General features: G+C 31.6%; 8 protein-coding genes across 9 annotated transcripts; 2 read left to right on the top strand and 6 right to left on the bottom strand.

Annotated features, from left to right (window-relative positions):
- Positions 1-2,362: 2,362 nt before the first annotated feature.
- LOC107963662 (uncharacterized) lies at positions 2,363-6,351 on the bottom strand. Its single transcript, XM_016900093.2, has one exon. It carries the CDS (start codon positions 6,097-6,099, stop codon positions 3,751-3,753), a length of 2,349 nt encoding a protein of 782 aa, XP_016755582.2. The 5' UTR covers positions 6,100-6,351; the 3' UTR covers positions 2,363-3,750.
- A 14,582-nt stretch (positions 6,352-20,933) lies between these two features.
- LOC107963660 (protein cornichon homolog 4) lies at positions 20,934-24,374 on the top strand. 2 transcript variants are annotated; one of them, XR_001701995.2, is made up of 5 exons: positions 20,934-21,527; positions 22,703-22,884; positions 23,230-23,352; positions 23,441-23,555; positions 23,802-24,374. XR_001701995.2 is itself a non-coding variant. In XM_016900091.2 (4 exons), exons 1-4 carry the CDS (start codon positions 21,456-21,458, stop codon positions 23,475-23,477), a joined length of 414 nt encoding a protein of 137 aa, XP_016755580.1. In that variant the 5' UTR covers positions 20,934-21,455; the 3' UTR covers positions 23,478-23,715. The 2 variants fall into 2 exon arrangements, 1 of the variants encoding a protein (XP_016755580.1); XM_016900091.2 differs by lacking the exon at positions 23,802-24,374 and having other exon boundaries at positions 23,441-23,715.
- On the bottom strand, positions 23,722-24,204 carry LOC107887485 (uncharacterized). The gene has a single exon (XM_016811744.1). It carries the CDS (start codon positions 24,202-24,204, stop codon positions 23,722-23,724), a length of 483 nt encoding a protein of 160 aa, XP_016667233.1.
- A 1,597-nt stretch (positions 24,375-25,971) lies between the features above and the next one.
- LOC107963659 (AT-hook motif nuclear-localized protein 1) lies at positions 25,972-28,902 on the bottom strand. Its single transcript, XM_016900090.2, has 5 exons — positions 28,061-28,902; positions 27,161-27,228; positions 26,879-27,010; positions 26,603-26,764; positions 25,972-26,512 (listed from the first exon to the last, which is right to left on the bottom strand). The coding sequence occupies exons 1-5, from the start codon at positions 28,449-28,451 to the stop codon at positions 26,276-26,278; spliced, it is 990 nt and encodes a 329-aa protein (XP_016755579.1). The 5' UTR covers positions 28,452-28,902; the 3' UTR covers positions 25,972-26,275.
- Positions 28,903-41,231: 12,329 nt separating this feature from the next.
- Positions 41,232-43,851, bottom strand: LOC107963658 (ACT domain-containing protein ACR8). The gene is made up of 7 exons (XM_016900089.2): positions 43,492-43,851; positions 43,357-43,402; positions 43,102-43,216; positions 42,933-43,000; positions 42,271-42,837; positions 42,072-42,176; positions 41,232-41,984 (listed from the first exon to the last, which is right to left on the bottom strand). Exons 1-7 carry the CDS (start codon positions 43,551-43,553, stop codon positions 41,619-41,621), a joined length of 1,329 nt encoding a protein of 442 aa, XP_016755578.1. The 5' UTR covers positions 43,554-43,851; the 3' UTR covers positions 41,232-41,618.
- Positions 43,852-57,157: 13,306 nt separating this feature from the next.
- Positions 57,158-59,765, top strand: LOC107963657 (ATP-dependent Clp protease ATP-binding subunit CLPT2, chloroplastic). Its single transcript, XM_016900088.2, has 5 exons — positions 57,158-57,419; positions 57,521-57,559; positions 57,651-57,760; positions 58,965-59,144; positions 59,376-59,765. Exons 1-5 carry the CDS (start codon positions 57,196-57,198, stop codon positions 59,531-59,533), a joined length of 711 nt encoding a protein of 236 aa, XP_016755577.1. The 5' UTR covers positions 57,158-57,195; the 3' UTR covers positions 59,534-59,765.
- A 46-nt stretch (positions 59,766-59,811) lies between these two features.
- LOC107963656 (protein DETOXIFICATION 56) lies at positions 59,812-62,291 on the bottom strand. Its single transcript, XM_016900087.2, has one exon. The coding sequence runs from the start codon at positions 61,475-61,477 to the stop codon at positions 59,978-59,980; it is 1,500 nt and encodes a 499-aa protein (XP_016755576.1). The 5' UTR covers positions 61,478-62,291; the 3' UTR covers positions 59,812-59,977.
- A 3,633-nt stretch (positions 62,292-65,924) lies between these two features.
- LOC107963655 (protein DETOXIFICATION 56) lies at positions 65,925-68,790 on the bottom strand. The gene has a single exon (XM_016900086.2). It carries the CDS (start codon positions 67,996-67,998, stop codon positions 66,499-66,501), a length of 1,500 nt encoding a protein of 499 aa, XP_016755575.1. The 5' UTR covers positions 67,999-68,790; the 3' UTR covers positions 65,925-66,498.
- Between the last annotated feature and the right edge of the window lie 2,789 nt (positions 68,791-71,579).

Here is a 71,579-nt window from a genome sequence, read left to right as displayed (position 1 = left end):
ATTTTTATGAATTAATGATAGGAATTCCAAAATTTATAAAAATAAAAATATTAAAAATATATAGAAAGTAATCATGATTTTTTATATACATGAATTATGGGATCAATAGGCATAGGACCACATTGCAAAAAAAGTACATAGATTTTTTTTAAAAATTTCATATCTTAGACAGATGAAGACATAAATAATTAACTCAACTGAGGGTGCAGGTAAAAGAAACATAAAGAGGTAAGTCTTTTTGGCAGTATGTAAAAATCTAATATAAAACAATCTAATTTTACTCAAAACAAAGGCTGATTATTATATGTCTAATATCCCCATGTGAGGGAACAGTCACTGAAAATAACTTAAGTTTTTTATACATAAAAAGAAGTATATCATATATAAGTATATTATTAGGCACATTGATAAACACCTCAATCCCCTCTAAACATCATCTCAAATTTGTATAACAAAAGTAAGATTTTTTTTTAGGTTTAACGTTTAAAGTTTGAATGCCATTTATATAATAAAAGTAAAGTTTAGGGTTTAAAAGTTCGAGTTTATTTTAGTGTCCTGAGTTTGTATAGTATAGAATTTAAGATTTATAATTTAGAGTTTTGGGTTTATTTTAGTATTCGTAAACATGACCTTAAATTTGTATGATTTTGTACGAAAGTATGAAGTTTTAGGACTTATTTGATGCCTCTTGAACATGATCTAAATTTTGTATAGTAAAATGAATGTGTTTTTATGTATATAGCATTTAGGATTTATTTGGATGTCCCGTATACATGATCTTGAATTTGTATAGTAAAAGTAATATCTTTTTATGCATAGAGTTTAAGGTTTAGGGTTTATTTGGATACCCTTGAACATGATAATGTATTTTATGTGTAGGGTTCAAGAATTAAGGTTTAAAGTTTATTGTTTAGGATTTATTTTAGTATCTTAAACATTTGTTAAGTCGAGTGATAAAGAACTTAATATCATTTAAACATAATCTTAAATTTGAGTTTACGATAGAAAAACAAATTGAAAAGATTCTCTACTTAAATATTCGATTTGACTTCACTTAAAATTTAATCCAACCGATTTATATTAGAGCACCAAAATAAAAGAAGATGCAGCAGACAAAAAACTGACCAAGCTGAGACAATTTTAATGGAGGTAGCTAATGGGCAGCTGAGAAAATTTCAAAAGAAAATAATGAGCACTTCAATGAGTAAAACCAAGAATAAAGTGCAAATATATATATATAAAGAGAGGGTGTTGTATGATGATTATTAAGCATTGGTAGATGCAAAGATTCTGTGTATAAAGAAAAGTGTCTGTCGTCCTATACTAATCATTATATTTTCTTTTCTTTTCTTTTTAACCAAACAGAAAGAAAAAAAAAACGAGTGGAGTAAAGCATACCATACGATGAGAAAAAGAAAAGATTAGTAGATGAGTTTGGTGAGCAGTCAGCATTAAACAATTCTTGCCGACAACAATATCTGTATATATTTTATGGTAAAATAGAACATTAATTAACATAAATTTACTTCACTTTTTTTTTTTACCATCTTTGCTTTTTTAACTGTGGATGGGTGGGGGGTGAATCCAATTCTATGGAAGCATTATGCACCAAAAGGGAGAGTTTTCAAAAAATTTCTGTTAATTTAATCTTTAGTTTTTAGTTAAATTTAGTAATTAGCCTGGCATGTCACTATTTATCTTTTATATTAAATCAACAAATATTTAAAAAATAAAAATTATAAAAAATAGTATGAAGTACACAAATTGTCATACAAACTTATTAAGTTTTAAAATTTAACGTGTTAATCAATATTTTCGTTAAAAATATATTTAAAATGTTAGTAGTGAGGTTAACTCTTTTATAAAAAAAAAGAAGAAAATTTAGCTTTAAAAATAAAGACTAAATTGATAATATATAAATATATTAAATGCTAAATTTTATATTAAAAAAAAAAGCCGGATAGTTTCTTGAACAATACATATTTTGTTTCCATGAAGGGTTCCAACATTGAACAGTGTTAGCTTACTATAATTAGAAGAAAGTGCAATTTGGTTGATAACCTGCCATTTTCAATTCACTCCTTATCTGCCTCCTTTAATATCTACAATATATATATATATCTGCTCTGCAACTCAATGCCCTTTACTCTTTTGAGCTTGCTTTTCTTTTTCCTTTTTTTTGACACAAAAACTACCTGTTGTAATCTCTTCCACAGCTTTCTCACTGACCCAACTTTTTTACAGTGAAGATATGTTAAAAATGGCTTAAGTAATGGAGGAACCAATGTAGGATCTCTTCTCCATGGTGGTGTTTAGGAGGGTCCTCTTTTAAGACCTTTCTTGCAATCATGGGGGGATGGCATTAACCAATAACATTGCATGTCCATTATGAGGTTTGGAATGTTTAAAAGACAAGTTACCCCTCAAAGATGATTTGATGTGTAAAAAAAAGGGGAAGGGGGGGGGGGGAACAAACCAAAGCTTAGAAAAAGGCTTCCACTTCTTTCATGGTGGGACAATCTAATCTCCCCCAAAGACAAAAAAACAGGAGATTTGTAAGATAAGATGGAAACAGTTAGAAGTGGTTCTCCAGCTAGAATGGTCTGGTCTTCGGTGTCCTTCTGAGGTTGCCTGTCCCACATCGCCTTTGCAGTGTCCACCCAACCGGTTCGTGGGCAAACATATACTTCTTTCTGCCCAAAAGCAACCGTCTTTCACATTGGTCTCTCCGGCCTGACAAAATCTCAAGTCACATGCTTCTGCCAAACCAAAAGAGACATTCAGCAGTAAAAATATCATAGAAACCCTTATACTAAGTGTGTTCAAAGAAGAAATGAAAACCTACCAAAAAATGCTTCCTTGCATCACAAGTCATAGAAACTAAACACATTTTGACATACAAAAGGCAGAAACCTTATGGAATTCGGGTATCTGTTGGACTGATACGAGCATGGTCCAGGCAAATGACCTGTCTTGGGTGCAAGAACGAACCTAAGCTTGGAACCTGTCTAAATATCACATATAATGGACCATTAAGCAGCAAAATTTCTAGTACCAAAGACCAGAATTAGTCTTCCTCCCAATCATTTTACCATACACTCAAAAGGGCAAATGATAACGAAATCGGACATGTGTGAAATTTGTATAAACAAAGAGTGTGGATCAAGCTAAAGGAAATGAGATGATCAATCATACAAAGCACCCACAAATTTCAAATAAATATTTAAAAGAAAGAACAAGGGACCAGTTATGTTTCCATTATATCAATTATAAAAAGTTTCAGTTCATCTAAATAAAGAAAAACCTTTTTCAGACAGAAAGGTAATTTGTCTTCAAAAGATTGATTACTACATCAAAGAACACACTAAAATGGCGAATCCGCCTAGACAAGGAACCACTTTTTCGTGTTCATACCAAAATAAATCTTTCCCCTTTATAGATATTATTTTGTTTAATCAAAAATGCTAAGAGGAAAAGAATTTACAAATGTTCTTCCTGTTCTTGAACTTGTATATTCAAGCAGCATTTGTGTTTCTTAATAAACAAGAAGACTTTTTTTTTGCAAATCCAAAAGCCCCAAAATCAAGCTCAACAGTGGTGGGAAATATACAATGTTTAGTTCACAATCAGTCCCTTTTTTCCTTCCCACTTGACTCTCTTAAAATCTTCTAAAATAAGTAAAACTAGTAAAAAGAATTTCAAAAAATCCTAATTTTTTTTTTCAAATTTCTAAAATGGTGAAAAAAAAGGTCACACTGAGGATGTTTCAACAAGAACCTCATTTAGCACATCATCCTCATTGTTTGCTAATGCGAAAAGCTGTGCATCCTTCTCTTCGTTGCTGGAAAAATCGCGCCGCTCGAGCTTGTTATGTGCTGCGATAAATATCAACTTTTGAGCTTTTTCAATGCTTACCCTTGAATGTCCATGAGCTGCTATCCATCTTAACATGGACCAGTTGCATTTGAATCCACATGAAGTTGCGTGTAGGAATATAAGCCTAGCTGCAACTTTTCCGAGGAACTTGAACTCGGTTAGATACGTTTCCCATACGAGCCTACTGCTTTGAGGGTTAACAATTTTCATTTTCCCAGTGATGGGATCCCGCTCCTTCATTTGTACTGCTCGTGCATATACCGGATCAAGCCCTTCGGTTCTCCATTTCATAAGTTCCATAAGTGCAATATGAGCTTCTTCCCTTGATACAAGCCTGGTTATGAGCTTGTCAACATCTTTTTCTTGCTCTGGTGTCAAGCATTTGAATGGAGGAAGGTACTTTCCACTCATGTCTTTAATCAAATAAAGAGGATCGAGAATGTACGCGGCGGACCAAGCTGGGTGGTAGTTCTTCTTGAACCGTCTTTCGATCACTTTCTCTACTGGACCTTCTGGAATTTGAAACTTTGAACACCATTCCTTCACTTTGGTTCTAAGTTCATCCCAAAGTGGTAAACATTGTCCAACAAGTGGTCTTTCGGTCTCGATCTCATGAGCCATTTCTTTGATCAATTTAACCAGCGAATGCACCGCTTCTAAATCGTTCCAAAACCCCATATCTCGAATCATCTCCGCAACTTCCCTAGCAACCGGATCTTCCATGGATACCAACTTAAACGTTTCGTCGAGTAGAACCAACTGAAGTGCTGGAGAAGAGTTCAGTATATCTTCAACCATTGTGTACACCGGTCCGAATTCGTGATCACGCAAAGGCACTCTCAGTAACCTAGCAATCCCACACTCCTGCAACTGATACTTTTGAAAACTACTTTGGATTTGACTGGTGTTGTTTATGAAATTTGCAACCTTCAAGGCATTCTCTGTCACTGTCTTGAACAAAGGAAGTTCCTTGGTGAAGTCCTTTATTAAACTGTTGAAACCTTGAAATTGACAAGAAAGGTTAACCATCCAATGATGCTGACTCTCTAAATTCCTTAAAGCTTTAGTCTTGAATTTATCAGCAACAATCCCTGCACATTGTTGAACAGCATTCCCACAAATACCTGTTAATGTCTCCAACAAGACCTCTTCTGCATATTTAGAAGGGACTGAACCAGTAAAGAAAATTGCTTTTCTATACAAACTAGTCCCATTAGGCAAATTCACAGTCAAATTCACCAAGCTTTCTTCTCCACTAGAAAAGTTCTTAACTTTCCATCCATCAGCTGCAATTTGAAAGAACATGGCATCTCTAATCCTTGCTTCTGATTCAGCTTTCACTTCCTCGTACTTAACATCCAATCTAGACCCAACAAGCTCCCTTGTCGAAACTGGTGGTAACCCAACTTGGTTAAGAAAAGCTCTGAACTTTGGGTGTTCAAGACTTGAAAATGAAACCGACCCACAACATTCATACATCCAATCAGCTAAAAACCCAACAGCACACTCAATTTGGGATTTGCTTAAAGTTGGTCCAGGTGATGCTTTAGGACTTTTTAGCTTCTTCACTCTATCTTCCAACATAGCCAAAGCACCTAAATCTTCTCTTCCACCAGACAAAACCAAATGTTGTTGTTGTGGTAACAAGTTTCCAGTTCCACCACTTGCTGTCACAACCGCACCTGGTGAGGGTGAATAAGCTAACTCCCCACAAAACCTTGATGGGTCAACAATAGCCAAAGGAGTAGCTTGATAAGAACAACCTGAACCTGAAACAGAACCAGAACCCGATGCAACAAGGACACCACCAGTGGCTGTCACAGTAACCGAAGATGAACTTCGTTTTCTATTACTTTGTGTTGCTGTTGCAGTTGTCATCGCTGTCGGAGATGGTGAAACAGATGAAATGGGTTTAGCAAGGGAGTTAAAGTTAGGACAAGTTCCTCGCTTTAAATGTTCTGAAGCTGTTCTTGAAGGATTGGAAGCTGAGAAAACGGCGTTGCATAAAGAACACCGGAGTTTCACAGCTTTGGGAAGTCCGGTATCGGTGTTGTGAACAAGCATAGGCTCAAGATGAGCCCAATACCAAGCTCCTTTACCTTTTATTGCCTTCGTTCGAACCATGACTAACCCTTCGTATCTCTTGTGTACGGCCTTGGCTGCTAATTCATCGGCCGACACTGAGTCCGGCGGAGTAGTTGTCGTATTAGTCGTGGCAGCCATTGCAAATAAACTCGAAATGAGAAAAACAAAAACAAAGTAATTTTGGCAACGCTTCTGATTATATAAACGACAACATCTTAAGGGTTATTGCATTTAACCGGGAAAATCCACCGGCACCGGCCGGATCTTGATTTCCCGGCGACTTTCCATGCAGTTTTTTTGTTATTGGGTCTCTCTCTCTCTCTTTTTGAAATTTCAAAGTAAAAAAAGAGAGAAAGTGAGAGAGGTGAAATGGGTAGGGACGTAGGGTAAGGTAAGAGAAGAAAAAAAAAAACTAAAGGGAAAGAATACGAGGGAAACAGAGAGAAAAAATTATATAACCACGCGCTTTAACGCGCCGTCGAGATGAGCGTGGGGAACAAGTGAAAGAAGGGATAGATGTTGATGTCTTGATGTAAACTGGTGTAATGAAAGTAACACCAAAGTCCAAAAGTACGAAAACATTTACTACCTGACACTGGTTGTCACCAACAGGTGATTGGAGAGTATACTTCACGCTCTTTAAAAGGGTTCTAGTTTTGGTATCACTTTCATGTTTTTCATCCCTTTTTTTTATTTTTAATTTTCTTTTTCTTTTTTGTGTTGTTGGGGTCTTGTTTGTCCTTGTCTTCTTTTTTTTTTTATTTTAATTTTCATATTATTTGGAAAAATAAATAAATAAATAATTATTTCTTTCTTTCTTTTTGGGCAAACAGAGTATAGCAGTGTTGAGTTAAAATGAAATGGGTTTCCTTTTATTACCTGTTGGTGTTGATGTATGTGTTTTTTTTATTACAGAATATGGACATAAAAAGGGTAACCTAGGAATTTAATGAATTTTTTTTTCCCTAATTTCAACCATTTTTCCTTCTTGGTTTTGGACAGTGTTGACCAAAGTTAACCAAAACTTGGCCTTGAAAAAGTTCCACCAAACACCCTACCCCTATATAATCAAGCTTTGGTATTTTTTTTCTCACTTTTTCATTTTTCTTTATTTTAAATAATTTATTATAAAAATTAACAATTTAAATTTTTTAAATTATTTTTCATCGTATTATTACATGTTATGATAATATTGCATCGTGATTATTGATGAGTGTTTTGTGTAGTAGTAAGATATATTTCATTATCAAAGAGAATTAAAGTTCAAATCTTTGAGATGATAATATTGATTGAAACACTCGTGAACCTTGAAATGTTTAGTCATGGTTTGGGAATCAAATTCAGAACAATTGGGATATCGATTCAAAACAAGAGGTTGTATCATTTGATTGAACATTTTGGGTTTAGTTAAAATGATTCTACATTAACACCAAATATTAGTTAGATAAAGAATCAGTTTAAATATCAATTCGAAGAGAGGTAAAAATTAATTGACCTATGAATCAGTACAAATCAATTGAATTAGGTTGAAAAAACAATTGAAGCAATCAAATTGATCAATTCAACCATCATATTGTTTGAAATTGAAAATTAATAATACTGTAGCAAGTAATGATTTGAAAAAGGCTTTATTTATATTTAATTTCAAAACACATGGGTTACTAATTAATTCCTCGTCACACATTTATTACTGAAATTTAATGGGTAAATTAAATTTGATTTGATTTTGATTATGTTTTGGGGGAGGCTCCCTTCATTTATCAACAAAAAAGGAAACTACTTAAAAGGTAAATTGATTGAAATAGAACAAAAGAATTAAGAATTTTCAAATTAGCTATTTAATCACATCAATAACCTTTTTTACTTTCTTTTTCAACTTCAAATTTTGTAATAAAGCTAAATCATGGCACAAATACATTAAGTGATGTCATCATAGACACAATCATTCATTTTAGATTGTAATCTAGAAATAAATCAATATTTGTATCTCCATATTCTTTTTCCATTGTACAAAATACCCCCAATTGGATTGTTTATATTCAAGGAACGAAATTTTTGGAAGATTTGTCATCTAGGGACCGGTTTGAGAAATCTTAATTTTTATATTGTAAAAATTAATAATAAAGGAGTCATGTTGTATATTTTATAATCTTTAAAAAAAAATCAGTTGTTAAAAAAGTTTAAATATATCAAAAGTGTTTGTACTTTTGAGAAATTTAAAATTTAATCATTATATTAATTTTAAGACATTGATTTTTTGTACTTTTTTGAAATTTAACATTGTTGGTCCAATTGTTAATACGGCCTATTTTGTAACTAATGAGGTTGAATCGAGATAAAAATGATAAGTTAAAAAGGAAAAAGCTGACGAATTTTTTTAATTTCTAAAAATAATATTGTTTTGAGCTTATTTACTAGAATGTGTAGGTATAGGTATAAGGCAAAATTTAACTCTTTAACGTTTATTCATTTTGTCACTTAAGTCCTAATTCTCCGTTCTTCTTTTGATCACTTTAGCTATCAACCTTCAAATTTTAGTCCTTTATATACTTTAATGAAAAAGTTTATGAATTTGTTAAAATTTTAACATCGGTACGTAGCATGCATAATAGTTTTACATGAGTTTTTTTTTAAATTGTTTGAAATACATGCGAATTACCATACTCGTTCCCATGTCCGTGCTATTATAATTTTAACGTTCCAATCAATTTTTTCATCTAAGAAAGACAATTTAACCAAATTTTAAAACTTGAAAGACAAAGTAATAAAGAAAACAAGTTAAGGCCAAAATGTCTTAAGAGCTAAATTTGTTATCATAATATGCTTTATTAGAGCTTAAGTGACCAAGATTTCCAAACCCCTCGAGATTTTTCTAATATCACCCAATCATGCCAATCTCATTAACCAAAAAAAAATTGTTAAATTCGAAAAAATTTAAAATAAATAACTCAACACCTTGCATTTAAAATGTAAAAAATAAATTTTAAATTTGGCAAGAGTATATATATATGTCTTTATAGCATATTTAAACCTAAAAAGATACTAAACTTTCATTGAGATTTCTAGATCAAGTAAATTTCAAGTTTGAGGTAAAAAAAAAAAAAAGAGAAAAATCTGAGTTAAAATTTCTTTCCAAACATGAAAATTTTTTCCCTAATGTATTGTGATTAGTGTGGGGGAGGAGATTAAGTAAGAGAACATATCTTTTTAAAACAAAGGTTGTTACTAATTAAACCCTAAATTAATGGGAAAGGGCTAAGATTAAATTGTTAAAATGAAGTTTAGTTGGTCCTTAAATGGAGCAAGCTGTTTTTATATAAAAAGACATTAATTAGGAGAAGAAAAAGGTCAATTTTTATTTCCATTGAAACAATAAAACCATATGTCACCCAACTGTCATCCACCTTTTTTCAATTTTGAATTCTTTACAATTTTTAGATATCATAATTTAATTGGTAGCTTTGTTTTGGGTAAAATGTACTCTAAAAACAGGGTTTGTCTTATTTTGGTTATTTTAAATTTTTTTTCAATTTAGTCACTCTAAATAATATAATTGTGTGAATTAGTCACTGCAATTAAACTTTGCGTTTTTATTTTAACGGATTGCTAATTTGGCACATTAGCACATTGAGTGATTGACATGTAACATTTTCTATTGACTTTTGATTAAAGTTTAGGGACTTTCCTATAGTTAGTGCAAATCTTTTTCTCCCTAAATTTTAGTCAAAAGTCAACAATTGAGCAATGTGTCACGTTAACAATCGTTAAGAGAAAATAGAAATTTTAATGACAATAACTAATTCGCACAATTATCTTATTTAGAGTGACTAAATTAAAAAAAAATTGAAGTGACTAAAATAGGATAGACAGGTATAGTTTACCCTTTTGTTTTTTATATAATAAAAATAACAACATAATTAATTTTCTAAATGATCAAATTTATTCATGAGGAAACTAGGGGAAAAAAGTCTTGGATTTTTTTAGTTAATAAAAATAGGATTAGTATTTAATACATTACTGTAAAATATAAAAATTTCACATGCAATATTAAGATGACGTATATATTAAAATTACTTATTTTAAATTTTTTGGCCCATTAAAAAAAATTTATGTTTAATCCTTTCGGAATGGTGAGATTATAAGTTCATAAACAATAAAATTATACTTTAACTTTTCAAAAACCTATAATTTAATTCTTACCCTTACTCGTGGAGCCTAAAAATTAGTCTTAAATAATTTCCTAGGAAAAAAAATCTTTGGAAATTTTGATGAAATTCAAACAAAAGAAAAATAAATTTGTTCAAAAGTGGTCGTTTTCAAAACTTTTATTCTTTGTTTGGAGGTATTTGTCCTTTGTTAACAATCTTTCCAACAAAAAGGGAAATATTATCAATTTTTCCATCTATAAATAAATTAAGTTGTCTGTGTGGGGTGTTTTCAATATTGACTTGTTATTAATGGAGAAAACCTCCTCAGTAGTTAGCAGATTTGGTGACACATTCACATGTTTTCTATCTACTTTTGGTTGTAATTTGTTAATGTATTAACCAATGGAATAATAAATACAATTTCCTTTCTAAATCTTTGGAAATCCATTTATGTAAAAATATCCCCTTTTTTTTCTTTTTAGAATTTTAACCATTTGATAAAAACAAAATTTTCATTACAATAAACTATGTATTTTTATTATTGTTATATCCCTGCTTCAGCATGATATGTGACAAGTTGTTTGACAGTCCGTAAATGATCTTCTTTTAGGAATTGTCTACATACAATCCTCAATAAGGAGCCATCCGTATCAATCATTTGTATGGGGCAACCTAGTGACAACTTGCTGTGCACTTCTTGTACAACATTAAGGACGAGAATGTCAAAGCATAACCACATATTACACTCCATGAAGACAACTGACATTAATTACTCTATCATCAGACTAACACGCACAACTATGCAGGACACTATACTATCTCCTACATGACGCTATAAGATAGAGGGTAATCCCCTATATATAAGCTTGAGTTCACGAGAGATCAAGGGTTGACTCATTCTCCTCTAAAAAATCCTACACAACAACCCTAACAATTTTTCTTCTTCTCCTTACTCCGGCTCTTTGCCTGTTACAGATGAATTTGTACTTCTCTCCACCGACATCTCCTCCTTATCGGTGACTTGCATTAACAATTATCTTCTTTTTATTTTTTATATAATGGTCATGTTTTGAGTGTTATATTTATACAAATTTTGATATTAAATATTTTTAATATATAAATTTTAAAATAATATTGTATTCTTGACATTTATATCATATTTTTAATCCTATTTCGTTTTTTTCTCATGTTTATAAGTATGAGATTTAAAGCATGCTTTAAAAACCAGGGAGAATAATAGTGCTGAAAAAAAAAACGAGGACAAAGCTTAGGGGTAAGACCCTTTATTCCCTTAATTAAATGGTGTAATTGCACTTTTAATACATATTAAAAACTAATAGTTCAATTTAATCTTTCTAATTTTGGGTAAAGGAAAAAGGAAAAAAATTATACTTTTTTGACTCCTCCAAAAATTGAATAATTTAATTAAAATTATTTTAACTTTAACCCTTTCAAAGTTTCTTATTTTTATTTTAACCCCAACATAAAAACAATTAGCAACTCATCTATTTATTGGACAAAAAGTCAAAAGAAAAAACAACACATTGTTGATCGAATCCATCTACATAAAAAGGAAAATTAATTAATGATGGCAATATTTACCCATCAACTCAAACTTAGCAGTGTTCTTACACATTCATACTTGATGTTCTTAGCTACTACCAAACCCCACTACTACATTAATGTTCAACAAATGCAGAATACAGTGTTTGAAGCACAGATTATCATTAGGTTTGGCCTGAATAATTTTAAAAATAATCATGATTATTGTGTCTATTTTCTTTTTCCTTTTGGCATCAATTTCAACTTTGAACTACATACATATAGGTCTTGATGTAGCCTTTGTCATTTCATTTAGCTTTTTATATGGAGCCATTTTTTGGGTTTTAAATGTGCAAATTTTTGCTTTACAAGTATATATATGAATAATTAATGTAATAAGGGGTGGTATTGTCTTTTTAGACACTTAAAGTTTACAACGTTATGTTTAGTAAAATTTTTATTTTGACCCCTCAGAAATTTATAATTCAATTTTGATCCCTCACTATAAAATTTTCGACTACCCATATTTAGGATGTGATTTTTTTTTTAAATTTCACTAATTGTTTATAAAATAATTATCCTATATATATATATTGTTGATATTGGATATTAGCAAGGGTAAGACAGAACAAAGATGGTAATAGAGATAAGAAAATCAAATCACTTGTGGCAAGCGAAAAGCTAGAGTAAACAAGGATAAAATTGTGAGCTAGATATGCTACTAGGGTTGCTAAAAGGGAGTCAGATCTCTCATTCATTGCACTTTGAGGTATTTATAGGTAGGGAGTCTCCTATCCAATTACATCACAACACCAACAATCTTGATGTATAGCAAATGTGTGGTTGGCCAAGTGGCGAGGTCTTTATATGCTAGTTGTTGGCAAGTGTAGGACGACTCTGACATTCCTTTTGCTTAATTGGTCTTGTTTTAACGAGCTTGTACTCGTTAACAGTAGGTGGTTTGATAGGGGGTCCGCTATTAACAAGTAGTTAAGGACGAGTGATCTTCTGGTGAAGCATGCGAGTGGTTGCCACTAGAATGAGATGAAGGGCCATTCATGAGTATTTCTTAAACAGATTCTTGTGGTGTCATGTGTTTGAGTTGGGTATGGGTATGGGTATAATATATATGTTTTTTTTTATGGGAAAATGGGTATAATTGCTATCTTATTTTGAAAATGTCAAAACTTTCCTCGCCAAATGCTTTTAAATGTGTTTTAGTGTAAAATAGCAAAATTCAAATAAGTCCAAAGTTTTATGTTTTTCCCCCTCCAAATTTTGCAAAATGTCAAAGCTTTCCTCATCAATTGCTTTCAAATGGGTTTTAGTATAATTTGGTCGGATTCAAATAAGTCCAAAGTTTTATGTTTCACCCCCTCCAAATTTTGCATTGTAGGGATGTCACTCATAAAAAAGATTTTTTTTTCTTTTTACTTCCATTTAATGTTTGACTCGTTATTGAATTATGAAAAATTAGCATCATGTTCCATATTATAAATTTAATTTCAAAACCTTATATTTTATCAAAAAGGAATTAAATACAATTTTTTTTTCTTTTTAGCCCTTGTTGAAAATGAAGAAGTAAACATCTTAGTCTATAATAAATATTTTATGAAATCATTACTTCATGTCAACATACAGTGCTTTCATCTAAATGATGCCTAGTAATCAATTTTGAAGAAAAAAAAATTATAAAACATTACATTTAATAATTAAAATAATAAATATTTACTTTAGCATGTTTTATTGTGGGTAAAAGTACCAAAATTCTCTAGATTGTATTTTAGCTTTTTTATTGAAAAAATAGATAAATGAGTTCATGTACGCTGGATAAGTGAGCAAACAGCATTTCCGTTAAATTGTATCGTTAAATGTTTGTTTTTTTATTTATATATAAGGAATTTAGCCCTCTATCTTTACACATTTATTCAATTTGACACCTACTCTTTTATTGGAAGTAAATTAGAAAATTTTGAAACTAATAAGGCTAAAGGGTAAAAAAGGCATTAGATATAAATTAAAAAAAATCAATTAAGCTCTTTTAAAAATAAAAAAAATAATTATAATTTTTTTAATTAAAAAATAACAATACCGACCCATTAAAAGAGTAGATGTCAGTTTTTTTCAAAAAAGAAATTATAACCATTAGATTTTAATAGGTAAGTATTGTTATTTTTTAATAAAATATTTATAATTTTAAAATGTTTATAACTTTTTTTAATAACTTTTGTTTATAGTTTTTATGATTTTTTAATAATTTTTTAAACTTTAAAAGGGCTTAATTGATTTTTTATTTTAATTTGCTACTAAGGCTTTTTCCATCCTTTAGCCTTATTAGTTTTAAAATTTTCTAATTTACTTCCAATAATATAGTAGGGGTCAAATTGAATAAATGTGTAAATATTGGTGGCTAAATTTATTATTATACCTTATATATAAACACCAAATTTTAATAGAATGGTTGTTTTGCTCACTCTTCTAACATACATGAGCCAATTTATCTTTTTTTTTAATAAAAGAGCTAAAATTTAATTTAGGGTGTAATACAAGAGGTTTTGTGGTACTTCTACTGTTAATTTTTTTTCTTTATTCTTTTGACATCAATTAGGATTTGAATTCAAAGATTTTCATAATCCCACATCTTTAAAGAATCATCTTTAAGGTGATGTTTATATAAGATTGTTTTATATTAGATTTTAAATTGAATCTTGAAGGATATGCTATCGCACAATAGTTTAACACATCTCAAGATAATTAATACGTTTGTGTAAATAAATAATTATTTTATACTCTAGTAGTGGTCTTGTCCTTCATTATTTAGGGTGGATTTAGATGGATGGTACGTTATTATTTGCTGTTAGTGTTACTTGCTATTAGTGTAAAGTAAGCTAAACGCACCGTACTACATTCCATCGCCCATCCAAACCCACCCTTAGTGATATTGTCTGTTAGATCATTAAGTTTACATTGTTATGCTTAGTGTAGTAGGCCAAATTTGCCCGACCCATATAAAAAAAAAACAAAAACAAACCAAAAATAAAAATAAATAAAATTATAATAGTCCATTAAATGCTTAAAGTCCAATTACATAGGCCCGATATTAAACCCAAGACCCAAGTTACAGACCCATTACCTAAACCTATACTTGACCCAAAATAGGCCTAATAAGCCCAATGTCTAAACCGATAAACCCTAGTAGCTTTCTACTTGCGCCGCAGCAGCCCCTGCAACCTCTAGGCGCTGTACAACACCTCCAGCAACCACGCCAAGTCCCCGTACGTCAGCATGGCTCCCGTACACACGCCAGCACAGCCCCGTACCCGAGCGCCACGCACCCTGTACCTGCAGAAAAGAGACAAACGCACAGCAAAACAAACAAAACAACGAAGAACATTGTATTTTTTTATTTTTATTTTTATTTTTACCCCATTCGGCTATAAAGCCAGGGGATTTCATCAGTTGTAGGGTTACACACATACAGAAGCAATAAAAAGCAAAAAAAAACAGAGTAAGGTGATTTTCTGCTTTGAATCTCGAGTTTATTACGTTTTTTTCTCTCTCGATCTACTCCTTTTTTATTTTCTTTTTCGTTCTTTACATCTAAATAAAAGAAAAAGGAAAAAGAGAGGACTTACCTCGCTTCTAGGCCGTCGATCCCCTATCACTTCGTTGCAATCGGAGATAGGAGGGGGTCTGTGGCTAAAATGGGCCATACTTCAAAGCTTGGGCGTCGGTCTCCGCACCTTGCGGCGGGCTGGTGCTTTTTGAGGGAGAAAATAGAGGTGTGGCTGATGAAAAGGGGCTAAGGTTTGGGAGCTTTGGAAATCTGGCATGAAAGGGGGTTTTTATACCTGTGGGGGACGACGTCGTTTGAGGCTTACTACCGTGGCCCCAAAACGGCGTCGCACAAGCCTATGCGCCCGACCCGATCCGGTTTGCTGCCCAGATGACCCGCGTGTTTTTGCGGTGAGGGATTATTTTCCATATCAGTCCCTCCCCATTCGCACCCTATTCAAATTAGCCTGCATGTGTACTTCCCTTTTTTCTAATTTTTTCCCCATAGTTTGCACACGAATTCGCATTGGTCCATGTCTCTGCGCTGCGTTTTAGAGCTGGGGCTATTCTCAGTTCTAGTCCCTATATGCTAGCACGCTTCGCACATTGGTCCTCCTGGACTATTTTATTTGTAAATCAGTCTTTTTCTTGTTTTAATTTCATCTTAATTAATCTATTCATACATTCATACATTGGTTATTTTAATATGTTTTGTATATTTCATGTAAATATTTTTATATACATTATTATATACTTATATATGTATATACATATGTAGTTTGTATTAAAGTTGGTTTCATCTCATATATATATATATATATATATATGCTATTATCAGCCTTTTTTTTACATATGATTCCTTAAATTTATTCTTGTATCTTATTATATAATCCTACGAAATACTTTTTAAATTATTATATGCATGCATATATATACCCATATGTAACTATATATATCTATTTATTTATTTTCTTTTTAAATTTGTCTGTTTAAAGTGCTCTTCTATATGTGTATAGTTTAAAGTGCTCTTCTATATGTGTATATATGTACTCTATAACAAGGTTCATTTTATTAATCCTATATTATTTTACATATACAATTTCTTAAATTTATTCCCACCCTTTTATTGCATAATCTTACATAACATATTTTTTAAATCGTCATTATATATTTTTATTGATACCCATGTTTGATATATATACATATACGTTATTAAATTTATGTACTCTATACACATAGCTTTCTTTATATATATACATAGGTAGGTTTTTAAAACTATTATATAATTCGTCGTAAAATTGATTTAATCATGCATGTATTTCTATGTTTTTATGAATAATTGTTTTTAAAAGTTATATATATATACATGTAATTTGTAGATCCATTATGTTTTTTTTAAAAAGATTATATGCATTATTATTATTATTATTTTTAATATATTTTACACATGTTTTAGATTTTTATTATATAAATCCTCATTTTTAAAATCAATATTATTCAACGTTTTGGTATGACTTTCGAGTTAAACATTCATTTTATAATATGTATTTTAAATGATTAAATGTATATCCCTAATTTCTTTTTTTACAAATAAATTTTAAAATGCACCAATTCATTAATTCGTATGTAGCATAAATTGTGGATTCATTAAATCGTCTTTGATTTGATATCGTTTTATACTATTTCGACTCTTAAATTCCATTTTGTTTTGCATATGCTTCGTTGGTTGTTTTATTTTATAGCATATATATATACCTTGCATGATATTCATCTTATTAATGTGTTAATTACTCTTCATACATGATTGAAATTAGGATGTAATTTCTAGGTTAATTATATTTAATCACTTATTCCGCTAGTTGATTAATATTCTCATTCATCAAGTATGGTATCCCATATGTGCCTATTACCTCATACCATCGTTTTCCACCTTGTTTTTGAAATGTGGTTTTTATAAAATTCAAATCTTTATGATTAACTTCGTCTCATTTCAAAAAATACATTAATACGTTTTAAGCTAGTTTCACAATTTTTTAAAATTCTTTAAAACGAAGACGAGATTCGATATTTGGCAATTCGCGGAATCGTGCCCTAATGTGTTGGGTTGCAATTTCGCGTTTGCTCAAAATAATCGAATATCCCTTCAAAATTTCACTCGTGTCTTCTAAAAATCCTTTAAAACGAAGGCAATACTTTGTGTTTGACAATTCGGGAATCATGCCCTATCGTGTTGGGTTGTGACTTCTCGTTTGGTCAAAACATTCGAATATTCCTTTAGGTTTTTACTCATGTTTTTAAGAAAACACTTTAAAACGAAGGTGATGTTCAATGTTTGGCGATTTGAGAATCGTGCCCTATCGTGCTCGGTCGCGCTTTTTTCATTGGTTCAAAACAATTGAAGATCCCTTCAGAATTTCACTCACATTTTCTAAAAACTCTTAAAAACGAAAGAAATGTTCGATGTTTGGCAATTCGGGGAATAGTGCCTTATCGTGCTGGGTTGCAATCTCCAGTTTGTTCAAAATAATCGAATATCTCTTCGGAATTTCACTCGTATTTTCTAAGGTGAGGCAATGGTTAATGTTTGGAAATTCAAGGAATCGTGCCCTACTGTGCTGAGTTTTGGTTTTCCGTTGGACCAAATAGTTGGGCATCCTTTTGTAATTTTCAAATTATAAACTTTCGGACGCCGAAACAAGAAGATTTTTGGCAACCAACTCGGGTTTTTCAAACGTTATTAATAAGAACCACATTTCAAAAACATTTTTAATTTTAGACATAAGGACAATATTTAATCAATTTGGTACCAATTTTGGGCGTAATGAGGGTGCTAATCCTTCCTCATATGTAACCGACTCCCGAGCCCGTTTTTTCATATTTTCATAGACCAGAATCGTTGTTTTAATAAACCAAAAATGTTTTATTAAAATAACCAAATTCTTAGGTGATCCGATCACACCCGAACAAAAAGATCGGTGGCGACTCCATGTTTTATTTTTCAAAAGTCGATCCCCCATATTTTCACTAAACCTAATTTTTTTAAATAAAAAAGATGGTTTCGACAATTAGTTAAATAGTAAAATTTCTTTTTTTGTTTCTCAAAATTTCCCAATTCAAATTTTCTTATTATAAAATTTTTGACTTCACCCCTATTTAGGGTGTTGTCGTGTTTCCTTATAAAATTAAAATAAAAAGACAAAAAAAACACACACACAATAACATCCTAAATTTGTTTGTGATTTTTTAAAAAAAATTCATTGACAGTGTATAAAATAATTACCTATATAAATTTTTGTGCAAATTAAAGTACTAAAATAATCATGGAAAATAATATGTATAATTGCTATCTTATTTTGAAAATGTCAATTGCTTTCAATTTTCAAATTGATTTTAGTATAAATTAGAAAAATTCAATTAAGTCCAATGTTTATGTTTTTTCCCTTCAAAGTTTTGCATTCTAGGGATGTCAATTATAAAAAAAAAATTCTTTTTCCATTTTTTTTTCTTCCTTCTGATGTTTGAGTCATTATTGAATTATGAAAATTCCAAACCTTAAATTTCATTTAAAAGGAATTAAATAAAGAAGATATTATTTGCTTTTGTTTTCATTTTAGCCCTTGTTGAAAATGAAGAAGTAAACATTGTAGCCTATAATAAATATTTTATGAAATCATTACTTCATGAAAGCATATATTTTTTCATCTAATTTATGTGTAGTAATCAATTTTGAAAAAAAAAACACAATTGAGCTATTTATGAAACATTACATTTAATAATTAAATAATAAATATGTTGAAATTAATTCCTCTATTATTAAATGAATTAATTTAGTCCCTGTACTATTAAAAAACATTAAATAAGTCCAAATTTTAATGGAGTTAATATTTATTGTTTAAAAAAATGTCATTTATTATTAACAAATTTACTATTTTAAAAGCTTTTTATGGTTCTTCAAATGATAAAAAAGTAATTTTTATGTCATTTTAATAGTATAAGAATTAAATTAATACATTTAATAATATAGGGACTAATTCGATCCAGTCCCTATAATAGAATGACTTAGCAGTTACTTTCACCAAAAAGAACCCACTTCCAAAATTAATTAAATTAAAACACATTCCTCAAAGTCTCATTCATTTGGGGGTTCACCAAATTACAATGAAAGCTTTTCATCCATATCACAAAATCAACAAAGTGGACCAAATTGAAACAAAACTTGGTTGTTCTTTTTTTAATTTTTTATCAGTGACCCCATTGTTCACCTAAGGGTCCATGATTAACCTTGTGATTTATGCCACGTGGAAATTATGGATGAACAAATTTTTTTCACCCCACACAATGATCTATGAAAAAGAAGGGCATAAAGTTTGGGAAATGATGAGAAAAGTCATTAGCAATTTCCCCCCTCTTCCCCTCTCTTTATAAAAGGTGGGGGATTAGATAGGGACCCAAAAACCCCCATTGAAAGCTGAAACTTGTTTTTGCAAAATTATGAACCAGCTGGCTTTGATCAACCACATGATTTTATTTGGACCCACCCCTTTTTATTTTTTTATTTTTTGGTGAAATCCTTGTGGTTTTATTACTTACATCTGGACCTCACTTAAAGTTAACAAGATTGGACAATTATACCAAATTTTATATACTAAAGTTTTCATTTTCTTTTTCTTGTCTCATTGTTCAGTCCAATAAACCCAATTTTAGGGCTATGAAAAAAATTAGACCCAAAAAGCTTGATTTTTTAGCCCAACATATAGATTTTGAATCAAGGTACCTATCTACTTTGTATAGGTTTGGTCTATTGATCTAACCTAATCTGATTTGAGTGAAAGGTTAATTTGTCATTCACCTTCAACATCAACTTGAAAGGTACTTGATTGAAATTCACTCTTAACTCATTCGAATTAAAAATAATTTTAATTTTAATATTAATTAATTATATTTAAACTTAAATTGAATAGAATTGGAGTCCATAGATTATGTTAGATTTCGATTAATCAAAAGTTAAACTCTTCAAAATTTAAAATCCAAGTTAAGAAGAAATTATTTTATGGACCCTTCTCATCATATTATTCATGGTCCTTTTCTAATTATTTAATAACACATCAACAATGTTTCATGTTATTTACACGTACTTTCGGTAATTTTTTTTACTGTAAATATTAAATCATAAACCTTAAATCTAGAACCTCGAATATAAAATCATGAAATCTAAACCCGAACCAAGGTTTGGAGTTCAAGATTCAAGTTTAATATTTAGGGTTCAGTGTTCAGGATAAAAAAAATTAACAAAATTATATGTCAAGAACATAAAAAATTATCGAAATATCAAAAAATAATTAAAAAATATCCATAAAATAATTTTCCTAAATTAACTTATCCAAAAATCAACCCACTCACCCAATTTATTATCTAAATTTACAGATTAATCCCAATTCACACTTCATAGTCTAATTTGTAACCATTAGGGTTAAAAAAAAAAACCAAAGAATCTATTTAAAATTGTAGTGCTTGGATGGTTTTTTATTTGCAAATTAAAATTTTGTAGTTACTCGTATCCAACTGAATTTTATTTTTATTTTATTTTAAATTTTTATAATGTAAAAATACATATTTTACATTTTAATTTGTTAATTATTTCTATTTAGCTGAAAAAATATTTATGTCAAACGCTTAAAAATCTTATCAAATAATATCCATAATAAAATCCAAAAATCCAAAAAATTCTCAAACTTAACTCAATCACGAGAAAAGCAGTGAAAAAAAAATTCAATGAAACAGCCCAAGCAAAGATGATGAATTTCAACCAAAGCTTTGATGATCAGAGAAAGAAACAAATATGAATACCATTATCATTCATTGCATTATAAAATAATTTTATATTATTTTAATGTCGAATCTTGCATGTTTCCAGGTTATAATAACCATTTTTTTTTTCAAGGAATGGCATTGTTGGTGGGCAACAACTATATCCATGGCGGCACAAACACCAGAAAGTTTCACTGTTCTACTGTCAACCTTTTAAGTCTTTAAAACAGACACTTAACTTTCCTTTGACTACTATTGGTTTCGAATCTTTCAATCGTTTCTGAGACAAGCAAAGCCACCAAGACACCTTTCCTCTCTGTTTCTTCCTAATAATGTCAATGGCAAGTTAAGCAAACAAACCCTTGCCTGTTGATCACCCACCATACTCAAATCCTGTTTAAGCTTCATCTTCAAGGACAGAAATAAGGGAAAAAGAGAGCCATGTTAGATATCTTCATATGGCTTATTTCTTTCTTCATCATCATTGCCATTATTGTTCTCCTCATTTATCAGGTCAATTTCCTTTATAAACCCTACAATCTTTGTCCTTTTTTTCTTTCTTTCTTTCCTGGGTTTGCTTCTTTTTTGTTTGAATTTTACATTATGCTTTGGTATTAGCTTCGTGGGTAATTGTTATTTAGTTGATTTCTTTGTTTATTTGCATCAAAATCACTTAAATAAACGCAAAGTTTAGTGCTTTCTGTTCAGAAATAAAGAGAAAAGATCAAAAGATGGTATTTTTGGGATGTATTTGTCTGGGTGTACTGAACTTTGTTGTAAAAAAGCTTATATTTTTGTGAATTTATTTGAGAAGAATCTAGGGTTTGAAGTTAAATCTGTAGAACCAATTTGGGGCTTTCTTTTGTGGCTTAATAGCATAGAGGCCCCTAAACTAGGAGTTAAATTGGATTTTGGCCCTTTCAACTCAAAAAATAAGTACAATCGATCAAATAGCAAATTAGTCATCTATTTTTACTATTAAAAATTAATCTTTATACCTCAACATGAGGTATATGTGGCATGCCACGTGTTAGTGTCGGGTTGTTCCATCCTCAGTTTTTAATAGTATAAATGGATAAAATTTTGGTAAAAAGACCTTTCTAATCCCTCTCAAAGAAATCAAAGCAATTTAATTCCTATCAATTTTGACAGTAAGCAACTAAAGACAATTAATCATGATGTTAATATTTTTCATCAATTGTACATGATTTTGATTAGTATAACAATTTAGCCCTCAAAGTTTACACATTCTATCAATTTGGTGCCAATTTAACAAATTTATCCGGCAATATTGTTTAAATGTTGAGGTGGATTTTTAGAATTAAGGCTAAAATGACAAAATATATAACATTGAAGGTTAAATTTGTTATTATATCAATCAAAATTTTGTACAATTGATGGAACACATTAATGCCATAATTAATTATCTTTAGTTGGTCACTTTTGAAATTGACAGGGATTAAATTGTTTCAATTTTTTTTAGAGGGATTGGAGAGGTCTTTTTAGCTAAAAATTTTAACAGAAATGACCAACTTGCTTTTTGATCTAACACAGATGAACTAATTTATCTATTTTTTTAGTCATGCAGCAAAATGTCCGGTTTAAACTATGTTCATTGGTTGATTGTTCTGTGTATATATATAACAACTTAGTATGAAACTTAAAAGCTTTGATGAATTTTGCTGCAGCTCACATGCTTGGCTGATTTAGAGTTCGATTACATCAATCCGTATGACTCTTCATCTCGGATAAACAAAGTCGTCTTGCCAGAATTCTTCGTGCAAGGATTTTTATGCTTATTCTATCTAGTAACAGGACATTGGTTCATGTCACTGTTATGCACTCCATATTTATACTACAATGTCAAAGTGTAAGTTCTTTTTTCTCTCTTCTTCTAATTCGAATAATAGTTTTCGTTAGCTTCAGTTGACGGTTAAGCCCCTGTCTGGTTGATCGATTTAGTTCGAAGAACTTGTTTGATACCGTGAATAATCAAAAGATTTGTGCACAGAGACATGCATCAATTGATATAGGTAGCAATGGAACTTTTGTTATATTCCTTCACTTTGCTGGTATTTCGATCCTCCCTCTTCGTGCATTAGGTTAAATTAACTTACTGCATGCGCTATTGTGCTGGTAAGGTTTATGATTTTCTGAGGGCTGTTCTAATTGTACGTGCTCACGGTTGTTTTCCCGAACTTTCTGTTGTAATCAGTTACATGTCGAAACAACACCTGGTCGATGTCACAGAGATATTTAACTCGCTTAATAGGGAGAAGAACCGACGCTACTATAAACTCGCCTACCTGGTCATTCTCCTATTTATCTCCTTATTCTGGTAAGTTTTTTGTTATTACAAGTACACAAAATTGTTCCCTCTAAACATGTGCTTGCTAACATAGGAACTTGTATATGTATTTGTTTAGGATTATCTTCTCTGCATTAGAATATGAAGATGATTAACCTGACCCCGGCATCTTTCTTGATTGGAACGTGCATCGGCTGTTTACATTTGCTGTCTTTGTTTCAGCTTCTTCTGTTGTAAGTTGCAACTGATATAACCATAAATTTCGAAGTTGTAAGATTGTGAGAATTTTCAGTTGATTTTAGATGAATATGTATTTTCAGCATCCAGTTTTTGTCAGTACATCAAATATAAGTCGTTTATACTAATTCAAACAAATAGTAGTTTTGAATTTCATTCGAATTAACTCGACTCAGACCATTCAGTTATTGAATCATCTTTTTCATTTAACAATTCTTCCCTCCATCCATTATTGACCTTAGCTATGAAGTCTTCGATTCTTCGCTGCAAATCATCACTGTATTCTCCTTCAGCAAACCAACCGTCATCGTGGTCATCATTGTCATCACTGTCACTATCATCATCTTCATAATAGCCATCGGAACAACCGGTATCATCTCTGCATACATCAACCATATCTCCACATTGTTGAGTATCATCAAAGGAAGCCCCCACTTCACATGACGAGCCCAAATACGTGAATTCTCCATCAACTTCATTAGTAGATTGTTTATGACTCGCAAAAGTTACAGATATAAGCATGGCGTTAAACAACACGAACAAAGAAACCGGATTATGCAAGAACTCGAGATTGCGGGTAGACAAAGATCTCAACAACAAAAGGGAAACTACGAAGAGAATCAAACAGGAACAAAAGAGCTTCATTCAAAGTGTCTAGTAACAGAACATATATTTGTCTGTGTCTGTATTCATTGTTGGTTATCCCTTTTGTTACGAGGGATACAATTTATAGAAATTTAAAAGAAAAAAAAAAGGTGATTTCCCAGAACAAGTAATGGGGGTTTGTTTATTAATTTATTTTCTCAAGTTATGAAGACTTTGAAGCGTAAGATATGATATTAAGGAAGTTACTCGGCAAGTTTTGTTTATGTTGTCTGTTAAGACAGGTAAAAAAAAAGTACAACATGAAACATGGTTAACTGTAACTTTTAATCTTAAACTAATCTGACAGACCATCTAGATTCGGTTTCTTGTGAGTTTAGTTCTTTTTTTTGAAGAATGTGATGCGGATATAGAAGAATCTAAGACCAAGATTTGCAATTGATTGCTGTCCAAGTTTCCAAGTACTATGTCTTTGTACAAAACTAAATTATAAGTCAAACCCTAGCTTTACGCGTACTAGCTGTATATAAATATATTACATCAAAAGTGATCAACAAGTCAACATTCAACGACAGCATTAAGATTATAAGTAGGCTATGTTGGAAGATTTATCCAAGGATTTGGACATATGAAGGTCAAAAAATGGGTTGGTGAAAAAAAATTAAGTGTATTTAAAATATGTGTTAAGTTTAGAATTGAATATATAAAGTTTGAATTTTGTTTTAATTTGGTCTATTTTTAAGTTTTTAGTATGATATTTTTTTGAAATAATATTAATTTTTGGCTCCTAACGTTGCAACTAGGCCACTTTGGTACCTTTACTTTTTTTTTGGTCCTTGAACTTGAACAATATCAAAGTTTGATAACGTGGCATGTTGATATTATAATGATATGGCACAATCTTAAAGTGTCATATATAATGTTCTAGTAATTGGACCATTGATTGAACTAGTCAAACTATTGGTTCCAAATTCAATCGGTTTGATCGATTCAACTACTAGGCCAACAATAAATAAATAAATAATTAAAATCATAAAAAAATATTAAACCTAATCAACCTATTCGACAACTTTTTTTTTTAATTTCCAATTTTCCCTAGTTTCAAGCAATTTTCAATTCAATTGGTTCATGTTTCAACCCCTTTATTTGGACCAATATATCGGTCGAGTTTCAATCCAATTAGTCAGGTTCACCAATCCATTCATGTTCCAAGAACATTAGTCACATCATCTAATTTCAACAGAATTCAGAATCAAGGATCAAAATGGATCGAGTTGCCAAGTACCAAAATGAGTCTAGTTAAGAAATTCATGAGACAAATTAAATAGACTTGAATTATCTATTTACAAATATGAATAAGATTAGATAAAATTCAAAACTCAAGCAGATTTTGGTCAATATTAATTAATTTCATTCTCCTGAGATATAAAATAATTTGGTTTGAATTTGACAAGTAAAATATTTGATATATTAAGCCTAACCTACCAAAAAAACCATTAAGTCATTTTCCATGGCAACTAATCATTCCTTGTTGATTGTTTTATATTTTATAGCTTTCAGTTGACATCGAAAACTATTGGATCTTGATTGCTCGATTAGGGTTTTTAGCATCTGATTTCTTTTTTATTTTTTTTATTTTATTTCTTAGTCTAATGCTTAAATTTGAGATTGAAATTTTTTTATCTAAATTATTGATACTATTAAATGCTATTGATGATGATTTTTTTAATGTGAATTTATTCATTGATTAAATATGAGCCTCAATTTATGATTTGTTTCCTGTTCTTAACTGCAAAAATTGCTCACCAATTCCAAGAAAAAGCCAATTCTTTTGAAAAAACATTACATTTAAAAATATTCTACATGACACAACAATGGAGGAAACCCCTATCTCTAATCAGCTCACTAACTAAAAACTATTGTTTGAAAATAAATAGGGTAAAAAAAAAACCCAAAATGAAAATGAACATGCTGGTGGTACCTGTGAGAATTATCGATGAGCTTACACATAAATAAAACAACATCAGATGTGTGGGGACTGGGAATGATATTTCATCAATTGTGTACTTTGGATTACCGGTGCTGTCAGTATCGAACGTAAGGGAATTTTAGATTAGATTCCGGGCAACGATACGTTAATGTCAGCAGGCTTATTCGTTGTATCTGATGGCATGGAAGGCCAAGTATCGTTGTTGCCGCGGAAGGATGTGGAGATGTTTGATTTTGGGTCAGCAGTAGCACTAGAAATGGGAATAGCGGCCATCACTGTAGCAGCAGATACGGGTTCAAATTTCTGTTTCTTGGGGTTCTGTTCGTGTTGGTTCCCTGCGAGGAAACTGCCTACTACGACCTGGTTTGAAACAGACAAATGTGAGGGACTTAGATGTTCGGTTTAAGTTGAGAAAAGCCAAAAAACTGGAGAAAAATGGTGAAATCGAACCTGCACTGGGCCAGCAGCTACTAGGAGACCGGCAACTCCACCGCCTACAACACGCCCATCTGGACTTGCTAATGAAACACTCATTCCACCGGATCGGCTTCTTGTTCCACCAGTGTCATTTGGCATGAAAGAACCCGATAAGGACAGTATCTCGAAACGACCCTGCAAGAAATTTACATAGATAAGGGATGTGCATGACATAACTCCAACAAATTGCTTATGCTTCATGTTCATGCAATAGTTTTCAACATAACTAATCCTAGACATAAAGCATACCTCATATGTCAATGTACCCCCGGAAGAATCAGGTTGACGAAGAGTGACACTCGAGATCACCCCGTTGGCAGAAAGAATGCATATAGCTCGAGGCCCTTGTTGAGAAAACGAAATAATCTTCATTGTGACATCCTAAAACAATCAAAAAGAAAACCATCAACATACGCAAATCATATTTTTATCCAGCAATCAAATTATGAAGTTTTAGCATCCATGCCAAATAAAAGTATCACGCAACCTCGACACATAACTTCAAAGATAACAGTTGTGTTTACAACATACCTCACCGGCATTAACCGTGATGATATGCGGCGTAAAATTAGCCCCAACAGAGCATGCAACCCATTCCCCTGCAAATAGACAAAGTCTTACAAAATCAGCCACCGGATAAAACGATGTAGGACATAATGAGTGCAAAATGGCAAGTTTCCCCAGAGATAATACGTCATTAAAATGCATAAATAGCAAGTTTCCCCAGAGATAAGCACATTGTAACCAAGATTCCAAACAAACTAACAAGAAGCATGGAGGCCTATAAGGTCATTGCCTAGCTCAAATCCAACAAAGATTGCGGTATTTAGGTGAAGTACTCTCATCAATGATGACTCCAAGGTTCGAACTTGGAACATACTGGGAAATTTAAGTAACTAGGATTTGAATCATTTGCTAGTTCTAAAAGCTCATACAATTGACATATAGTCACAAAATACCACCAAACATCTAAGAACATTAATACAAGCTGAGTGACCCAGAGAGCATAAAAGCAGGTAGTAAAGACCAGGCAACAATTAGCAGAACCAAGTCTGTTCACCATCACTTGGTAAAAAGGATGCCAAGTGGCAAAGGACACTCATAACAATGAAGATTCCACCATTCTCACATATTATACATACCAAACCAAACCCATAAAAGCATCTCACTATCCTTCAAAAAACACTATCCATATACACACATATACACAATTATCAAGAGATCTTTCAAGTAGGGGCAACTAGTAAAACAACTCTAAGGTCCCACTTCACAATACATAAAAAACCCAACACTAGAAACAACAATATCCACCATAAAAACATCAAAGAAACCCAACTTTTTTAAGTACCAAATCACTCGGAACAAAAAAGGGTATCTATAAAAATGGCTAAAGTGTTATCTATAAAAATGGCTAAAGTGTTTTTTTCTTACCTATATTTTCCACCTCGAACTTAGCTTTTGAAACCGGCGTCGGAGACTTCACTTTTCCTCTTTTCGCGGCTGAGAAGTCTATAACCGGAGGTGGAGCTGCCGTTGATATGGGTTTTGGAGAGAGTGCCATAGTGACTGAACCGTCCGGTCCATATTTTCTTGGCCTTCCTCTTTTTTTCTTCAACGGCATCCCCACCACCGAAACCGGTGGTGGGACGGGTTGAGCTGCTGGCTGTGGTTGAGGCTGGGACGGTGGAGCGGATCCGGGAGTTGGATTTTGGGTCGGGTTTTCGGACCTTGGAGCTATATGATAATCCGATGGAGCATCGGATCCTACCACCTTAACTCCACCAGTTGCAGTATTTGTAGTTACAATTTCCCTCGACTCCATAGCTAACAACTTACACCTCTGCAACAAAAAAAAAATTACAAAATACAAAAATGGTTTTTTATCAAAAACACATTTGGATTTTTAGCTCAAACAACTAAAACCAAGATCAAATTTTTACCCAAAAAAAAGTACAAATTTCCAAGTTCAAAACCAGGAAAATAATTGAGTTTTTTTTGTACTAATATAGGGTTTTGAACTTAAAAAATTCTTTTTTTTTACAGAAAAATTATAGACGGGTTTCTAAATTTTTTTTTGAAAATTTTATTTTTGGAGTTGGGATTTGAGAAGGAAAAACAAAAATGAAAAAAAGATTATGATTTTGAGCTCTCTGTAAATTTTTTTTCTTAAAAATAAAAAAAGGGAAAATGGTATGAGATTTATAATAAAGAAATTTTTTTATATTATTAAAGATATATATTGTTGAGCTAGCTAATTTGCTTCCTAACCTTTTTAATAAAATAATGAGGGGAAAGGTAATTATTCAATAAATGGGGCTTTAATGAAAAATATTATTATTTTTTTGTAATGATTAATTATTTTACTATATTAAATATTGGTATTTGTGTTTGGTTGGAATCTGATAAATAAAAAATTATATATTAAAATGAAAAATTAGAAAGTGGCCAGTTGATTTTTCCTTTTCTTTTTTCTATTTTTTTTAAAGTACAATAAAAGTGGGGTATATATTTATAAATATATATATAAATATTATTATTCTACTCATAGTTAATTATTTTTTTATTATTTTGAGTGAATAACAAGTAAAATTAGGTTGCCAAAACTTGAAGAAATTGTCTAATAAGGGAAAAAAAAAATTAGAGGAATGAGTGAAGGCAAGCAAATACTAGCAATGTAAGCCCTTTTTTTTATGGTCTAATAATGTATTTTCTTATTTAAAAAATACAGAATATTATATAAAAAATTAAAAATTAAGAATTTCCCAAGAAAAGAAGCTCTTCATAAAATTAGTATGAAATATAATCTCTCACCAAACATACATCACTCCCACCCAAACCCCATGTGAAAAGTGCTTTTTTACAGACATGATATAACAAATATCTTATTATTTAAATGGTGTAAATAAATAAATAAATTTACTTTATTAAATAAAATATATATTTTATTTGGTATAATTTTCAATTTTCCCTTTTTTCTAGAATAGATCTGGGCTTCACGAGAAATAATTACTTTGAGGGGAAATATATATATATATATAAAATATAAAGCACAATGATCATTTTCAATATCCTTTTTTCTTTTTAGTTTTATTTTAAAATAAAAATAAAATAATTATTTTTTAATAATTAAAAAAAAAAGTAAAATTATTGAAAACCCTTTAATGTGATCAAATCCAACCAAATCCAATTTTTTAAAGCAAAATGACAGAAGAAAATATTAGTAAAAACTTTTTTTTTGTCATATTAAAAAATAAAAAAAGTTTAATGGAAAATGGAAGTAATCATATAATTGAATAAAAATAATAATTAATTAATGTGTTAATGGGATGGACCACAAGCATTGACCCAACAAAAATGCAAGAAAATATTAACAAATTTTGGAAAAGCAAGTTACCAAAAACAAAAGAAATAATATTAAAAGAATTTGGGTAAGATAAGAACACAAATTATTTAATTATTATTTATTAATATTGGTGATGAAATCGATGAATATTAATTTGTTTTTTTTAATTGTATTAATAATGACAATTATTATATAAATATTTAATTGTAGAAATCACGAGCATCATTTAAATTTTTTTTTAATTTATTATTTGATAGTAATCAGACCTAACTATTTTTTATTTTTTCTTTTGGTTTCTAGCTCATTCAAAAGGAGAAAATTGGAATAAATTGTTTTTAAATTTTAAATTATTTTTTCCATAAAAAAATAACAGTTGAGGTTAAATTTAAGCTAAGTGGTGCTCATATTGCATGTCTATGTCAGCTGGTTGAAACTGGAAACTTTGGAAAATAATATTACCATATTTTAACTATTTATATTATTTTTTATTCTTTATTTTTTAAATATTTCATAATAATAAAAAATATACATGAATTGCCACACGAATTGTCACGTCAATATTATTAAAATTTTTAAATAAAAATTATTTGATTATTTTTAAAATTTAATAATTAAATTTAAATTGCTGGCATTCCAATGAAGTTTTAGTTTCTACTTAATTTCATATAATTTCTTTTTATCATTATAATGAATGCATTGCTACTTTCATGTAGCTGTGTATAAGGGTGATTTGCTTGGTTGGGTCCGGTTTGGGTTAGATTTGGGTTAGTTTAATTCGATTTAAATTTTAATAAAAATAAATTTAGAAATATGTTAATTTAAATTTAATTATAAAAATAAAGAAAGGGATTCATTTATATTAGTCTAAAATTGAAGTAGTTTTCAATCTTTCTATAGCTTTTTATAGGATCAATATTTTACCAATTCAGCCGTCATATTTCATGTTTCATTCATTTAGATCATGGATGTCAAGTTTGGCATAAATTAAAATTTTCTAATTATTTGTTTCATGTAAAAAAATTTCAACTGATAAATACGTAGTAACAGAGACAATAGTTTAGATTGGTATGATAAAGATATCAGATACATTAAAATATTTAAATGCACGGCAAGTACAAATATATTAATAAATTTAATTACTAGATTGTTAAAATATCTCCCCTAAACATAATATGAGTTTTGGGTGGTTTGAGTCAAATTAAGTTCAAGCCCAAATTTGAAAAAATTGAGCCTTAACTCGACTTAGCTAATGAGCACCTCTATTTTCATGGAATATTTATGATTCATATAAGTTCACTTATATATATTATAAAAGGTATGTTTGTTTTTATTTACTAATTATATATATATTTTTCTTTTGTTAAGTTTTAAAACATAAATAACATAAATGTTTTTTTAATGATATTCTAGTATGATATATTCAAATTTTTTTTATATGACATGAGATATAAAAATAAAAGAAAAATAAGAATATAAAAAAGAAAAACAAGAAATGGTTTAAAAATGTGGAAGCCCAAATGGAACAAGTGTGGATTCAAAGAGCAATGGAAAGGAGTGTACCTTATTTTATTATGATGTGAATGTGAAGGAGAGAAGAGACAAAGAAAGAATCTAGGAGTTGCCCTTTTTATGGTAAAAGGTCAATTTCATTTGAAATTTTTGAGACATTGCTTCTTCAACCTTCCATTTTTTAGTTTGGACTTCTTCTACTATCAGTCTTTCACTTTAAGTTTGGTTTTTCTTTTTCAACTTAACTATACATATCCAATCTAGACATTGAAAGGTCAAATGGTCACTACTACTTTTTTATTTTTTATTTTTTTTTGTTTTTGGGTCCCCAGTGTGGTGGAGGAGGAGGGGATTAATCTCAAAGAGGGCAATAACCATAGGAGAATCTATGTTGTACATCTTGTTTTCTTAAGCACCCTTACCATAAAAAATAACTTCAACATATTTGGTCTGGCCAAACAAAACAACTACAGATAGAAATATAAAGCATTTTCATGAAAATTTTGAAGAATACAAAAATTAATCCTGCAAAAAATTTTGGGTAAATTAAATCACATACCGATAATCTAACTGATTCAACTATCAGAAATTATTGAACCAAATGATATGGATGTAATAATACTCTAATGTAATAGCAATTATAAATGAATTCAAATATTCTAAAAATTGCTATTGCAACCCTAAGTACATTTTATAATCTCATAATCAGCCCAAATGGGAATTCAACTTTCTAAAGAAAATATTATCCTTAATTCATGTCGATGGTTATCGTATAAGGCCTGCCCTTAAGGTTTTTGGGCCTTTAAACTTGTTTGACCAAATGCCACCCAAGCACTACAAAGGTGTTATTTTAACCAAAAAGGAAAACCCCAATATCTAATTGTTCTAGTTATTGATACTAATGTTCTTGTTTTTTTTTTTTTAATTTAAATTTAGTGAGTTTCGTCCATGGTAGTGGTATTGTTGTTAGTACAGTACAGGAGGATGTGAGTTTGAGTGTACAGAAATTTATTATCCTCTTATTTAAGGGTTGAGGAGGGACTATGAATAGTTTTAGGCGTTATATAAAAAAGAAATCAAATCATATATTCAAAGAATTTAGGATTTAAAGAGTAAATGTAGACTACTAGGTTTATAATAAAAATTAGATTATTTTACCGCCATAACGTGGGTAAAAGATTTATTCATCAGTTGAAGCATAGGTAGAGTAATAAATTATTTATATATTGTTATAGTTGTGTGATTCAAATCCTGTTTGGTCCGACCTGAAAAGTTCGAGGTGCAATTCGCTTGTTAAGGAAATAAAATAGAGAGGCAAAATAGGGGATCTGAGAGGACGAAAGACCAAGAGTTATTTAACCCTTAAAATGTCCAAAACCTCTTGTATCATTTTTTTCAACATTAGTAAATTTCTCCTCCTCTACCCGTGACTTTTCCTGATAAAATTTTTCCACATAAAATTTATGTATTCTTATTTTTCTTCTTATTACTTTGCGATCATTCCCACTGCTATTATCGACGTATAGTATAACATATATAAAATTTCATTAAACTTGGATTCAATCCTTTAACATATAATTTATTTTAGATAGTGATTTTTACTTGTTATATGTAAAGATTTTAGTTAAAAATATTAAAATTATAAAGTATTATTATAATAATGTTTATTATGTCGAATATTCAACTATACCGTGACACCAACTTAATCTAGAAAGAGTAAGAATGATTGCATCCAAATAGCATCAAAACAATAATAATATGAAATTTTAAAAATTGCAAGTATGAATGTAAGACAAATATCGTTAATTTTAAACAAAAGTGATTAATCTATCAATGGTGAAGACAAATATCATTAATTTTAAACAAAAGTGACTTATCTATCAATGGTGTTGCAAGCTTGATGATGTACTCTTCTTAAATAATGTTGGAATCTCAAGTCAAGTATATAGAAGCCAAATATGTAGGCGCCTATAGAAAGATGAGATAACAATGGTTGCCTCTCTATTTTTATACAATAAATTAATAAAATAAGAGCTTATTAGTATTAACTGGCTTAAATAATCATTGAAATATGGCATTATATTATAGTATTTTTTTTGTTAGTTAACAAGAAAGGCCAAGAATCTCCTTTAGAGGAAAATGCTTTTGGTGTATACATTGTGTGGGGATGTAAACAAGAAGTTGAAAGCTAGCAACACCAACTAAGACAAAGGCATAGACAAATTGAAGCATTCAAGTCATAGAGAATCTTAATTCAAAGAACAAAATGGCAAATTATATGAAAACATATCTCTACACATCATTTGTTTTCGTGGATAACCCCCATACACACACACAAAATGTTATATATATATGTGTGTCAATTTCAATCCTCATGTGTTAGTGCAAGGCATATATATGCATATGTACTATTGGAATTGAGTTAGGCATAAACTTTTGAGGTGTAAACACTGTGGAGTTAAAAGATATGCTAATTGAAAGCTAGGGTTGAAAACATAAGGAGACTTGAAGTAGCTAGGTGCAATGGAAGGGGAAATTCATGAAACCGACCTAGTTTTTTTTTTGGTGGATAAGGTTGCCTAATTAAGTTTTCTTATAGTCTAGTTTGAAAATTGGGATTGTGAGGAACTCCATTTTTGGGTGATGACGATCATGGGAGAAATTTTAAGTGGGTATCAAATTGGATGGGCATCGGATCAAGTCAAGTTGGATAATCTGAAAATGTGTGGTAAGCTTTTTCAATTAATTACCATCATTGAGAAAAACTCTTAAAAAATAGGATATTTCAAAAGAAATTTCACTCAATCCCACATCATTAAGGAAGAAAGGGGTTTGACGCTTTTATAAAGAACTTAAGTGGTTGGTTTCCTAATGCACGAGTATCTTCTCTGGATGTTATTCTTGCTCCTTTTCTTAGAACAAAAGAGTTTGTTGAATAAGGATAAACAAAGAGCTTGTAAAATGGCTGTGTCCAAGACAGCTTAAGCTTTTGTAGGGACAAAGCTAGAAGTTTATATTTGGAGAGCCAAAATAAAATTAGTAAATTTATTTTTGTATGTGTTTGTTATTTTAGAATTTTAAAGGGATTAACTGAACTTCTTTTCATTTTTGAAGGGAGGCAAAATATATTTTTACCATTAAATTAACTTATAATTTAAAAAACTTTAAAGAACTAAATTGAATTTTTACCATTTTAAGGGGGCTGAGCCCTTGCCTACCCCGTTGGTGTCGTCCTTGAGTTTTTGGGTGATGATTATCTGGAGATGTTCTTTAGTGGGTTAATATATATTTTGCCTAAGGGTGTGTTTAGACAACAAAGGGTATACAAGATGTAATTGTATTTACTACCTCTTGTAATTACAAGGAATTCCTTAAATGGGTTTGACCGATAGAATGTTATTTCATGTTTTGTAGTATAAATTGTAATTACATAACTATATAATTTAAATTCCAAAAAAGAATATTAGTTATTATAAAAATATCAATAATGCTTAAGAAAAAAATATTTTAAACAAGTAACAAAAATTCGAATCAAATAATCTTATATAATATGTTAGTCCAAGAAAGTATTCGGCAATACAAGTACTAATAAAATTAACAAAAAAAATAAATATTTTATGCAATTTTATCTAACTATTAGCCCTTATTTGTTCGGTTATTCTCTATCGCATTACTCATCACTATCAATTGGTTCTTGACCACATATAAATAAATAATAAATATTATGCAATTTACTTAAATATTTTTATAAATTATATAATTTAGTTAATTATTTAGTAGGTAAAAATATATGGGAAATAATCTCTCAAATGTATGGGAAATAATCTCTCATCAAGCTTGTTATAGATTATTTAAATGAGATAAATAACATATATTTATATCTAAATATATATGCATTAAAATTAATTTACTATTGGTATTGTATAAAATAAAATTTTAAAGTTAAATCATGTATGGACATGCAGTAGGATAATTGGATTTAGTGTAATTGCATAAATACTCTTATTCTCGCTCTCTCACAACGTAATTAAACAGCTCCAATTATACTCAATTTAGTGGGTGTACACATAAATTTCGAGTTAAAAGTTAACTAGAAATTTCGAAGTTAATTTTTATTGATAACTTCAAAAGAGGTTAGAATCTTGGGAAATTTCTTAGTAAAGAAATCTTTTTTGATTCTTTTCTTGAGTTTGAACTTTGATTTAAGGGTAATTTGACTTGATTTTGAAGGAGAGATGCTTAGATGGGAATTTGATTTGATTTGGACTCAAGGATCATCGAGACTTTGAATCAATGTTCTCTACTTCAAGTGTCGTTGAGATTTGATCTTGAAAATGGATTTGGACATCCTATCTTCAATTTATTTGGAGCGAAATGTGGCTTTCTTCAAAAATGACTTTTGACATCTTATCCACAGTTGAATTGGATTGGAATGTGACTTTTCTTCAAAATAAGTATGGAGTTTGTTAGAATTTCTTCAATTGATTTGGGTCAAAAGGTGTCTTTAATCAAAAACGATTTTTCCTTAAAACGAATATGGTGTTTGTCAGAATTTCTTTAAGTTCTTCGGCTACTTCAAAGATTGCTATAGAGATCTTCAAAGCTTTTTGAATTTGTGAATATATAGAATAGTTTGGGATGACCCCTTTTTATAGTCCTTTGGCATTCAATCCTTCACCCCACAAATCCGCAATTTTACATATCTATTTTTTTTTAACAAGTGAGTTGTAATTTGAACTTTTCAAGTTGAATTAAATGGGATTCGGATAATACGACTCTAACAACTATAAAATATAAAAAAATAAAAAATAAAATGGTGATTGTAAAATGGTGCCGCCTTCTTTTAGAAACACCCTTTTAAATTAAATATTTTATTTACTTATTTTTATTAAAATGTTATTTTTTATAAGTGGTATGACTTGATACGTTGACGATATCATTTATTATTGTTCAAAATGATTCATTTTCGTAAATAAATTTTTCCGGAAAATCAAAAGAATTTCTAAAGTTGCAAAGAGGGTTATTCTCTCTTTATTTTACAAGTGATAACCGATTGAAAGAGTTAGAAAGTTACCACACATTTTTTGAATTATCAGACACGACTTGATCAAATGAGGACTTCTGACCCAACAACCCATGCAATTTGGTCCCCTCCGATTCCCACTCAAACAGTTCGAATGATCCATCACCCATATTTAGCTGTAAAATTGATCACATGAATTGTTTGTTTTAGGCAAACTCAAAGCAAAACTTTACGAAGCCATATCACAGTATGTTTTGGAATATATGCTGGCTGGGACAATGGGAGATGGGTTGGAGAATATTAACACTTAATTATATTTACTTTACTGGGACACAATGCACATTGAATTATCACTTCAGATTACAAACGTTGACAACTCCAACTCACAAGAATTAATATCTTTTAAATTATATACATGTGTAGTTTAAATTATGCAGATTGAATCTTAATTCAATTAGTATAAATATTGTTGTCAATACAAAAGAATGTGGGTTCGAATGCAATTTTATAGAAGCTAAATAAACAGGAGCCTATAGAAAGAAGAGATAACAGTGGTTTGGTTACTGTTTTTATATTATAATCAATAAAATATGAGATAATTTGCAGTAATTGGGTTAGAAAATCATTGAAATGTGGCATTCTATTTTATATAATAGTATTTTGAGTTGGTTAACAAGTAAAGCCAAGAATCTCCTTTAGAGAAATAAAAAATGCTTTTGTTGTATACATGGTGGGGGGATGTAAACAAGAAGTTTGAAAGCTAGCTATGCCAAATAGTAACACCAACTAAGAAAAAGCCATAGACAAAATTAAAAGCATAAAGAATCTTATTACAAAGAATAAAAGAGAGACTTATATGCAAACAATCCCTCTACCAAATATTTCCTTTCTTAGATAACAAAAAATATAAATACAAATATATGTTTGACCAATTATAATATAAAATTCAATTAATATAATACATACAGACGAAAAATCAGATAAAAGTCACTCCTACATTTTCTAATTGTGAAGAGGGAGACTCATCAACCAAACCCAATTTTTAGTTTTCTTGGTGGATAATGAATGTTGCCTAACTAAGTTATGCTAAGTCTAGTTTGAATAATGGGGTAGAGAGAGGCATTCCATTTTGGGGTGTAAAATTCACATGGGAGAGTTTGTTTTTAGGTAAAATTGAAGAGCAAAAGCTTTAGAGGCCATGACAATATGTTTTGGAATAAAAGTTGGTAGGGACAATGGGAGATAAAAGATGGGGTTTGGCAATTTTAATTCTTTTAATTAATTTTTTTAATGTTATTCAAGTTTAAAGTTAAGTACGTAATAAGTTTCATTATATTTACAAATTATTTATAAAATCATATTATTAGTGAGACTTAAATATTGATACTTTCAAACTATTGAAAAATACTTGATCTATTATATTAACTCGTAATTACGTTTAATAGATTTAGAATTTAAATCTTAAAATTTACAATTTTTTCATTCAAATGTTATTATATATTTGTTTTGTTTTGTTTTTTATTTTTTGTGGTTTCAAACTCTTGGGTGTTTTATAATATATTTTATGATTATTAAATTCAGGGTTTTATAAAAATTTTATAAAAAGGATAGCCCAACATTTAGTTTTTTGAATTTAACAACTTTTCTTAATTATTGAATTTTGTAATTTTTTAAATTTTGATCCTTGTGATAATTTGACACTTTAAAATTTAGTTACGACATAATCTAAATTTTTTAAGTGATAGCATGGTATAATATCAAAGTTTCACGCCATCACATAAATTAAAATTGAAAAAAATTGTAAAATTTCAAGACTAATATGAGGCAAAAAATTTTAAGGATTAAATTAAAAAGAATACAAAATTTTCGGATTAAATGTTACTTTATCTCTTTAACAAAAAAGCATTATTTTCGGTATCCACTGTTTGGAGTCCAAATGCGATGAAAAGAGAGTAGATAAGGAGACCAACAAAACAGAAAAACAAATACTAATATGAAAAGGAGAGCCATTGATATAATAGAAACTAAGCTACTGCAGTGCAGGCCATCATCCATCAAACTTTAGCCTTAAACCATGTGCACTACCCTCCAACAGTATCAGTGTCAGCGTCAAACCCACCATAACCGGCGCACTTGCCGGCATGTGAGCCAAGGACTGCCCTAAAAGTCTCACCCCAAACCTCACGCGGTTAACTGTTTTTAAACCCCCCCCCCCCAAATTTCTATGTGCTACATACCTTAGCTACATGTCTTTTAAGGTCAAAAGTTTGTCTTAGTTGTTTCCCACCTCTTACAATAAAAATCGCTCAGAATTTTCCCATTTCATGTGAAAAGGGTAGAAATTTTTTGGTAAAGTAACTTCCAATCATGTTGTAAATTTCGATTTCCAACAAACTGGTTATTTTTACAAAATTTTAAAATAATTTAATTTTTGTCAATTTTGAAAGTGAGTAACGAATTTCCAGTCAATTATGCATAATTTTGATATGTATTCTAACAAATTTAATCTTTAATGTTTATATATTTTGCGTAAAAGTTGATAGAATGTGTTAATGTTTTGTGCTAAATTTGTTACAATACCAATGAAAAATATGTACAACTGATAGAAGAACATTAATGTTGTGATTAATTATTATTAATTGTTCACTTTTGAAATTTATAAAGATTAAATAGCTCTGGATTTTTAGAAAAACCAGTTTGCTCAATATTGAAATTCAGAGAGATCGGATAGATCTTTTTCTAGTAAAAATAATATGAAGGCCTTATACCAGTAATCGAATTGCATTTTAGCCACTACTAAAAAAATAGGCAAATTAGTCCTTGTTGGTTAAATTTAAAGAGCAAAATGATCATTTTTGTTAAAAATTTTATTCATTTCTATTGTTAAAAATTAGTCCTTATACGTCAATATGAGGTACGCATGACACACCACATGTAACTGTTTAGTTATTCTATCAGTCACGTGAGTTTTTAATTGTATAAATGGATGAATTTTGTAATAGATAATACCAATTTACTTTTTAATCTAATGTATAAAAATTAATTTATCTATTTTTTAATATAAAAGACAATATAATTTGTCTTATAATACACGAAGTTCCATGGAAATTTTACCTTTTTCTCTTGAAATGGGACACCCCCATGGTCCACATATTAATGGGTAAATTTTGAAACAGTCCAGCTATTTACAGCTGTTTAGAGAGGTTTTTACTAGCATGTGTCTAGTGAATCGAAACAACCTATATAACCCTTCAAGTAATTAAACCTTTCGACAACAGAGGATCTTGTCGGGAAAGGCAGATAAAAATAAACATGGTAAAGACAAGGCCGACTTTTACTTTTGCTTCTCTTGTCTTTTTGACTACTTTCATTGCCAATTTGATTCAATTTAATTAATGATTTTTTTACAGTGAAGAGCCCTCTAGCTAGTAGTGTTAGTAGTAGCTATAGGCACCAACTTTTGGACCAATCGTTGAAGTTCAATTTTATTGGATAAATTATAATTTATAATCTCATATGGGACCTTCAATAGTCTACTTCATCCTTGGCTGCTCTGCCTGTTCATATAAAGATTAAAAAAGAAAAAAAGACAAAGCAATGAGGACAACAATAACAAGCCAGGGCTCATGTCAATGCATGAACAAGGTCTTTAACAATGGTTTTCTAGTTATTTTAGTTTACTATAGAGATGCTTTAGCCAAAATACATAATGTTGATAATATCAATTTGATTTGTTTCACATTCATTCATTGTTTATACAGACACTAAAATGCGGTCTTTTATTTTTAAGAGGGATCAAGATCCCTACTTGCCCCTTGTATTCGTCTCTAACAAAGTTGATGATGTTGTGTTTATTATTAATAGGAGAAAAGGGAGAGAGGCTAACAGAGCCCCTAGCCCCTTAAAATGAGAAATTATTATTTTAAACCTTTCAAAATTTATAAAATTTTAAATTAATATATAATAAAATTATAATTTAATCCTAAAAATACTAAAACTTTAGAATTACATTTTAATTATTATAAAAATATATAACTTAATTTCAGTTTCATCCTTATCACTAACCCTAATAAAAGGAATTCCACTATAAATTTCTACCATAATTACTTGTGTATGTGGGTTAATTGATTGTTGAAGACTTTATAATAACTCTATACATCTAAAAAGTTAGGCTAGATTTTTCTAGTCACCTAACCTTCACTACCCATTTAAATGAATGGCCATTACCAACTTATAGAAGTTAAAAAGTTAATGTTCAATTTGTTATTTTAGGCCACTTGATTTTAATTCAAAGTAGTTGGATGAATTTAGGGCTAAACACAAAAAGAGATTGCTTGGTTTATTAAGCTGATACTTAAAATACTACCCCTCCTATATGCTAATAGCTACCCAATTTTTAGGGTAGATTAGGTATACTTTTATATAAAGCAAGATATTAATAAAAAAAAGAAAATTAAATAGGTATTATTTTCATCCTTTTCTCTTTTGATTATTTCCAAGTTGCTTATTTATCACTTTCTTTGTGCTTGATTCAATGGATTTACACATTGGATTAGAAGGTAAAATCCGTTCTCATTTCTACACGTATACATCGTATTAACGTACAAAGATTAATTTTTAACAATAAAAAAGATAAATTTACCAATTTTGTTTATAGTATAAGAATCTCCATAATACTTTTATCGACAAAAACAATATTAAAGGAAAATCGGATACTAATATATAAATAAATAAAAACAAGTCAAACATTATAATTAATTAAAACTAAAAAGGTGGTATATGTACAAATGTTGTGTTATAATAATGAACCATAATTTTTTTCTTCTACCTAATCTTGTTTTTTTTCTCTAATCTATAGCATAAATTCACAAACCCCAAACAAGACTAGGGGGGTAAATATAAAAAAATTGGTGGAGCTGCCTTTCAGTATTGGCTATATGATTTCCCCTATCTATTCAACCACCCAAAATCTCAACAACAACAACAATCACCAAATTTTTGCAGCTACTTTTTTCATATTTACACAAAAGGGGCCCCAAATCTCAACTCTTAAGCAAAGAATATGCCAATTTGCCAACCAATGAAACAAATCTTTCTTTTTGCAATTTTCCCATTCAAGAATAGGATTTAATCAACCCCAAGTTGTATAGATTCCTTCTCACTAGGCTACCAAGTGATAACAATACCGCCCCACCGACCCCGACAGCTTGTTGCTCTTCGGGTTCGGCTTTTTGATGGTAAACCGAAGGTAGTTGCTTGACCTTTAAGTTACCTAAACCGATCTTTTGTCGTACTGCTTCGATGGTTTTGGGATCAGCTAGGTTTCCCGTTGCGTCGGTTACGTAGAAAACATTTAGGGCTACGTCGCTTGTGGTTGATATCTCAGCTCTCGTAACGTTAAGGCCATTTTCTCTGAATGTTCTAGTCACGTCGGCTAATAAACATTGTCTATCTGATGTGCATAACTCAAGCCTTACACCCTGAAATCAAATCACAAAGAGATGAACACTAGAAATCGAAAGATTCGATCTTCAAATAAAAGATATGTTCTTGGAATAGAATTATACCTCGGATGCTCTTCTTTCGACTGCAGCTTGTAAACATTGGATTAAACGATGTCGTTCGGGTTCTGAACTAACCGGTATTCCGTCTCTGTGCCGAATATAAAATTCCTGTAAGAAACACAAACTAGTTTTAAGTAAACAAACCGAAACCATGTAATAAAATGTTCAAAGATTTTATGAACAATGAAACAATTTGAAGTACCAAATATGCTTTATCGCCTGATGTTTTGATAGTGGCATGAAACACAACATATTGCATATCTGTCAATGTGCAAACAACATCAAACAGGAGTTTAGTTCGGTCCTTGCATTGAACATTCACCACAGAATAGCCCCTTTCCACCCAATTTTGCAAAGTGACAGCCGGCAACTCCGACGTATGTTCCAAAATCGGTTTCCGTTCGTAATCACGATCTGCAAACATCATTTGATGCAACCTTCTTTCAGTATGAGTTACGGCCATAGAAACCGTGGTTTTTGCACTACGAATATCGTTATCTCCTTTCAAAACATTCCTTAAACGTGCTTCGATTTTGTCAATTTGTTGCGAGTCTTCGATTGGCGACCCTGAATTACAGTCTTTAACGAAAATCAAGGATGCAATTCGACCGTTATGAGTCCATACTTTAGCATCAACCACATCGCATTGCAAGTCGGCTAAAACCGCGAATACTTCAGATAAAAGACCGATTCTATCGGTTCCGGTTAATTCCAAGGCTGTTAAACCATTAAATCCATGGCTTCTATCACAATGAGTGGTCTCAATGGACTGTATAAACCACACAAAAACACAACAAAAAAAATTCAGTTTCATAGCAAATTAAAAGGGCATTCAATGATTGGAATGAACTGTGAAAAAATTACCTGTTCAATGTAGCTAATAACACTCTCATCAGTTAATTTGTTTCCATTCAAATCAGTCACATGAAAAACTGCAAATTTATAAAAAAAAAACCCAGAAATATTAATAAACTAAAAGAGAAAACTTTATATTAAAAATCAACTTTTGTTTCATGTAAAAATTTCAGCTTACCATCCATAAACCACTGTCCATCAGATGAAATATAAGCCTTTTTAATTGAGAGATTCAGATCCGTTAAAACTTGAACAGCATCCAACAAAATTCCATGTCTTCTAGCACTATCAACCTGATCAAGAGAAAAAAAACCAGAAAAAGAGGAACTTGAACGAGTCAAAATTTGAAAATTCAAAAGAAAAACATGAGACCCACAAGTCAAAATTTTGGGCGGTGTGTTCATATTGGAAGAAGGTTTCGTAAAAAGCTAACCTTGACCAGAGTCGCAGTGGGACAAACACCATTGTCGATCACAACCCTGTAAGAAACACACAAGAACATAAATTAAAAAACCCAGAAAATAGAAACATAAGAAAACCCAGAATCAAAACCAAACAGAACACAAACCTGGGTGTACTCATCCTTATAACAAGCTTTTCATATTCATCAAGACAAGCATGCCACTCCATTTTTTTAGCTTGTTGTTTCTTTGAAGAACCCCAAGAAAGATGGAAGCTTGAAAGGGAAAAGGAAGCCTTTTTATGTGTAGAAAAGAAGGGAAAAACAACAATGGTGTTGGCTGAATCAAACAAGGCTAAATGCCAGTTATGCTCAAAACTCTTGCACTTTGTGTTTTGTTCTTCGACTAAATCGCTATTAACAACTGCCCACCAAACTTTTTTTTTTTTTCTTTTTCTTCCCTCGTTTTTGTCTCTGGGAAAAGAATATTGAAGTTTTTTGTAAGCGCAAAGCACGCCTTTGTTATATTAAGACTTAACCTTCCCCTTATATATGTATTTTTAAGATTCATAAATAAATTTTTTTATACGGAAAGGGTGATGCGAAATAGTTTACTTTTCATTTTAGTCCTTCTATTATGTTAAACTTTATAATTTAATATATCAAGTTTAATTTGATATAACTGGGTCCTTTTCCTATCATGTTATTAGTTAATCTAAACTGACTAGATTATAATACATCTTCGATGTGGGTAAAATTTACGTAACAAATGTATTATTAAAAGTTCATACAAAAGATGAATGATGTTTTGGTTTAAACGGTAAAGCTTGATATTTGATAAAAATGTAAAAAGATAAAAATATTCTCATAATGATAATATAATTTACTTTCTACGTAAAGGGGTGTTTTAGTAATCTTTTAATTGAATTGAAACCTGATTAATTCATGACATCAATTTAATTGAGAATTTAATATAAATTTAAATAGATAAAAAATAAAAAATGTTCAGTTAATCATGAATTTATATAAGTTTTTGATGAAACCAAAAAACAATATTATCAATTTGGGCTTAATAATAACATTGTAAAATTATTAACATAGTAGAGGGACTAAAAACGAAATTAGACCATGGGAAATGAAGAGAGGGAATTAAAAGAGGAGAGAGAGTGGCGTGAGTAACGCCTGCCCGAAAAGTCTGCCCGTGCTGACCCAATAACGCTCCCCACTCTTCAAACTTTTTAAAACTCCACGTGTCGCTTGATCCCCAATCGTGGTAGTTTATAAGTCCAGCTCGGATGCCACCTGTACTTATGCCCACACAATACTATTGCGTTCCTTTGACTCAATATTTTAAAAGTAGTATTCACTGATCAACGGTCATAGATCTATCCACGTAGATAAAGCGGGGACCATCTTGGCTTGAAATTTAAGTTTTAAACTTTTGCCGACCGGAATTATGACGTCCCTCACGTGACAACATCCACTCTCGAATCGGCTTTTCTTCTGTCAGGTTTCTCGGCCGGTTTTTTTCTGTGTAATCTAATCTTTGTGATCTTTACTTTGGCTTATAATTCCATGCGAATACCTTTTGTACCCTCAACTTTTTCATATTGAATAACTTTAATAATGGGCACATCTGTCTTTTTATTCATTTAAAAAGAAAAAAAATATTAGATCGATCGTACATCTAGAAAAAGGAAGGCCGTAAAATTGAAGATTCGGACCCATACTATTGGACCGATTTGTTATAAGGGTAAGGAGTGAGCGTAATTGCTAAGCATATTCATATTCCATTTAGTATGGTCATGATACATGAGAGGGCAAAGATGGTAAAATAAAATTATTAGAGCCGATTAGGGTATTATCGGTAAAGGTTGAAGTTTCGAAATTTTAAAGTTTGAATTTGTTAAATTATTTTGAATTAGTTTGAATTATTATTCGTTTTGTACTATGTTGGTTAAATTTTATATTGTGATTGGTTGAACATATGTATATTTGTAATTTATATTTATTTTTAATATTTATTATTTTTATTAAAAAAGTTGTGAGATGGTAAAATATCTACTAATGAGATAACGTATTTTATAAAATTTTTAGTTAGAAATTAAATTTTGAATTTTATCTTTCTATAATCCTTATCGATGTCTTTATTAAAAATAATATTTTAAATGCTAAAAAAATAAAAAGAAAGGAAAAAGGAAAGGAGAATCACGTGGACGCCATTAATTGGTCTGGAGGCAGCGCGCATGGGTTTAAACGTAGTCGTGGAGGCACGCTTTCGGATTTATTATGTCTTACTCCTTAAAGTGTGGTGAGGTGTTTTTCCTTTGGTTAAAATCTGTTATTTGCCCTGTATGTTGATGAAATTTGAGTTTTAGTCCTTATACCTCTTATTTTTTTATTTAAAAATCCTAGTTCAAGTCATTAACTTCATTGATAATTTTTATTAAAATTTATTAATTTTACATGTTCATTTTTATCAATCACAGTCTAACCAAAATTCTAAATTGATAGAAAATACTTACGATTTTATTAAGTGGACTGATATTTTGATTGAAATTTTAAATTTTAAAGTAAGGGGACTGAATTCAAATTTTGTCAAAATATAGAGACTAATAGCATATTTTAACCTTTTTCTTTTTATATATTTTTAAAATTCTTTTGGACTGATGTACTCGAACGTGTCCATTATACAAGTCATTGCCCTACGACATGCTGTCATAAACATACACACTTGTTGCCATTTTCTGTAGATCACGTGCTGGGTTGTCAGTGAACACGTTCTCTCCGGTTTACTTAGACCGTTTCCAACAGTTAACTGTCAACGGAAAAAAAAAATGACAAACAGCAACCGCCGTCTCATTTCCTCCGTTTGAAAAATTAAATATCTTTGAAAACACATTTGACTGCCACGTGGCAATCAGAGCATTTAATTCCCTTTTACCTCTTCGCATCTGCTAACAGCGACAGTTATTGGCGGTTAAACTTTATTATGCTTTTACTTTGATCTCCGAATCCCTTTTTAAAAAGTCTAATTAAAGTGATAATTACTACATTAATTTCAAAAATTATTTTTATTTATAATTAAATATAAAAAAATTTCTACCTAACATTCAATTTTTTTTTCCTGATCTACTTTTAATTAGAGGCATATCTTCATTCAAAAATGGGAACCCTAAAGCTAAAGGGATCAGCATCGGACTGGTTATGGCGGTGATTTTCCCACCAAATCCAGCACGATGGTGGCGTCACATCAGCCTTCATATATCCATGTCCACACAACCAGGAAAATTTCTTTTCACTAATTATTTTGTTTATTTTTATATTTTTAATCTGTTATAATGATTTTTATATTTTATAAAAATTGAGATATCAAATCACTTGCTTCTGAACTTTTTTGCTAATTTGTTACATAATATTGAAATGTTGAATTTTTTTTAATTTTTAAAAATCTTAATTTTTAAAAATAAATTAATTGTACATCTATTAATTTGGGATAATGTTGTCCAAATAATTCGAGTTTAGTAAACAGTTAGGTGGCTATTTGGAGGAACGAAGGGTCAAGTACGGGGCGAAACTAAAGCGAAACGTGAATGACAGCTCAGCAAGTCGGCAGCTGGGTCACTTCGTAATTTAACTTTAAAAAAAAGAAATTAAGATTTTTTATTTTATTTAACTTCGAAATTAATTGTTTATTTTTTGGGTGGTCGGGAACGGGGGCTTTTGTCTTTTTTACCGTTATTCAACTAATTTTGGCGTCAAATTCAAAAACCTGCTTTATTCACACTTAAAAGGGCGGGAGTTCAACTTCAAAGGGATGTGGGCTAGGATTCAATACAGCGGCGCCGCATTTCTCTCCGATACACACTCCAATCATGTTTTCCTCTTACGTGATTAAAAATGTTCATTCGTAGAATCTATTTGGATTTTTTTAAAATTTTATCGATAGATAAATTTTGTTATGGTATTTCTTGATTCAAAATTCAAATATAATATTGAACTATTGATTCACAATTTAAGTAGATACAGAAGAATCTAGACCCCACAAGATAGAGATATCAAGGACTAGTGGGGGAATTCGCGAGCCAGGTTCACATGTTCCTATGTATTGGCAGGCAAATGGTGCGAAGTCAAGTGAGTGGTTTAATAAACACGTGTTAAGTTTATAATCATACACGTTAGCATGCATGGAGCCTATTTAAAATGTCATTTCAATAAACAAAAATCGATTCCCTTCACTAAGAAAACACATAGCAAAACACTCAACAAGTTTATATAATTAAATTGATAGAAAATTTTGATTAATATAATACATATATTTTAAGGACTAAATTAAAAAAAGTTAAAATTTAAGATTCTCCTAAAATTAAGTTTGACTCGTTTTAGCAGAATGCATGTTATTGTACGTTTAGTAGTCAAAGATACTAAAATCTTCTCAACCAAGAGATCTTGGCCATGTGATTCCCTGAGCTCAACTCATATGCTTTGCCCACCATTACACTGTATGGCTTTTTTTTCATAAAAGTTTTTTTACAAAATTAATTACAATGTCAAATTAAACAATTAAATGACGTCATCCGATATAGAAACAAACTAAATTACAAATCAATCATGGTGCCCATTTTCTTTAAAATTATTGATTGAAATAAAATTATATTTTTGATGAAATAAAATTATAATTTCCTAAATCATTTTTCATAAAGTATGAAAAAATATTTCAAAACCCGTGAAATTTATTAGATCGTCTTTTCTTAAATAGAGACAACAGCAAAAGACAATTACATTTATTTACTCGTTTTATTTTCTTCTAAATTGAGGTTTATATAAACTTGTCAATCACTTATAAGGTTTTATGTCTTGCTATCAAGCATGTATTTTTTTAAAGGAAATTTAAATTAAATCTCATATATATATATTACGATTAAAAATTAATATGATGGTAACATATGACATCACGAGAAGGTTTTTGAGAGATACTCACCGGTAGATCTTTATTTGCTTATCACTTGACATTATTTGGTTTGCTCCTCACTTGGCGATCGCACAAATAGTCTCTTAACTTATAGTATTCATCTAATCATTCATCCTCAAGCCACCAGCTTTTCAATTTAAACACTTAGTTAATTACTTGGATTCAAATGAGTATAACAACTTCAAATCGCTTCAAAGAAATAACAAAATGAGTCCTATCACGTATGTTTCTCACACACTTCATGATAACGACTTTCCACATCGTTATTATCAGACAAGAAAATCTTCCCTACAGATATCCTCCATAGTAACGAGAAATGAGTCTTTCTTCCCCATTAGTAACCTAAACACTTCTCTACGCTAAATCTCCATTATTAAATCGTGTAGAGAATATTCTTACGTCTTTGAGAAAAAATTCCCTACCTCGATCGATAAGGCATTCACAATTTCAGACATAACTGATTTTGCTTATCAGACCATCAGATCTCAATCAAATGGCTGATAATATTTCTACTTCACAGCAAGTGATAATGGGAGACTGTGGAGCTAACAAATAAAACGTAAACATAAAGCCAACAAAAAAAAAAAAACCATTTATAAGATATTGCTTGCCTTGCAAGGCTGGTTTTGCAAAATGAACCATTTGATTACTTGATTGACCTTAATTTTTTTTAAGTAATTGTTTCTAAATAGTATTTAAAAATAGTTAAAATGTCATTTATAATAATTAAAAATAACTAACACCAAACACTTTTTGGTTACTTAGAGTTGAAGCACTTTGGGGGCGGTTGGGGTTTAGAGAGAAGCTTTAATTAAATGATTAATTAAATGATGGGTGATTTCATGTTTTGACAATGTGATTAAATGATTAATTTGTTTAGGGATAAATATGAAATTTATATATGAAGTTTAGTTAAATATGTAATTTGATATATAAGTTTTAATTTGATGTTATTGTATACAAGAAATTTGAATTGTGATTTAGAGACAGATACTTATGGGGCCTATGAGGCCTATGAGGGCCTTGGTACCCCTCTAATTTTTGGAAAATTTTTTGAAATTTTTAAAAAAATTTAATTAGCCCCCCTAAAAATTTATTTATATTAATATCAGTTTCCACTCTCTTTTTCAAATAAATTACTACTTTTCTCAATAAATAATTAATACACTTAACTTATGAAACCTAACGAAATTAATACCTTTTTAACATATTATTTTCCACAATCTTGTGAAGCATATGAATAATGAGCTTTCCAACAAAGAATAAGTTAATGCAAATAGCTAGCAGTTATTCCATCAAGTCCAGCCAGCTGGAAACCCTTAATCTGGTTGTTGTGAAAAAAAAAACCCCTAAATTGTCAAAGACTAGCCATTGAAGCAAAATTGAAGTCAATTTTGGAGGTGGACTTTGGATGTGGGTCATTTGGTTCTCTTCGAGTAGGCATCAAGTCCAAATTACCTACTCATTATGTGCCCCTTCCTTTAGAACACATGAGAACGAGTCTTGATTAATCCCATTCCGATTGCTCCATCTAACAAACAACAATTTCTTGATCTTTTACCTTCTTTTTTAATGATTATGCTTCAACAATTTACATCTTTTGGGGGGTTTAACTAAGTAATTATAATAGGGTGATTTGAAAGGTGTTTGACAATCCTAGTCATAGAGATTTTTGAATTGGTTGATTTGACGTAATAATAATGAACTGAATCGGGTAAAATATAAATAATAACTCTCTTTTAATTCTCTCAAATAGTTGTTAATTAAAATATCAAAAAGTGTGTCGAACTATAAGTTTTAATGTCCTAAATCTTATATAATCAATCTATTGATATTTTCCAATGCAAAGAAGTGCTATAGCAAAATTTTACACCTTCTCAAAATAAGTTGTAAATTTGAACTATGAAGTATGAAAAAAAACAAAAAACAAATATAAGGCATTCTCGTAGAATTAAATATAAATTGTAACAGCTTAATTTTCAGTGGTGTCGGAACAATGATTCGAGATCACTAAATCTCACAAATGACTAGGAAATATTATTAATTTAGTGAGTATAAGTTAAATATGAAGTTAGGAAAAATTTTGAAATAATGAATGGTGTACTAAAAAAATATTAAAATAATTAGAATCGAAAATAAGGTATCGAGACATCGGGAATTTTAAATCGAGCCATAAATATTTTTATAAATATTTATGGACTGTTAATATGTTAGTATTAAAGTTTCGTCAAGAAATTTTAAAGTTATGATAGTTAATTGAACAAAAAGGACTAAATTGTATCAAATGCAAAATTGTAGGAAATGATTAAATAGCTTAATTGATAAAAGAAAGAGGGTTTAAAAGGAAAATAGACCCAAGGTCTATTTGGGCTGGACGGCAAGGGCATGAAATAAGCAAGAAAATAATGAGAATTAAGGGCAAAATTGGAAAATTGCAAAATTTACTTAATAAAGCTAGGACTAAAGTGGAATTATCTAGATTTCTCTTTATTTGTCTGCATTCTCATCAGAAAAACGCCATGGAAGAGTTCTATTAAGCTGGTTTTTCATATTTTTACTTCAAGTAAGTTCAATTCTTAATTATTTCTTAAAATTTTTGTGTTTTTGTGACTTTTACAACTAGGTCCACTTGTTGAATTCATTAGTTTTTGATTCTATGAAAGAAATTGAAAGTTTCTATGCATATGTGCTGGAATTATATGATGATTTGGCATGGAATTAGAGCTTTAAACTGTTTATATGTTGATTTTATTGAAAGAATTGAATAGAAAGTGAATGTTTGGGACCTAATTGTAAAAGAGTTTGAAGTTAGAGTTTTATGTAGAAATTCTGAATTTCAATAATTATGAAATAACTTATAATGTTTAGGAAAAGTATTAATTGAGAAAATTATCTTAATTGAGGGGTTAATTGAGTAAGGACTGAATTGTATGAATTGTGAAATTTGGGGCAAAATGGAAATCAACATTTTGCACTAAAATTGTTTTGAACAGCAGCATTAGTCTAACTTTGAAAAATCACCAAAAATTTTAGAAATGGAATTAGAGGATGAATAAAATATGAAATTAAAGCTTATTGAGTCTAGTTTTTTATAGAATGAATTATGTAAATAATGGAATTGTAAATCATGAGATATGATAAATGTTGTGAGACAAGGTCTGAATGATTTCGGGTTCCCCTGTTTTGACTTTGTAAAATCATCAAAAATTGGATATAAATAATTAGGGGCTTAAATTTATATGTTTAGAATCCTAAATGAGTCTATTTTCAAGAGAAATAAACGGGAACATCATTCAAATCCTGTACGAGGAGATAATTAATTTTTAGTGAAGAAGGGTTAGAACTGTCAGACAGCAGAACAGGGGAGACTTCAATGAATAAACTGTATTAATTGGCCCAACCAAAAATTATGAAAATTTTATGGTAAGAAGATATGCGAATCTAGTTTTAGGAAAAATTAGCGGATCTTAATTTGGAGTTTCGTAGCTTCAGATATAAATAATTTAGTGACTATGACACTGGTGGATAGCTTAAATATTCATATAAGTAATTAGTGAAAATTATGGATAAGGTTACTTAGAAGTGTGTTATTTATACCAAGGATGTGGATGGAGAGGAGGAGGAGGAAAAATATATGAATGACTCGTGTATAAATTGATCACATGCCCGATTATAATCAATAAGTGTTGAATTAGAAACGATATAATATTTTATTTGGAATATTTATTATGAAATTATGATTGTCGCTATAATACAAAAATCGAACTTGTGAGTTTATATAACTAAATTTAGTGACCATTTGTTAATATCATTAAATTTCAATATTATTTTATGAATGGTAATTAATATTTATGTATGTTAATTGTTGAAAATAAGTAAATTATGTACAAAAGTTATGAAATTGAACTGAGAATTTCGGAGGAACGGAACGCAGGAAATGAGTATGATCTTTCAGTGCAAAAGATGAATTGATGGTAAATTATCCAAGTAAACCGAGATTCAGCATTTGTTGCGAATTCTCGTGTTTGCTTTCCGTTTAGCTCTTATGAGCTTTCGTTAACTCATATGAGTTTCAGTTAACCCTTTTGGGGTTTTAGTTCAGCTCTGGTGAGCTTCAATTAGCCTTCGGGCTTCCATTTAGCATTTATGTGCTTCAGTTAGCCTTCGGGCTTCCGTTTAGCACTTATGTGCTTCAGCTAGATTTCGGGCTTCAAATCACGATGTACTCAAATCCGTAAGCCGTTCCTTGAATGGACAAGTTGGTAAGTCGTAAATGTAACGTGAGGAAAAAGAAATGTAAGTAATGTTATCATTATTATTATTGAGCTCAATTATGTAATTTTGTCATTCAGAGATTGTGTTTGACAGGATATGTTAGTAAATTATGAGTATGTGAATCAAAGTGACAGAATTTAAACACCTAATGAGGTTGAGCTCATTCACACGAATTTGTCATTTGAAATTGTAATTGACAGGAAGAAACAGTGAATTGCATGCTTATCAATGGTTACACATAATTATCTGAAAAACGAGAAAAATGACGGTTATTGATATATGGAAACGTGAGACATTGATATATGAATGTGGAACATGTTTGATAAATGTGTTCATTCTTAATTACGGAATTATATACCTCATGTGTGCTATTTGCATAAAGATGATATTTCAAATACTTTGGTGAGTAAAGCTTAAATATGAAATAGTATGAAATCGAGACAAGTTGTTACGAAAATATATTTAAATTATCTGTAAGTGTTTTGTACTCATCGGTAATGCCTCGTACTCTATTCCGGCGACGGATACGGGTAGGGGGTGTTACATAAATCTAATTAGACTCTCGTAATGGGATACATATTAAAATCAAACATGAACTTTGATGTAATGTGTAATGTAAATGAGTTTTGATTTTGTGTGATTTTATATATGAAATTTTAATTTGATTCAATTTTCATGGATTATTAATAATACTATCGAATTAGCAAAAGAAATCAACAACGTGGTGTATCAGGAAAAAAAATCAACAAAGAAAAAGGTGACAGTTATAAGGAGATGGATTCACTTGAGACAAGCGGAGAGTTGAAGTTGGAAGTTAAGGATGGGGAGAATGAAGGAGGAGGATATAGGATTCTAAGTAACAAAGGAATGCTTGGGAAGAAGGAGATCCCTAGTTCTTTATGTGTTGGGGTATATATTGGGAGGTCCTTTTGTCATGTGGTACCATGTCACCAACAATAAGGAGGGTAGGCTTTTTGTGTGGTTGACTAGGTTGCTGGTCCATTACATGTCAGTTATCTTCATGTATAATACTATGTGGCTCTGCTCGGACATTCTTATTGTTGAGGTTGTACGAGGTTGTTATGCCTTGATGGTCCCTCTGTGGGGCCCTTTAGAAGCCAAAAGCGAGTGTCCTCTCAATTAGTTTAAGTAGAATTCACAGATGGCTAGTCATGTATGGCCCAGCAAGGGTTCAGCATGAAGGGTATTCAACTTGGGGGTGTGTGGAGTCTTTGTGGGTACCTATTTGGGTTCTTACCAAGCCACTTCTTGTTCTGTTATGTGGCCTTGTTGGGGAAGGAGTATAACAAAAATAAATATATATATCTATTTCTTTAAATGTGTATAGTTGAATCAAAATTAAAGTTCATGTATACATATCAACAACAATAAAAATTTCAAATGTATAATTACACCAATTAAAAATTCATATATCAAATTATATATTAAAATAAAATTCATCTATAAATTTAATATTTAGCCCCTCATTATATAATCTAAAATCAATTTTTAGATTTTATTAAACTATACCTATTTTTTTGGAGCAAAATTGAAGCAATAATTGGCTAACCACTGTTTTTTACTAGTTTAGTTATAGATTGATAGGATCAAATCATATTATAGTGCAATGTGACATGAGAGAAATGACCTAACAATTTATTCATTCCTTTACTCATGCTTTCTCGCCCTATCCATGGAGAAGGCAAAATTAATAAATTATTACCTAAACAATGTGATCAGTTACTGCTTAATCAATTTTAAAAAAAATAAACTATTTGAATACTGAGTACATATTTGGATTTATTCAACAATAAAGCTAATTATGTTCCTAATTTGGTGTACATTTTTGGTACGTGGTTTTGTAGTTTTGGTTCTTGTTTCTAGCTTTCATTACAAATTGGTAGGCAGACAGGTCCAACTAATTTCATTTACTGGTATGATTATTAGACACACGTTTTGCTAACATGTTTTGCTTTTCATGTTGGATAATGACATTTTTGTATGTATTTTCTTGCTAATGATTTAAATCATTGTAAAAAGGATTAAAATTAAATTATATATTTTTACGATGTTACAATGTAATTTTATCATTGTATTAACTTATACTTCTATGGCTTTCAAAATAAATAATCAAAATTCTAAGATCTTTTCTGAATTACTTAAATGAGTTTCATCTAATTTCTTATTTAGATGATAATTTCATATTTTCAAAAAATAATTATATATTTAAGTATGTAATTTTAATTTAAATTCATTAAATTACATGAAAAAAGAAAACAACTTTTGAATGCATAATTATTTTTATATTTATTAAATAATCGCATATCTGCATAATATATATACTCATGAAGTTATATATATGTTTTCTAGTATGTAAATCACACTTCTTAATATTCATCACATTTTCTTTTTCATTTTATAGATTTTTTAATTTGATTTTAAATATAAAATATTATTTACTTATGATAAATTAACAAATTATCATCCCAAATTATATAATAATATCATTTTCAGTATGGTGTTTTTACTTTCTCATAACATTTTGTTTTCACCAATGTTAAAATTAGGATTGTTTAAATGGTTAATTAAACTGAACTAGTATTAATTGAACTTTTTAATCTTTTAACCGTCAATTGAATCAATTTTTTTTAAAAAAAATTAACCAAATCGAAATATTTCGGTTAATTTGGCCGGTTAACCGAATTAACCAAAATTTATATTTTTTTTGTTTTTGTTAAAACAAGTATAAAACTTATAAAATAAATAAATTTATAATATTTATTTGACCGATTAACCGAATTAGTAATAGCCTAATACATATAATATATAATATTATTTATTAAATTTGGTTAATTCAGTTAATTACCCAATTTTAAATTGAATTAACCGTTAACCGAAATTTCCAAAAAAATTTAACCGATCTCCGAACTAACTAGATCAGTTAACTGATCGATTAATCGAATTAGATAAGTTCGATTGGTTAATTCAATTTTAATCGAAATTTTGAACACCCCTAATTAAAACACTAAAATATCTTACATCATTTTTTTTATAGAACCATAAAACAAAATTGATTTAATTAAAATAAGTATAAAAGTCCAAAATAAAAATTAATAATCAAATTAAACCGAATAAATTATAATAAATAGTTCAAAAAATTCAACCGAAACAAACCAAATCGGAATCACCCTAATGAAAAGGGTGGCCCATTTTGGAGATATGGTATCTAGTGGTGCACATGCAGCAGATCTTTTGCTATCCTACAGGGCTCCAAAATCTTCTTAGTTTAGTGAGCTAAAGAAAATTCGGTTCTTTCTTTCTTGACCTTTGACTCACTAGTTTCGAACCGCCCAAAAAAAACACATTGACTCACTAGTTTTAACATTCTCTGCTACTGTTTTCTACCCTCTTTAGTCTTCTTCTAAAACCAAACAGGTCTGAAAATCAAAGTGGGAACCACTTGATTGTTCACATCTTTTCTTCATTCGGTGTGGTAGTGGTACAGGTGTCACGGACCAGACGAGCATGATTTGCTCGATTAATGGTCGAAGCCTGTGTCACAGGCTGAAAGAGGATCCCCACACACCACAATCCCACACCAAAATTTGCCACTTGCAAATAATGTCTATCAAGAACTTAATTCAAATTAATTAGAATTAATGAAATTAAAACCACATATGATGAAATTCGGATTAAGACTAAGATCGAAAGAATTAGAATAATTCAAACTAACATTAACTAATCAACCTAAAACCTACGCAAATAGTTATACACGATGAATCTCAATTGAAATACATAGCATAGCACCCAAAGTCTCTGCCATCCCCATCTATACCAAGTTCTTATTAATGGTTTGATCATGTTTTATCATTGTTATCAGTCATTAAGGTGGATAGCATGCCCACTCGGCTATTTAAGCTAACACCTATGGGCTTTCCTCAAGTAAGCCCAAATAATATAGTTTGTGGGCTTTCTTTTAGGATCCAATCTCAGCTCAAATCCATCTTTGTATGATATTTATTTGTACCTCTCCAATGCTAAAAAGAAATTAGAACACAAATTATTAAATATAAATATAAATATAAATACTTTACGGATGCTTATAATTAGAGTTGTTCAAATAGTAACCAAATTGAATTATTATTAATTGAACTATTCGAAATGTAAAAAATTTTAATCATTAATCGAATTGAAATATTTCGATTAATTCAATTAAGATTAATTGAATTAACTGAAATTTATATATTTTTATTTTTGATTAAATAAATATAATACATATAAAAAATATATATAAATTGATGTATTTATTCCTTTAAATATACATGATTAAATTAAAATTAAAATTTCAAGTATATATTTGAATCATAATTAGAGTTTCACGTGTATAATTACACCAAATTAAAATTTATATATATAATTGTAGGTTAAATCAAAATTAATGAATACTTTTAACTGTGGTAAAATATTAAAATTGATGTACAAGTTGAATAATTGCTTTTATTTTTTGCCAATTCGGTAAATAGATGGGCATGGAAACGATGCCGTTTCAGTTGTTTTTAACCCACAAAATCTTGCCTATGCAAACTCGGCACTCATTTTCTAGTTTCTGGATCAAAGAAAAAAAAATGGCAGCTGCCCAGTCTCTCTCAAATCCATCTTCCACCACCTCACTAATTTCCCAATCCAGAAACCAATCAAAACCCACTTCTCCTCCTTCATTTCTAAAGCCCCACAGTCTACAAAGTCCATGGCTTGGCTTCAAAATTTCCTTTCAGCCATCAAAAACCACACGCTATTTGCCCAACCATCGCCCCATCACTGCAACTATCTCCTTAAGTCTCCCCACTTCGTAAAATCCTCATTTTTCTTATCTTTTCTTCATTAATTAAGCTGCAATATCTTTTTTATTTCTGGGTTCTGTTTTTTCTAATGTATTTTTTATGGTTTTAGGAAAACAGATAGGGTTGCTTCAGCTGGGAAAGTTCCCAAGTAAATTCAGCTCATTTGGTTTTTTTTCCTTGTACATAAATCTCATACCTTTTTGTTTTTTGTTTTTATTGAGATAATGAGTAAAATACAGATGGTCAAGGAGAGCGATAAAGTCATTTGCTATGGCTGAATTGGAAGCTAGGAAACTCAAGTATCCAACTACTGGAACTGAGTCGTTGCTCATGGGCATATTGATTGAAGGTAATCACATTTTTTGCTACCCATTTCCATTTAAAGCTCTTGTAACAGTCCCAACAGGGAAGGGGCAATGTGTGTTAATTGATAATGTTAGTCAATTTTGAAAATGAGAATCAGTTATTGAGAAGTGAGCTACCGTGAGTCAATAGGATGCAAAAGCTTGTTGTTAGCATGGTTTCCATCAAGCAAATATGTAATATGTTACGTTTTACCACTGCCTTAGTTGGTAGGTACTAATAACAGACTTGCATGATAAGCAAGCGCTTTTGGGCTATAAAGTTTTGAGACATCTTTGTCTTCTGGGTGGTCAATTAAATAAGAAACCTTTTCTCTCTTTACAGCTTGAAGCTGCCCCATTGATTTAGTTTCTAGATTGGTATTTCCCTGTAATGCACTGCAACAGCACTATTTCTCTTTCTTGTGGGAGTAGTATTTGATTTTTTTCATGTTGTTAATTGTTTTCAAATTTGTCATTAGTTTCCTTATCTTAATGGTGAATAACATGTTAGAAGTAAAAGTATAACCTTTCTGTGAATGGGAATAAATTTGTTTAATTGTAGTACTGTTAATGGTGAATAATATACCAACAAGTGTTGAGTGCAATGATAAGGCACATTGCATTCCCAAGGAGAGAACGTAGGTTTAAATCTTGGAGATGATATTATTGGGAGGGGCAGCCTCCAATCCCGGTCATGGACCGTAAAATGGACATGGAGGATACTGAAAAAAAAAATGGTGAATAACATGTTAGAAGTAATAGTATGTACATGGCTGGGGCAGTACAAGATGGGTCCTCTGCAAAATCATTGTTTTTGGTTTTCTTTTTGTGGAACAGAATAGAAGTTTTTCAAAGACGGGAAAATCAAGTGCTGGATTTCATTTTGTTGTCAATTTTATTATCAGTTGTGTTGGAAAATCCCTGTACTTCACCAATATCTGTACCTTTAGTGAAGTGACTAGAAAATTAGGGCATGTTTGTGAGAACATTGTGAAAGTGAAAGAATATGCAATTGCTAATTTTGATTTGGCTGCTGTATTCAGGGTTACATAATGCCCGTGTTCAAAGTTCATGCATTTCTCATACGTTACAGTTTCTGTCCTTTTGGAATCCATCTTTGCAATTTAAAAGTATTCATCAGATGTTCTAAAAACTCGTAATTCTGTAAATGTTATACCATGCCATACTTGAAGTTCATTTGCTGGGCAGGAACTAATCTGGCTGCAAAATTTTTGCGTGCAAATGGTATCACACTTTTCAAGGTTCGTGATGAGACAGTCAAATTATTAGGAAAAGGTGACATGTTCTTTTTCAGTCCTGAGCATCCTCCTTTGACAGAAGATGCTCAAAGGGCACTTGATTGGGCTGTTGATGAGAAACTAAAATCTGGTAAGTTTCCAGTTTTTTTTAGTTCTTTTTATAGCAGAATTTGTTTTTTCTTTAAGGTGCTCAAGTTTACGAATCAGTTAAACAATTACAAGATATGGGATAATGATATATCTGATTCTATTAATTTCTTATTATAACTTCATAAAGTACACTGAACAAGAAAAAGCAGTAATATGAATTCCTCAGTTTTCGTTATTCCATACTTGATGTGTTTTATTCTTCAAATTGCAGGTGGTGATGGGGAAATTACAACAACTCATTTGCTTCTTGGCATTTGGTCTGAAGTGGAATCACCTGGTCACAAGATATTGGCAGCTCTTGGCTTCAATGATGCCAAATCTAAGGAGCTCACTTCTATGAGTTCTGAACCTGAATCTGTAGATGGGTAATACATGTCATTGGTACTCATTGTGAGATGTAATTATTCTCGTTATTCGAATGATGAATCCATCCTTCGAATGATGTTGCTTGTCATGCCTATCCATTCACTCATAAAAGTTAAAAAAGAACCTGGTATTTTGCTTCCCTGTTTAGCTTGTTTGTTTGAGCTGTATGCTGGATGGACATATGAACATGATCATCGTTCTCCAGCATTTAAAGAAAGGTGCTGAATTCTTCAAATATTTGTTTTCAACATTCTTCAAGATCATATCAAGTTCTTCATATGTAGAATTTAGGCTCATCAAAATAGGCCTGAATGGTAATTCACGAGGATTAAAAATTCCTCTGTATTACACTTAATGGCTGAAAGCAGATTGGAGATTGGTGTTAGTGTCTATGTTATGCTGTGTGGCTTGCTTTGAAGCTCTAACAATCTTATCATCGTGTGCTTTTCATACTTCGTTGTCATTTACCTTGTTAACTGTTTCCAGATTCCCATCAGAGGCAAGTATATGTGCCTTATCGGCTTCTTCATGCCACCTTATTCTCACTACCATCATCAACAACAATGCCAAACATGTTGCCATCCCAACTAAAAATCCTAGCAATAACCCGCTCAGTCCAAGTGCAGCTTTGAAGGCCAGAACAACACCCAACGGTAAAGCTAAGAGATAGAAGCCCCCAAGATTGGCATACATCGCCAACCATGGTCGAGCTGTTCCACGAACAATTCCTCCACAAACAGCTAAGGGGAAGTTTACAACTTCAATCACTGCCATTAGCAGCATCATCTTTTTCACTCCTCTTATGATCCCTTTTTCATGGCTGAATAGAGGAGCCCAAACGCCTCTTGCACCCAACATGACCAATGCCCCAAAGCAACCAGAAATTGTGCTCACTGCAAGTGATACGTATGCTGACTGGTAGGCTGCGACAGGCTGGTTTGCACCGAGCTCATTTGATACACGAGTGGATGCACATGTGGCTAGTGACAACATCACAGAGTAGAGCAAGTAGTCGAAGTTCAGAACGATAGCAATCACTCCGACTGCCTGCTTGGCATTTCGTAGCCTTCCGGTAAGCAAGACCAAAATCTCATAGCACCACCATTCAAGGCAGGTGGTAAGACAACATGGTCCACTAAGCTTGAGCAGTCTAAGCCAGTCTTCAACACGTTGATCCCACCATCCTCCCTCATTCCATTTCCCTCCCTTTCTATTCTCTTTCACCACTACATACAAGACTAGAAGGATTGCAGCTATGAGATCACTTATCCAGATTGCCATTGAAACCCCTTCAAGACCCTTAGCTTTTGCAAGAAAGATATTGATGGGGATGTGAAAAGCAAGCGCTAAAGCCGAGCTAAACATAATGGGGATTGTTATGCTTTGAGAGCTCAAATAGGCCTTGAGAGGGCATAGGAATGAAGTGACAACCAAATCAGGGAGAAGATAGAAAAGATATGTCTTTGCAACCGCTGAAATGTCTTCTTTTTGGCCAAAATGGATTAGAATTTTATCAACATGAAGCCATAGGAAGGAAACAGGCAGTGTAATTAACAGTAACAAGATTATGGCCATCAAAAGTGTCTTGTGAAGGAGCCTGAAGTTTTTAGCTCCAAAAGCTTGCCCACAGACAGGTTCCATGGCACCACAAAGTCCATTGAGGACGGAGAAACCTGTGACATTAGCAAAGGTGAAACCGAGTGTGCCACCAGCTAACTGGAGCTCCCCAAGCCTGCCTAGAAAAGCTGTAGTCACCGCGATCTTTACAAACCAGGTTAAGTTCATGGCCACCAATGGAAGTGCTAGTCCTCTTTGTATTTTCAGCTCTGAAAGCATTATCTGCATTAGGTTGGCCGGCCATTTCTTGGTGGGATATGAAACTGAAGGTGACTGGGATGGTTTATCAGTTGGGATCTCTTCCACTCTTGATGTTGCAGTTGCAGGCATTATGGAAGAAAATTGGTGGGGTTGCTTCAAAATCCGAATATATAAGATGGGAAATCTGGTTTCTTAAATAAGAATGAATTGAAGGCTTAGTGTCTGCTAGTGCACGAGTTTTTTGTGAGGGTATCGGTTTCTGAAGGAGCAAATAAGGTGCCTATTTGTTGCAAGTTCGTAACCTCCAATTAATGAAAAGAGAGTTGGGCTGTTGATTTATAGTGCGTGATGATAAGGCAAAGTTGCAAAGGACAAATCACCTTCATATCTCGTGAGATATTCGTTTCACTGGTTTTTTTCTTTCCTTAGAATATTGACTATTGCTGCTTTGGAATAGTTTTACTATCTAACTAACCTTTCTATTTAGCACTTGATTCATTGCTTAAATTGTAACTAAGATTGTCCTGTAAGGTAACCAACCTGACGCTTTGCATGCTTTCTTTTGTTCATATAGGGCGAATATAGCATTGAAACAAGGGTAGTTGAAAAATCATCTCCATGTGAGAAGTTTTAAGAGGAAACTAAATAAAGAACATTATCACATAATATTCAAGAGAAAAACAACAGCATGTTTTCATCTGGTTTTCATTTACCCTCATTTACCCTTTGCATTGCATTGCAATTCTAAGGGGTAAAATGATTGGAGGATAATGAAGGTGGGAGATTTGGTGTAAAAGGTGTAAGCAATAATGCGGTGGTCCTTCATCTGTTAGCTGCTTTGCCTTTTGAGGATGAATGGGGTTTCACTAAAAATTCTAAGCTATAAGGAACCAAACGTGGGGTAGCTAGGCCACTCCATATCTAAGCTTTTTGCGTTCATTTTCTAAAGTAAATAATAGTTTATTTAATATTCTTATCACTTCATATTTCTTTAGTTTACATTCAACTGAGTTTACTTCTCTACATATGAATCGTGCAATTAGGCAGGAGAATATGAAGTTGAATAAATCAGTTACATGTATTCTTACAGATAAGTGCAGAGACATGGCTACCTAATCTGTGGAAAAGAGGAATTAGAGTATATGTCGAATGGAATCAATAGTATTTTATGTGAAAAATTATTAGGAATATTACTGCCAAAATTCTTAGGAATCACATGTAGAAGAAATGCAAGGAGTGCTACTTTAACGGAAGCATTGTAGAAAGTAATGGCTTTTTCACCGAGGTTTGATTCCGTTCGGTTTTCTCGATTTTTTTCTCAGCCATATTGTTCACTAACAGATTATTTGTTATTGCCTTAATTTAGTAGCCTGAGAGGGAAGAAAACATAGGACCTCTTGAGATAAACAGGATCCCAATTACCATATCTTATCATAGTGGAAGTAGAAGGGGCTAAGAATACAACTTTATATGCCATCAGTGGGATTTCAAAGAACTATGCACCACTTCCCAATATTAGAAAAAAGGGTACTTTTTCCTAGAAAGGAAGACGCACCTGGTTTTCTTTCTGTTGGTTTTTCTTTGTAAGGAAGAAAAGAAAGACAAACCAAAGTTTGTGACTTGTTACATTTTTCAGTTTCAATACATAATTTACATACAATGTGTAGCCTTATATAGGAAAAATATTACCAACTGCAATTTGACAAGTTGGAAAGCCTAAGAACTTGAAATTACACATGGGCAATAGCACCGTTAAAATTATCCTATCAAATTTAAGATAAATAAAATAAGCTAACAACTTTTCTAAACAAGTTGACAACTTGCCAACATGTATCAAACATCGGGATAGTCTATAGTACCTCAACTTGGCATAGTCAGTTAGCATCTTGATAGTTCGCCCTTCAATAGCTTAGAGTATGCCAATCAGCAATCAGCAAAGCAGCTCGCGTCTTGTGTATCCGCGAGTCTTGGTCATATTTGGACAATCCGCCAGATAGTCTGCCAAAGGTTGTCTGCTAGATAGTTCTCCAACTGGCAATCCACTATTCTTCTTGCATTTGGCCTATCCGCAGGACGACTTACACGATTGTTGTTCACGGGACTGCATGTTCTTGATTTGTTCACACTTTGCTTGTCCACCAAATGTGCGAGCTGTTGCATGAATGGGCATCTCAGAACACTTCCATTTTCACTTTCTAATTGTATAAAAAAGAAAAGATAGAGAAACCAGTCTATTTTGGTTTGATGCAGATGTTGCAGTCCACTAGGTTGGAGATGTATGCACGGTAGCATAGTGTTATTATCAAACAAATTAATGAACTACTAATCCTCTATCATTGATTGCACACAAATTTTATCATAATGAGCTGTTTGGATGCAATGAAAATTTAAGTCTCTAATCTCTATACATCGCCCTTCACTGCAGCAAGGGAAAAAAATCAACCATATACTTCTATCGTTGGAAAGATCCAATGGCCTCTCAAAAGTTCTAAAAAGATACGAAATATACGAAATAGGTATGTCGGCAGATATTATTACTATGAGGAGCAGCAAGTGAACTAGAGAGCAAAAGGGTAGTAAACAGTCGATTTATAATCTCTATTAAGATATGTTCTTGAAATTGTTCAAGAAAATTTTGTGTGCTTTCTCGAGAGGCAATGGCTTTATTTGATGAAAGATGCACGGTCGGAAATGATTGAGCAATATCTTGCTGGAAAGCCACCTCATCTTCCAACTTCTTTTGTTTCTCTTCATCTAATTAAGCAATCTTAGGCTATTCGGAGATAAGTCCCAAATTGCAATTTATATCTGTCCTATAATAATTAAGCTTTGAAGATTATGTGTTTAGTGAAAGCCACACTGTCAAAGGGCCAAATCCTGTTGGTAAACATTGCAACAAGTTGATAAATTAGGAATACGAGTTAAATAATTTGAGGTTTGTTGTGCATTATTTTTAAGAATATTTTGTCGTAATGTGTATATTTAAGACTCAACAAGCTCATTCGTCATAAAAATACAGGAAAGAATCAACAATAGATCACGACGAAAAATACTCAACAATCACAAAAAAATGAAGAGGACGAGCAAGTGAAGAATAATAGAGTTTTTTTTTATGGTGTGTTTAGAATGAAAGTGAGTTAAGATATTTTAGAATAGCAAATGTGAGTTGAGTAAAATAAAGAAAGAGTTATTTTAAAAAATGGTTTAACTAATTTAGACTTGACTAAATATAGCTTCTTACAGTTAAGCTATTTTTAGCTTGAACCTTTTAAAAATTTAGTAAATAAGAAGTTAAGAAACAAAAGGGTTTGGATGCTGTGATGTATCACATTTCGGGGGGATCGATCAATTTACATTGGTCATTTAAGCCCAATTCTCATGCGCGCTTGATGGGTTCTGAATCCAGAAAAAATAATATTCCTACACTTAAATAGTATATAAATAGTAATATATGGAGTAGGGTCAATCCTATAAAGACAGTGATATCTAAAATTGTTGTTTGGTTTAACCAAGTTGCATGTTAAGCAACTGTCATGCCTACGACGTGTGACAATCTGTGCGAAAATAAAAAGGGAGTATTAAATCTAGTTAAAATGAAAACAATAAAAATAATTAAAATCAAAATAGTAGTAAAATAAACAAAAATGAAATTATGTTGACTAAATTGCTGTGACGGTGTTCTAACTTTAGGCTCGATTTCAAACCAATCTTTAATAATAAGTTTTCTCCTTTAATTGGTAAGTCAATTATAGTGATCGAGGACGCCTTAGACCAATAACTCTTTCATGTGTAAATTAATTGTGAGAATGCTCGACATATAACCCTTACTGAATGAACAACCACAAAACATGTATCCATGATTTAACTCTTTAGTGGCCTTACAAACTAGAAGGGCCCAACTCAAATCAACGACCTCGACTGCGTAAATCATTTAAATACCATTACTATTTCTCTTGATAAACCTAACCACTCACTCAATTGAATATTCCAGTGGCGAAGCTAAAAGGGTTGGCAGGGTCCTACCCTAAAATAAAAAATTTCTTTATAATTTATAAAATTTTAAATTAATATAGATAAATTTATACTTGATCCCTCAAATGATTCAAATGCAACTATTCTTATCCTAGCTAACTACACCTTTATCACCTAATAATTAATAATTAGCTTTCTTGTTCCAATTCCACTCTTTACTGATTTAAATATTGGAGTCCCTTGAACCACAAACTCCAATACATCTGAAACTCACATTTATCTTGTGGAGATATTCAAATCCTTCACTCAATCCACCATTCTCAATCCGTTATCTTCATACCCATTCCGTGACCAAAAACATCAACAACTTCCAGGAGAGTTTATGGTAAGCTTAATCAAGTGACACCAATGGGGGCAAACCAATCATGATATTATTATTATAGTATTTGATTTGATTTTTAGTGGAATCAGAGTTGTACCTCTTAACTTTGTTTCACTCCATAAATGATGGGTGCATGATGACAAGTGACAACACAACTTGAATTACTTTCCAATTGAGTCAAGGAAAGAAACACTAAAAAGATAGAGACAGCACAAAGAAAAATAAAGTTAAAATTTTCTTGTACTCAAGTTTAAGGCCTCTCATTTTCAGGTCTCCACTTAAATCTTATAATTGCCAAAACAAAATGGATGGGTTTTCTTTGCCAAATTTGAAAATGGTTCCATATAAGTTATCTATCAATTGAAATGCACCCAAAAGTGTCCCAACTATTTGCATTTTAGTGTTATTTGTGAATTCTCATCCCTTGAGTCTTGTATACAAATTAAATGGTTCCATAGACATTTTTGGGATGGCCTAGGAAAATCTAAGCTCTGTGCGGTATCATCTTCAACACCTCACCGCACTTAAAGAGATTCATTGCATATTCAGAACTTCAATGGAGTGTAAGCTTAGTTGGACATGTTGGGAAACCTAGCACTTTGCTTCCCTGTTTAGCTTGTTTCTTTGAGCTGTATTCTGAATGGACATATGAGCATGACCATTGTTCTCCAGCATCCCTATAAAGCTGTTGCATTCTGCAAATACTTGTCTAGGACATTCTTCAAGTTCATATGAAGTTCTTCATATGTAGAATTCATGGCATTGAAGCTCTAACAATCTTATCATCGTGTGGTTTTCATACTTCGTTGTCATTTACCTTGTTAACTGTTTCCAGATTCCCATCAGAGGCAAGTATATGCGCCTTATCTGCTTCTTCATGCCACTTTATTCTCACAACCATCACCAACAACAATGCCAAACATGTTGCCATTCCAGCTAAAAGTCCTATCAATAACCCGCTCAGTCCAAGTGCAGCTTTGAAGGCCAAAACAACACCCAACGGTACAGCTAAGAGATAGAAGCCCCCAAGGTTTGCATACATCGCCAACCATGGCCGAGCTGTTCCACGAACAATTCCTCCACAAACAGCTAAGGGGAAGTTTACAACTTCAATCACTGCCATTAGCAGCATCATCTTTTTCACTCCTGTTATGATTCCTTTGTCATGGCTAAACAGAGGAGCCCAAACGCCTCTCGCGCCCACCATTGCCAATGCACCAACGCAACCGGAAATTGTGCTCACTGCAAGAGTTCCATATGCAGACTGGTAGGCGGCTATGGGCTGGTTTGAACCGAGTTCATTAGATACACGAGTAGATGCACACGTGGCTAGTGACAACATCACAGCGTAGAGCAAGTAGTCGAAGTTCAGAACGATAGCAATCACTCCGACTGCCTGCTTGGCATTCCGTAGCCTTCCGGTAAGCAAGACTAGAATCTCATAGCACCACCATTCAAGGCAGGTCGTAAGACAACATGGTCCACTAAGCTTGAGCAGTCTAAGCCAGTCTTCAACACATTGATCCCACCATCCTCCCTCATTCCATTTCCCTCCCTTTCTAATCTCTTGCACCACTACATACAAGACTAGAAGGATTGCAGCTATGAGATCGCTTATCCAGATTGCCATGGAAACCCCTTCAAGACCCTTAGCTTTTGCAAGAAAGATATTGATGGGGATGTGAAAAGCAAGCGCTAAAGCCGAGCTAAACATGATGGGGATTGTTATGCTTTGAGAGCTCAAATAGGCCTTGAGAGGGCATAGCAATGAAGTGACAACCAAATCAGGGAGAAGATAGAAAAGATACGTCTTTGCAACAGCTGAAATGTCTTCTTTTTGGCCAAAATGGATTAGAATTTTATCAACATTAAGCCACAGGAACGAAACAGGCAGTGTAGTTAACAGTAACAAGATTATGGCCATCAAAAGTGTTTTGTGAAGGAGCCTGAAGTTCTTAGCTCCAAAAGCTTGACCACAGATAGGTTCCATGGCACCACAAAGTCCACTGAGGACGGAGAAACCTGTGACATTAGCGAAGGTGAAACCGAATGTGCCACCGGCTAACTGGAGCTCCCCAAGCCTGCCTAGAAAAGCTGTAGTCACCGCGATCTTCACAAACCAGGTTAAGTTCATGGCCACCAATGGAAGTGCTAGTCCTCTCTGTATCTTCAGCTCTGAAAGCATTATCTGCAATAGGTTGGCCGGCCATTTCTTGGTGGGATATGAAACTGAAGATGACTGACATGGTTTGTCAGTTGGGATCTCTTCCACTCTTGATGTTGCAGTTGCAGGCATTATGGAAGTAAATTGGTGGGGTTTCTTCAAAATTCGAATAAATAAGATGGGAAATCTGGTTTGTTTAAATAAGAAAGAATTGATGGCTGAACGTCTGCTAGTGCATGAGTTTCGTGAGGGTATCAATTTCTTAAGGAGCAAATATGGTGGCTGTTTATTGCAAGTTCGTTACAGCCAATTTAATGAAGAGAGAGTTGGGTGGTCGATTTATAGTGCGTGATGATAAGGCAAAACATCTTTACATCTCGTGAGATATTCGTTTCATTGGTTTTTCTTTCATTCGAATATTTACTTTTACTATCTAATTAACCATTCTCTTTAGCACCTGATTCATTTGATTAACTAGTAACTAAGATGTCGTGTAAGGCATCCAATCAGATGCTTTGCATGCTTTCTTTTGTTAATGTAGGGCGAATATAGCTTTGAAACAAGGGTAATTGAAAACTCATCCCTATGTGAGAATTTCAAAAGAAAACTAAATAAAGAACATGATAACATAATTTGCAAGGGAAAAACAACAGAATGTTATCATCTGGTTTCAGTTGCCGTTGCATTGGAATTATAAAGGTGTACAATAATTGGAGGATTAATATAATGAAGGTGGGATATTTGGTGTAAAAGGTGTGAGCAATAATGCTGTGGCTTTTGAGGAAGAACGGGGTTTCGCTGAAAATTCTATGCTATAAGGAATCAAAAGTGGGGTAGGTAGGCCAGTCCATATCTAAGTATTTTGCTTTCATTTTCAAAAGTATGTAAAAGTTTATTTAATATTCTTATCACTTCATATTTTGTCAGTTTACATAGAACTTAATAGGATATAAAACTTTTCTTCAAGGGCAAAAACAGAACATTTAGTGTTAAAACTGTTGGTTGCATTGATAAAAAGTATTGCATCGTATTGCATCTCTTTTAAGAGCACTCAAGTTAAAATTTTGAAGATAAAATTGTTGGAAAAAAAAATTATGAATTTGTAAAAATTAATAATTTAAATAATAAAACAAACATCAAGGATACTTTCATTATACCAAAAACAAAATTACCTCTCTCTAAAGAGTCGTACAATTAGGCAGCATTAGAGTATAAGTTCAATGGAATCAGTAGTATTTTATGTGAAGAGTTCTTAGGAATATACTGCCAAAACCCTAAGGAATTAATCACATATAGGAGGAATGTAAGGACTGCTACTTTAACAGAAGAATTGTGCATTGTGGAACTATCAGATTATGTTATTGGCTTAATTCAGTAGCCTGAAAGGTAGGATAACATAGGACTTTTTGAGATAAACAACACCCCAATTACCATATCTTATCATAGTGGGAGTAAAATATTCTATCAATGGGATTTCAAACAACTATGCACCACATCCCCAAAAAAGGGTATCTTTATTTTTTTAGAAAATAAAGGAAGAGGCACCTGGTTTTAATTTCATTTTCACTTTCTAATAACATAGATAAGAAATGATAGAGATACCAATCTTATTTGGTTTGATGTAGATGTTGCAGAGTCGAGTAGGTTGGAGATGCATGCACGGCAGCATAGTGTTATTATCTAATTAATGACCCATATCAATCCTCTATCATTTGATTCTACACAAATTTTTACAATAATGGGCTGTTTTGATGCAATCAAAGTTCAAGCCTGTATACACATGCTCTTGAAATTAATGATTGGCAGGATTCGTGGCTGCACTATAAAGGCCTTATTTGATGAAAGATGCATGGTCGGAAATGATTGAGCAATATCTGGCTGGAAAGCCACCTCATCTTCCAACTTCTTTTGTTTTCTTTATCTAATTAAGCACTCTTAGGCTATTCAGATAAGTCCCAAATTGCAATTATATGGAAGCTTTAATAATTAAGCTTTGAAGATTGTGAGTTTTGTGCAAAGCCACACTGTCAAATGGCCAATTCCGACCCCATAAATTACAAAAAAATCAGTCAAAGCAATGAAAAGGGATAAAGGCAAAGACCAAGGATACCCCATAGTGTTACTAATTCTCTAGTTTTGATTGCAGGGATAAAGACCAATAACCTAAATTCAATCCACCATTCTCAATAAGCTATCTCCATACCCAATCTGTGACTAAAAACATCAATAACTTCCATGAGAGTTTATGGTAAATACAAGCTCATTGACACTAATGGGGGCAAACCAATCATGATATTATTATTATAGTATTTGATCTAATTTTTTAGTGGAATCAAAGTTGTACCTCTTAACTTTGTTTCACTCCATAAATGATGGGTGCATGATGACAACACAACTGGATTTACTTTCCAATTGAGTCAAATAAGGAAACACTAAAAAGATAGACAGAGACATAACACAAAAGAAGAAAAATGAAGTTCAATTTTTCTTGTACTCCACTTAAATCTTTGATCATTGCCACAAAAAAAAAATGCAGGAGTTTTATTGGTTTCAATTTTGAAAATGATCCCATATAAGTTATCTATCAATTAAAATGAACTCAAGTATCTGCATTTTACCTGTTATTAGTGATATATTTTGATAATGAATATTGTACCCATTAACATTTATTGGTAGCAAAATAATTGTCGAAGAAAGCTACTTCATGATTTAATTAAAGCTACATTCAAACATTTCACAGTGTAAATTATTGTTGAGCATTGGTCTGCAATGCAACATGTGACCAGCAGCTCACCAAGCAGACTTGCAATGTAGCAGAACCGAGAGCAGCAGCAACATGGTCCCCTTTTGTTTATTTTGTTCAAATGTAACTTGCTTAGTTAATTTGTAACTTGTAATCAAAGTTAGTAAGATTTTGATGTAATGGATGTAATGGCTGATCATATCAGCTTACTTGTTTATGTGGTTCACATTTTGAAATTGTTAAGTATTAGTGGGAGTAGTTAAGTCATTAGGTAATTGTCCATTGACTTTGTAATTTATATAAGCTACTGTTTCTTAATGAAAAATGATGATTTTCAGTTATTCTTGAACTCAAGCTCTCATTGTTTTGTTTGTTTTTTCAATCTTTTAATCTCTTAAGCTTGTGTGAGAATCTTGTTGCTGTCAAATGTTCCAACAAATGGTATTCAGAGCCTAAGTCTTTGAGGGCCTCTGTTTTGTTGGTTGCTTTGTTGAGAAAATATAAGCTTGAGAAGGAAGAAATTGGGGCTGTTAAGTTTGTTTCAGCAAGATGAGCTTTACAGCACCTCCACCTCCAGTATTTTCTGGTGAAAACTACCATATTTGGGTAGTCAAGATGAAGACATATCTTCAAGCTCAAGATTTGTGGAGTGTAGTTGAGAATGACATTGAACCACCCCCATTGAGGGCCAATCCCACGATTGCACAAATGAGGCAGCATGCTGAGGAGAGCACCAAGAAGCACAAAGCCTTGGCCTGCTTGCAAAATGGAGTGACAGATGTAATCTTCACTCGGATTATGGCCTGCAGCACACCTAAGGAAGCATGGGAAAGGTTGAAGGAGGAGTTCATGGGGTCAGATAAAACTAGGCAGCAACAAGTGATTAACTTAAGGAGAGACTTTGAAAATTTGAAGATGAAGGAGTCTGAGAGCATTAAACAATACTCAAACAGGATTATGGCCACTGTCA

Source organism: Gossypium hirsutum, chromosome A03 (genome assembly GCF_007990345.1).
Source record: "Gossypium hirsutum isolate 1008001.06 chromosome A03, Gossypium_hirsutum_v2.1, whole genome shotgun sequence".
In the NCBI taxonomy this organism is placed as follows: Eukaryota; Viridiplantae; Streptophyta; class Magnoliopsida; order Malvales; family Malvaceae; genus Gossypium; species Gossypium hirsutum.
The sequence above is the reverse complement of the archived record's forward strand: the minus strand, read 5'-3'. Positions and strand labels throughout refer to the sequence as shown.

Excerpts from the sequence above, each read along its gene's own strand:
- LOC107963662 (XM_016900093.2), bottom strand. The coding sequence starts at position 6,099 with ATGGCTGCCACGACTAATACGACAACTACTCCGCCGGACTCAGTGTCG.
- LOC107963660 (XM_016900091.2), top strand. The coding sequence starts at position 21,456 with ATGTTAGATATCTTCATATGGCTTATTTCTTTCTTCATCATCATTGCC. Across the intron at positions 22,885-23,229 it reads TTATACTACAATGTCAAAGT|TTACATGTCGAAACAACACC; the intron begins GTAAGTTCTTTT and ends TGTTGTAATCAG. Across the intron at positions 23,353-23,440 it reads CTATTTATCTCCTTATTCTG|GATTATCTTCTCTGCATTAG; the intron begins GTAAGTTTTTTG and ends GTATTTGTTTAG.
- LOC107887485 (XM_016811744.1), bottom strand. The coding sequence starts at position 24,204 with ATGAAGCTCTTTTGTTCCTGTTTGATTCTCTTCGTAGTTTCCCTTTTG.
- LOC107963659 (XM_016900090.2), bottom strand. The coding sequence starts at position 28,451 with ATGGAGTCGAGGGAAATTGTAACTACAAATACTGCAACTGGTGGAGTT. Across the intron at positions 27,011-27,160 it reads TCACGGTTAATGCCGGTGAG|GATGTCACAATGAAGATTAT; the intron begins GTATGTTGTAAA and ends TGATTGTTTTAG. Across the intron at positions 26,765-26,878 it reads GGGGTACATTGACATATGAG|GGTCGTTTCGAGATACTGTC; the intron begins GTATGCTTTATG and ends AATTTCTTGCAG.
- LOC107963658 (XM_016900089.2), bottom strand. The coding sequence starts at position 43,553 with ATGGAGTGGCATGCTTGTCTTGATGAATATGAAAAGCTTGTTATAAGG. Across the intron at positions 42,838-42,932 it reads TTATTAGCTACATTGAACAG|TCCATTGAGACCACTCATTG; the intron begins GTAATTTTTTCA and ends TGGTTTATACAG. Across the intron at positions 41,985-42,071 it reads TCGAAAGAAGAGCATCCGAG|GGTGTAAGGCTTGAGTTATG; the intron begins GTATAATTCTAT and ends ATTTGATTTCAG.
- LOC107963657 (XM_016900088.2), top strand. The coding sequence starts at position 57,196 with ATGGCAGCTGCCCAGTCTCTCTCAAATCCATCTTCCACCACCTCACTA. Across the intron at positions 57,420-57,520 it reads TCCTTAAGTCTCCCCACTTC|GAAAACAGATAGGGTTGCTT; the intron begins GTAAAATCCTCA and ends TTATGGTTTTAG. Across the intron at positions 59,145-59,375 it reads TGATGAGAAACTAAAATCTG|GTGGTGATGGGGAAATTACA; the intron begins GTAAGTTTCCAG and ends TTCAAATTGCAG.
- LOC107963656 (XM_016900087.2), bottom strand. The coding sequence starts at position 61,477 with ATGCCTGCAACTGCAACATCAAGAGTGGAAGAGATCCCAACTGATAAA.
- LOC107963655 (XM_016900086.2), bottom strand. The coding sequence starts at position 67,998 with ATGCCTGCAACTGCAACATCAAGAGTGGAAGAGATCCCAACTGACAAA.